Genomic DNA, 72,089 nt, shown 5'->3' on the forward strand with positions numbered 1-72,089 from the left:
CCTGGCCTATGATAGACCTTGCCTTTACACTTATGAAGAGCAGATTCAGGCTCCTTGATAAATCTTGTGGTGGAAATACATAGGGTCAGACAGATCAGAGAAACAATAATTCAATAATACTTAATTAGTAAATGAGATCCAATAATCTACTTTTACTTATTAGCAATGGTGTAAAGAAATACACAAAAATATAGTATTTCTTTAGTATTTCTTTACTGTTTTTAGAAGCTGGTTTACTTTGGAAATCCCTAACTTGGCTCATATTTCTACCGCCATTAATGCAAACACTTGATTTTGTAGAAGAACAGATGTATCCTCATACACTGTGGCTTCATTAGCTCCAAACAGCCGCTGCAGATGCGACAAAATTACTTTGCTAGATTGCACTGATCAATTTGATGTGTGAAATTAGTACATCTCTATGCGAATGAGTCCGAATCGGTATAAGAAGTGCTATGATGCAGCGGCGGTGGCTTTTTATCAAGCCAAGTTCCATTGTGCTTCATCTACAACTTTGTAGGTTTGTAAAGGAAATTCCTTTGTGGTTAGAGTCACAGTCCGGCATCTGTAGTACACTTTCAGAGGTGTTTCGCCTCTCTACACCTCTTGGAGTGGCTCAGTCGTGCTGCGCATCTCATGTTGTATGGCATATTGAGGCTTGGTGTATGAGGACCACATCTGTGGTGGACCCAGATGATGATTGTTTGCTTGTATCACTACTCTTAATGGAAGTAAATACAAGGGGTAGGTGTCCTTTCAAATTGTGGCATAACTGGGAAACAGTAGCACTACATACTGTCTAGATCTATAATTCCCCAATCATTTATACTTAATTGGTATTCATTCCATATTATACTGTATATGATAACTGTTGAAAGCTGGAGAGTGCTACTGCTTCCCTTTAGGGGGACATCAATACATAACCAAGATGGCCACCGTTTGGTCTTATGGGCACTGGAAAGAGTTCCACGTGGGACATGGACATGTTCTACTTTGCTCAGTGAGACCCTGCGATATATTGCATTTCACACCTCAATTTACCGCATGCATCCTGCACTGCTATCTACATACAGTCACTGGCTGGTGGTCTGTAAACTCTGCTGAAGCTTCAATTCATACTAGGAGTCTGTTGTGTGCATAACTGTGAGTACAGCTGTACAAACATATTACTGATAAATAAACCACACCACTTGTAAAGCACTGGGCTGATTTGTGACTTTGAGGTATCTGCTAGTATGTATTATTACCATTGCCAATAGTACACACACATTTCAACACTAACATGATAGGTAATACTTAATGCCCACCTGTTCATTCCCATCAATCCAAGATAATCGCTAAAAGTTAACAATTGTTTGAGACCACACCTAGAAGTCCAGGTGTGGATAAGGCATCCAGTGCAGAGGCCAGAGACAGAGAATTAGGGAGACTTTATAGTTAAATATGGACTAGTCATACACAACACTTAAGTAAATGTCTCAAAATAAGTAGAATAATGCCAAGGTATCCAAGTGCGTTTTGGCCTTTTAAAAACGTATATACAGTATTCAATTGGGCATCAACCAGAGAGGCTACATAGGAATGCAGATGCACTGACCTAGCTATACTGTCAGATTGTAAAAAGTGCTTTCCCAAACAGGATCGAGGTGGTGACAAAAAATATAAAGCTAATAATGGGACCCAGCATATGCGAGTCACCTTATTCTTCTCACACTGCACACTTACCCCTACTCTGTCTGGTATACGTTCAGGAAGCCGGCCGACGGAATGCCGACTGCCAGCTTCCAGACATTGTTATCCCGACTAGGGACGAATGACAGGCGTCTAAATCTAGACACCTGTCTTTTGACTGATGACGGGAGCCCGGCATCTCGATTGAGCGGATGCCGGGCATCGCAGCGGACTGCTGCGGGGGGGAAGGGTTAGGTTTAGGGCTCCTGGGGGGGACTTAGGGTTAGGCACCCCCCGGGAGGTTAGGGTTAGGCTAGGGGAAAGGAGGGTTAGGGTTAGGCACCCCCAGGGGGAGGTTAGGGTTAGGCACCCTACTGGGGGAATTAGGTTTAGGTGGCGGGGAAGGGGGGGATAGGTTTAGGCACTTAGAGGGGGGATTAGAGTTAGGGACAGGGGGGGAAGGTTAGGGTTAGGCACCCTAAAGGAGGGTTAGGGTTAGGGTGTAGATTTGGTTAGTGAATACTTACCTAGGGATGATCGGGATTTCCTCCTCTGTCGGGCAGGTGCTGTCAGGATTTGAACCGCCGGCCAGGGGTCCAGCGGTAATTCATACCAATTCCCTCTGTCTGGCCCTGCCACCTCTTTATCTGCTGCTCTGCCTCCATGCAGTGCTCCACCTCCCTTGTCCCTTATTTACACCGGGTCTTTCATCTGTGCTAGTTCTGTCCCTTCTCCGTACCAGTGTGTGCCATTTGGGCGCTCTCCCCTGCTTCCACTGCACACATGTTGGAGATGAGACGGAGTTTGTAATGTGCTGTCCTAGGCTACATACTGTACCTATACGTTGTAAGATAAAAGCAGCTGAGTCTGTTCTAGGTGAAAATGGTATGTTGTTACTTACTGTATACAGTGTATATTAAGTAAAACATGAGCTGGTGCTAATTTGGGGGAGATGTATCAAACCTAGAGAGAGATAAAGTGGAGAATTTGCACATAGCAACCATACAGCTTCTTCTAACTGTCATTTTAAAGATTGTGCCAGATAAATGATAGCTAGAAGCTGCTTGGTTGCTCTGGGTAACTTTTCCACATTATCTCTCTCTAAGGTTTCATACATCTGCCTCTTTATAGGTAGAGTATGGTGGGCGAATTTCCGAATCCCTTGACTAGATCATTTATCCCAGCTGATTGCCTGACTGACTCTGTTGGTCTGAGATACTTGCTGAATCGTGACCTCACTTGTACAAACAGTCCCTCTTTCTCCCTGGCTGTGTGTGGGACAGCCTCACTGCAGAAATCAGAGAGCACGTAAACACTCTGTGAGTAAAAACCTTACTTTCGGAATATAAACTGTTACATTATTGCATTATTGTTTGTTTGCAATCCAAATAGGGGACCTAATTATGGCCATCTCTTATACTACAGTCTACTGTTTATTGCATATTACACACACACACAAACATCATATATGTATGTATATATATATATATATATAATATATATATATATATAATATATATATATATAATATATATATATATATGAGTAGTGAAAAAAAGGCACAAATAATCCTAAGTAAACTTAATATGAATCTACGAATGTGGATATCTTTGCCTCATAAACGTTGTGACATACTATAGAGAGATAAGACATGTGACATAAGTCTCTACTTATGTTGCTGACAGAAATTCTGTCACAGGTCTTTGCAAATCCTATGGGGTGATCACATGTAAAATCTGTGTCGGCACAGACAGAATACTGTACACTTGGGAATTGACAGATTGGCTTTAAATTACAAATGAAAAATTAAAGGAAAATATTCGGAAAAAAAATTAGGGTAATGTTATTGATTCTTTGGAATTGTTTTCCCTGGTGTCAGAAACCACCATTTACAGTACAGCAGTCGATGAGTGACTTTTACCATTTAAAGTAGAATAGATTTTTTTGCATCACAGGGCTGTGATGGGTTAACAATTGTATAAATGTTACTGTTGTAAAATTACAGCTTGTTGTTCAGATGAATACTCTCCACTTCTCATATAGCTCTAAATTATGGACAAATGCTTGCAATTGTGAACTACCTACATTGTGGTTGCCTGTTCTCAGGCTTCATCAACCCTAGCTGTCCAATGGGATTACTGTAAGCCTTCACGGCAGTCTGCCAGCCACTGATCAGAAATTCATATCCCTGGATGTTAGATTGCTCTCTTTATTCTGTCCATGTGATGGTTGTGATTGCTGGTGTTTGGTTAGAAATTAACATTTTGTCGCCATATTGTGGCTGTGCTATAAAGGAGCAGACATTTAAGACATCTTGTGGGTTTGCACAAGAAAAAAAAATAACAATATAAAATTAAGATGATATTAATTTCACAACACATTTATGTCATATCGATGATAGAAAACATCACAGCTTTTAGTGGTTTTTAAGCATATTGGTGTCTTTCAGTTATCACAAATATCTTTTTCAATGATAAATGGTTTTTATATGATAAAAATCCAGGGGTGAAACTATAGGTGGGCTCCAGGATCTCCTAAATTAAAAAAACAATGCTCTCAAGCAGATACTTTCAAGGACATGCTGAATTAATCACAAGAGGCTGGTTAGCAGGAGGTCAGAGCAAGACTTCCAAGCATCATTTTGGGTCATGTCTAGAGGCGATTGCAATGTATGTGCTGTAGTGCAGTATCCCCATTCTAGTTTACTTCCCAGTAAAAAACAGGATGAAGGCAAATTGCATAGGGCTGTTGAAAGAAAAGTCAATGGTAAATATAATAATATCTTTTTACCATCTTTCTGAATTAAAAAAATATGGTGTTTGTGCTCATATGCTGCTGGACAAGTTTTTGGTTATGTTATTGAAATGTTATGTACAGTTTAGTCTTGATAACCTGTGCAGGGATTAAATAATATGCAGTGCCATAGATAGATAGATCTCTTACAATGTGAACGTTTTTTTTTCCTTTCTTGTTTCAATCCTGTCCATCTTCAAATCTCGGATTGTTTTTCCTTACGCCTGTCCATACACGTGCTAATTGTGTCTTGTCATTAGTACTTGCGAGCCAGAAGGATTTTGACATGTGAGTTGCATAGAATTGGTTAGTAGATGTTTATCCAGCCAAGCTTATCCATCATCTTTAATCGTGCAAAAATGCAGAGTTAATTATTTCGTTTTCTTTGAAAAGAATAAGCAAGATTTACATTAGAATGATGGCATATATATGTATGTAAATAGATTAAATAGGATAGCAAAGGGAAAAATGTAGACGAAAGCTCCACTGATTTTGTGATGCTCATTTAAGGCAATGATGTACTCCACAAAAAGATACAAAAATGTTTAATTTGGAACATAATATTATTTTAAAATGTAATTTGATCTAGCATTCTAGGTTTAAATATTTAATTTGATTCTCAGTTAAAAATAAAATGCATGTATACATGTAGTATTTAGCTGGAACAGAAATAATGTTATCAGTCTTATTCATTTATTCACATAATCATTATTATTGTCATCACGCCTGATGTCTTTATATTGATTATAGGAATGATCACTTCTTGATGGTACACAATAAAGTGATAAAAATACCATAACTTCTTGTCGTATGGTAGCTTTTTGTCAATTCCAATTATATTTATTAATCATGACAGATGATAATTTATTATTTTTACAAACACAGCTACTGTACATGTGCATCAGTTTGGGATCATCAAATGTTGAAAATTATCAATTTAAGAATGTCAATCCTCACCATGACTTTTCTATCTCTGTTTAAAATGCCACCATAAATTTTAGTGTAACTAGGTAACACATACACATATATAATTACATATACATACATACAGACTTTATAATATACAGTATACAGTATATATGTGTATACTGTTTGTTTAATAAAATGGTTAAAACATTAATAGATTATATACGGTAACACTGTATCTTGTAGTTACTAATAAAGCCTACACAACAATGTTTATATATTTGATAGACATTTCTGAGTTATGTGTAGGGGATTGTGGTTGTACCTCATAAATCATTACAGAGATTTAAAATAATGCTTCAATTTATTCATGTTTACAGGTCATTTAGCATATAATTAGTTATGTTACACCTATGTTTTTCCTAGTCATAGTAAAATAAAATAAATAAACCTAGAGATAACATTACATAAATATACAGTATAGGTTAAAAAAATACTATACATTGTAAGTAAACATGTATATTTCCAAAGTATAACTACATATAGGTACAAATTAAACAGACCAATAATTGTGATTACAATTGTATTATTATAGTAAAACAAAGTATACTCAGAACAATAATGCATTTATGTACCACTGTTAACCCCTTAAATAGTATAGCTACAGTATAAGGATTTTTTTGCATTTTGTTATTTAGAATTATTGCTTTTTACAAATAACAATCTTGCTGTAGTATATGATCTAAGAAAATAGGTTAAAATTATGTGGCAAATCAGTCATTTAAAATGTATTGATTTGTAAATTACCTTAAATAAAATTAAAAGAATACGCAAAAAACACACATACATTATCTTCACTGTTTTTAGCAATGTTATATTTAGAATTAAAGTCAGCATACAATGTAAAGCATGAAAATATGAGAAATGTACATGCTTAATTATTTAAATATAGAATCTTTCTTTTGTGTATCAGTTCTGCTGATAGTGTTAAGTAATTGACTTCTATGCTACCCAGAAGAAGGCAACAAGATATATGTTTTGATTTGGTAATTCATTGCCTCATATCCCAAGACACAGTTTGCATTATTTATATTCTGACCTCACAAACATTAAAATGACAAAACATCCATCATAGACTTTAGCCTTCCAGATCAACAACATGCTACAAAAAATATATTACATAATAAAAATACTTAATTTTAAATCAATATTAAAATTATGCATTTTATGTTTATGGTTATGTTGACTACTTATCAAAGCAATCAAATATACAAACAAAATATTTTATTTGTTGCTTCACTAGGAAATGGCACTGACCAACCACTCTCAAACAATGACCATTATAGCAAAGAAAATATAGTGCTGCTCACCAAAAAACAATAGGTGGCAGCATAACCTAATCACAGTCCTTAAATTGTGCAAATAGTGCATGACATTCATTTAGCATTTAAGTGCAGTGCAGATTTGCAAAAAGATATTACACAAACATATATGTGTATCTGTGTGTGTGTGGCGCACACACATGCATGTATTTAAATAGGATTTAACTTCTATTAACAAAGTTCAAACTATACATGCATAATTTAGTATTCAGCTGCTGAATGATATTACTATTTATATAAGAGGTTTTATCTGTGTTGCAACATTTGTACTGTACATACATTTTATTATAGCCAAAGTTTTAAAATAAAATTATAATTAATATAATCTGTGAAAGTAGTTTTATGGGTCCTATGAAAGTATATACAACTCAAAATTTAATACCACAGTAATATAAGCTTTTAGTTGTTTTAGGATGTATTGTATGCTATAGAATCAGTTTTAATAATGATAATGATGGTGACAATAACAAAAATGAAGACATTTATATGCACAGCATATTTTACTTCATTAGTACTATAATATACTACACCATCTCTCAAAAATATTAAGGATTTTTTTGTTTGTTCATCAACTTTAAGTCCATGATTGCATTTTTACTTGTTTCAAGCTTACTATAAGTTTCTCTTAAAAGTAAATCATCATCTTAATAAAATTATTAATATGCATTGCTAATTAGTCATTTATTTTATGTCTACTGTTTTCCTTTGTCATCTTATAAAACCATGGAATCACAATATATTTTGATGATTTGAAATACAATACTGTCACTTATTTTGTCTAATTATTTTACAAAACAATATAAAAAAATTTAGATTTTTTTTCAGCACTGTAAAATACATGCCTGTAATATTTTTACACAATCCACATGAACATATTTATGCATGCCACATCAGTTATTGGATATCTCAGCATAAAGAACAATTTTTAAATTCAATGTCCTATTGAATATGACTCCAACAGTGATCGTCCCCAACAACATTGAAGTCCCATCTGGTAGACCAAGGCCAAATGCTTTATTGTTGCAGCATTATTACAAAACAGCTTCCATCATTACTATAAGCAAATTAATGCATTATCTATGCACATAATAAATTACATAGACATTAATATGTCCATCAGCTCCAAGCTTCACAATAACTTAAATTATAGGTGACTAATTAGAGGCCACAACCTCTATTAACATTTCTTTTCTTCATACTAGCACATTTAAGTTTTGTTTTTACTTAAAGGAAAATGTTAAGAAAGGGCAGGAGGTTACATTTATTAAATATTTTTTGGACATTTAAGATTGAAACCTAAGAATAAAAAGATACAAATAAAAATAGAAATTAGTCTGAAATAATTAAACAGTGAAATGATTACAAATAATACTATAACAATTTTAGATATAAATTGATATACTTGATAGTATACATTATTACACTTTAATACTCAGAAATTCATAGAATTAATTGATTTTGCTTCTAGATGTTTAACTTTCTATTTCTAAGAAAATTAAAACAATACACTACTATTTTTATTACAAAAAGTATTAATACACTGGTAATACATGTGACATCATGGGTTGTACAGCTTCAAGAAATGCTTGTTTTGGTCTCTTAAACAGAAAATATAGCCCAGGTTTAAGGCTAGAGTCTTCCTAAAGGGATCTCTATTGAAAAAAGAAAATGTTAGCAGTAAAGGGAATTCCTTAAATGGCAGTTCTGTTACTAAGACTCTGTTTACTTGTGACACAGGGAATGCAAAAAATGGCATCTTGTATTTTTTATGCAAATTCATTTTAACCACTTGCTCAGTAACTGTAACAAAATTATTTCCCTGTGCCTACATTTTTAATCCAGAAATTAATTTCCTGAAATCTATGGCAACTGATTTAATACAACAGCAAAGCATTTTTCATAGTTAACCCTTATAAGCATAAAAATTAGTAGTTACTTTTTTATTAGACTAAAAAGCATAACATATTTGTTTTTTTAATCTGAATGCTTGCTTTTGTTTAAGCATATTTCTTATAAATAGAATTCATTTCAATTCTACCATGGGATGTGAAGCCACGAAAATCTGATTGCCATGATTTGCCAAGTGGGCAAAGAAAGACACCTTAGCTGTTAAAGTAAAACAAACAAATTTAAATGGGAGGTATTCTCCAGCCTTATCAAATCACCAAGCAGTCTGAATGTTTGACAGTTAGGACTGATTTTCTCTCAAGCATTTCTCTCACATAATGTAAGCCAGCTCGAAGTTGATCAGAGCAAGACTTTATAGGTGAGATAGAATAAAAAAAAACATTGTGCCCCTCTCAAAGACTACTAACCCTGCATCCAATCCCAATAACCCTGGACTTTGAGGTCTGGGGTAACTGTTAATATAATAATATCTGGAGTGGTAACCTAGCCACCCCAATGGTTTCCATATAAGGAACAGGAACTGCTAATACCCCTGTCTATTATATCAAAAGCTAAACATTTATTACAAACACTTATTTATAATTTTTTAAGTATAGAAAATGTATTTTATTCTTTCTTCATACAATATAGTCCACATGGAAACAACTCCACTCATAAAAAACTCCAAAAAGAAATTGTTCCCAACACTGGGCAGCCAATTGCAAGCAGTTTACCACAATTTTTGTAAATTGATTTCTTAGGATAATCATTTAGCACCTGTCAGATCTAGTAGTTAGGGGACTGTTTTTGTAGAGATGTTTTGTTTTTTTGTTTTCCATTTGACCCAAGTTGGATCACAAAAAATAGAATACGATAGTGAAATAAGGTTTAAGAGCCTGGAGTATTTAATTCAAATAAAATGTACTTCAAAATTGTGTTTGCTAAGGAATTTCCTTTGAATTTTCATTTTACTGTGAAACCAAGTATAGTATTATGGTTTATGGGGGTGAGTAGCCTATCCCATTATCGCTGCATGACTGACTCCAATATAAAAAAATTGTAAAGAAGCAGTGTTCCAGAGATTGACTACTGCTGGTTGCTGCTGCTTTGTAAATGGTGTTGCCCGATTCTCCTATTTTAGTGATATTAAAATATTCAAAAAAGTTAACATATGGTATTTGTCAAAATTGTATGTTTAAAACCTTCATACCATCATAGCAAACTAGCAAAGACAACCAACACTTAAGAAAATGTTTTTTAGATGTAGCGAGTGCTCCAATGCCCATACTTCGCTCATTGTATTTCATATAATAATAGGGGTTCATTGATTTAATTAAATTTTTCAGTTTTAATATACTTATGCATTGTGTTGTTACTCCTACATATTTTAAGATTTTTATTCAAGATGGTAAATTTGCTGTTTTGGAAAGGTGGATTAATGCTGAAGCAAGAGCCGCAAAATATTTCTATCAAATACAAGAATTTACCTTCTCTACTTATTTCTGCATTTTTAATAAAAAATCTTTTTTGGCTATTGTGTGTAGATTTTAATTGCTGTTTTCCAGCAAGTGTGGCTTTGAATACAGTAAGCATAGTAGTTTTGTTTCTGAAAATTCAAAGTCTTCTAATAAAACAAGGTATAGTTTGTATGACAACTGAATAAAAAAATTATACTGATATTGGAATGTGACCAAATCAAAAAGTGCTAAAAAAAATTCACCACAGGGGTGAGCCAACCCACAGTGGCTAAGGGGTTAATGTGCTTTTTGTCCCTTATTTACCCAAATGTTTCCATTTTTTTTGTCCACTACCTGTACTGTAAGTCTTAAGCTGAGTATACACTAGACAATATATTGGATGCTTTGTCATTTTGAGGCAAATCAGAATGACAAATCATCCACATCATCCATACTATTGCATGCTTCCATTCATCATTTGTCATATATTCAGATCGGCCTGCAGTGCAACAGATCAGCCTGCTATGCAGGCCAATCTGAAGATCTGGTGGATGCCACCAAGCTTCTGGTTGTGGTGGGTGAAAGATATATCAAGCGGTCATACACCAGATCATGCAGTGTGTACAGACCGCCCGATATATTGTGCCATTGCATCTGCTGTCACTGGCTACACACATCGTCTAGTGTGTACTCAGTTTCAGTTTGTCCCTCTAACTAGTTTGGTATAAGGAAAACTGCCAAACTATTATTTTCTTCTTTGGTCACAAAATTTTTACCACAGGTTCCCAAATGCGGTCCTCAAGGCACCCCAACAGTTCATGTTTTAGAGATATCCCTGGTTGAAAGCAGGTGGTTAAATCAAATTGACTGAGGTACTAATTAAGTCACATGTGGTCAAGCATGGTTATCCTTAAAACCTGAACTATTAGGTGCGTTGAGGACCTAGTTTGCAAACCTCTAATTTAGACATATAAATACAGTAAGCTATATGTAATTAATGTAATGGCAGTTAATTTGAGTCACAAAGATATAAGTAAATGGATGGAAATTAGTTTAGAATGATGATTCATCAAATACTGTACCTTAAATTTGACATATTCATTTAATTTGTCTTACAGTTATGTAATTGCCAACTTGTTACCCGGTTGTAACATTCTGGTGGCTGAATCCAGTATTTACAAGGTGGGCTTATGTAGAACCTGCAGGCCAGGACAGTGACCTACCTGTCCAATGGGTGAGGTAACTGTGGCATTTTTTCCTTAAAATGCATAACTGTGTTTTACAGTATGCCCCTCCCGAGAAGGTGATATCTACGGTGCTACAATTTTGTTGTGAAACTGGTGGAAGAAGCTTGAATAAGTCTGGGGATGTGAACATTTTCCAAAGATCTTTCCTAAATGCTATAAACTTTCCAGTTAATAAGCAGCTGTTGTTGTCCATGGAAAATACGGGAATCCAAAATAATTTATATTATGTATTCAGCTTGCCTGTTAATTTTAATGGGTGAGAGAGCTGAGGTTCATGAAGAGCTTGATGCTGACTTAATCTGAGAAATGTGTAAAACAGGATGGACCCACTGAATATGAAGTTTAACAATTGAAAAAGAGGAGAGAGCCAGGATTAAGAATTTTGCTGAAGTGAGTGGCTAGTTTGGGTAATGGTTGCTTCAGATTCAATTGATGTTTGGTGGACAACAAGAGTTCATCCCCTATAGTGAATATTAAGGGTGGTTGTCAGTGTTTGGCTGTTTGAATTTATTTTGTCTTTCTACCTGCAAAATAATAGTTAATCTTTTCCATACTGTAAATTTTAGGCCACATGGACCACACTTCCTGATACTGCTGTTGGTATTGATTGTGGGTAGTACCCATAAATTGTGAAGAATGAGTTAAATCTCATTGAAAAATGAATCTTTCATGATTCTTGAAAAATTAATATGTCAGGAGAAATGGCTGTTATCTAACAGGTGCAGATCATATTTCAATATGCAGGGGATACCGTATGACTTGGTAAAACATGGATGAAAGTCCTGGTCTGGAGTATATACACCACAGTATGTATAGAATAAATCACATGAATAAACTAAGCAGTAAACAAAACAGAAATGTTAAGCTTTCATATGAGGAGTAAATGTTCATATAAGGCCAGGTACCAGGAGTAGCCTAACTTATCAACAAGCAAGGGCACTAGAGCAGAGCTTCCCAAACATGGTCCTCAAGGCTCCCCAACAGTTCAGGTTTTAGAGATATCCATGGTTGAGCACAGGTGACTTAATTAGTATCTTAGTCAATTTGATTTAACCAACCATGGATATCTCTAAACCATGCACTGTTTGGGAGCCTTGAGGACCGTGTTTGGTTACCTCTGCACTAGAGAAAGATTACTATAATGTTCCTTTAATCAGGGACACAAATTAATTACACATCTTCTTTGGTTGGCTAATTTCAAGTCTGCATTTCACCTGGTTTTAATCAGTCACAGAACCTGTGTGTCCCTGATTAAAAGTATATTATAGCAACCCTACAGTAGAGGGTTCAAGAAGACCAGAATCTACACAGGGTTGGGGATATAATAGATTGTGAGTTTCTGGAAAGAGTTAAGTTGGCAAGTTTCAGTGTAAGCTTGCCAACAGTAATACAGTAGGTTGCAAATTTGAGGATTAACTCTGTAACCATTCAGTGATGTGTGGTGGGTTAAGAAGCCACACTTGCTGGAAATCCAGAATGCTGGAAACATGCTATTGCTTTAAAGAAAAAAAACATAAGGTCCACTCCTTTAAACAAAACCGGTACTAGAGCTTGTGCCTAGGCTGGTATTGGAAAAAATGGGAGCCCAATGTTTTCATTAGCTGCACTTGGCTTGACCAGCCAGGGTTAGCAGAACCATAGAGAAGAGACTCTCAGTGTGAGGTCCCTCACCATGATTCCACCAGCCTTAGGCCAGTTGGCACCAGGGTTGGTTTCCCCAGGAGAGGGGGACCCACCATAAATACTTATGGGTCCCCTGTCTAGGTACAACCAGCTCTACTGCCAATATCAATTGGTTTCATCTCTGTACCACACAGTGAATGTCCATCTGAGCATGCTCATGGAATAGTCTCTGTAAGTTTTTAACCCTATTAATACTGGAAGTTTACATCTTCCATCTTCCGTCTTTTTGATTCTGTGATGCTGATATAGGCAAACACTGCCATAGTTCCTATAGTAATCATAGTGCTGCTTGTACTAATCATAATGCTTATTGTACTTATCATAGTGTTGATCACTGGAACACATTTGGAGATATTGTTCGAGGTATTAGTTCATTCTCGCTATCTGGCCATTGGTCTGAGGGTGATACTTCATGAAATGTCCAGATCTATATGCAAAGATTTAGAAAAAGTTCTCCAAACCTGGAAGGTAAATTAACTCTATAAGAGACTATGGATTCCATACATGTGTAGAGTTTGTAAATGTGTTTTAAGAACACATGAGCAATTATCAGAAACAGTGTATAGAAGAAATTATAAACATTTGTCATTGCTGTCCTGCATTTGAGGGGCAAATTGGTTACTAAAATTATTTTTTTTCTGTGGCCAATAGGGATAAATCTTTTATCAAACTGTCTAGATAAGATATTCACCCGCTAACCCAAGACACATCTTCCCCATCTCCCTACCAGCTCCACCGTTTTGTTCATTTACTTATTTTTTAATATCACTTTTAATTTTTTAATTTTTTTTTCACTTTACAATTTTTTGCTTTTTCTTTAACATACTGTATACATTGCCTGACCCATCACCATTGTAAGGCCACCATACCATACCTTACACCACTCACATCCCTTGGTGATGGTGATAGTGGTTGAATAACACACAAGCTACCTATTGACTTTTCCAGGGAGTGGTAATCTCTTTATCCAGGCAGCTCCTGATCAATTGTAATTGTAACCCCCTTGTTGTAGCACACATGTATACCAGCCATTACACATCTTAGCATGTCTCTGTGATGCCACGTTCTATGTTTGCTTTCAACAAATACATTTATCTATATTGCATAGGGCCCACTACATAACTAAGAGAATGTGTTAGTTAGGTCAGACTCTATCCATCATAAATCTAAAGCTGTTCATTGTACATAATGACATTTATGGTGAGATACAGGTATGTGTTGGTGAGGAGTGCACTGTCTCCTCTCTGCAATACACTCTGGGAACTAGTACCCACAGTCAGCTGGAGGTGCAACCTCTGACCCAATGATGTCACTTTGGATGCGCAGCCTAACATGTGCCACTGTGTATAGTGCCTCAGTACTGTGCAGATGTACAGTACTTAGCTCCTCAGAGTGCCATCTTTTATAGGCATCATATCCATCACTGTAACCACAGCTTTGTATGCTTACCACCACTGTGTACACTGCATACCACTGTTTAACTCTGTGTGTTACAGCTGTTACCAATAACTCTGCAAGCCTTGTTAAGCCCCTCTCTGTGTGAACTAACCTCCATTTTACATGCGTTGGTACTTTTGCAACCACCCAGGTCATACCAATAGAATAAATCTATAGGTGATGGCCCAGCGTAAATACAGTATAGTCCTGTTTGTTTGGATCAGCACAGAAAATGCACAGTGCAGCAGCCAGAATTAACTTCTTAGAAAAGAAGTCCAGAATTGATTCCATGTGGAATTTTTCTATGGAGATGCAACTCAAGCAGGAGAAGCTGTGGAAAATCACAAATGATCCAGGTGACAATCCAAATCCTGATGAAGTAGATAGTAGCTGTCTCTTCAGATGAGTGTATCCCCTTCTTCGTCCTACAGAGTTCTTTGGAACACTAGCCCACTCGGACCTGGCTTGCAAGCAGCAGCTATTGTGGTATTCCATGTGGCAGAGGAGCATCATGGCCTCAACCATTTTGACTTTGCTACCATTGGCAGTCAGCCAATCCTGAATCAGGATTCAGAATCACCTGAGCACCATGGACTAATTTTATAACAGCACTCATAGGGCAGCCTATTTATAACACTCCAGAATACTTACTGGTTGCCTTATCATCATTATCTCTGTGGATTGATGCCATGATGTCTCTCCCATAGTGCCGAGTGGGAGGATGAAGGAGAGGATAGCAGTGAGTGCAGCTTATAAGCTGTGTGGCTGCCAATCTGTATCAATGTTACCGATGTTCATGCTGCAGTACCTTGTCGGATGGATATGAGAAGGCATAAGCATATTTTAGCAACTGTGATTTGTAAGAAAGGGCAGTTACATATGCATTAGAGAACATCTCTGAGTCAGGTCCTTAGTCTGTGGGCACATCTGGAAAACCAGATGGTACTGAAAAATAAATAGGTGTCATTGATAAGAGGCCCCATTTAATTTATCTGGTAACTTAATTGGTAGTTCTGCATCTGAACTAGAGATGGGCTGTAGTCCTCTAGTTTGAGGAACTGGAATGCAAAGAGTAAAGTCTCTGCTGCTTGGTCTTTCTTTCCTAATATTGTGGTGACTTTGACTGAAGCAATTTAATAGCCTGAAACAATGTGACATCTCAGGACTAAGTGATAGCCAAAGTGGACTCCAATAACGGGACTTAGTTATTCTGTCACATGGTTTAGTAAATGCATAAATGTTACCTGATGATTGGATTCCAGTGGCTGGAATCAGTAAGAGTAAAGTAGTTTGCGTATTCAATATATCATAACATAGATGAGTGGTTCTTAAACTCAGGGCCTGATTCAGACCCACTCATGAGCACTGAGCGCTCACAAGTGGGTCAATGTTGGCCAAGTGCGTGAGCCGGCTCCGTCGTGCGCAAGCGCGAGACCCAAATAACAATGGCCAAGCCAGTGCTATGGGTCTCACACCAAAGGGGGCGTGCTGTCGATGGTGATTGACAGCATGTCCCCTTTGGTGGGCGTGCCAGGGGCATAGCTGCCCAGACGGAGGCATTCCCAAGGGAACACCTACCGTCTGGGGCCAGCCCCACTGACATCACTAGTGATGTCAGTGGGAGTACTTTTGGCTCTGATAGAGCCAAAAGCACTCCAGGGCTTGCGGCAGATGAGACCCTACCACAAGGGTCTCGTTGCAAGCCCGATGGTCGCGATGGTCTTGACCATTGCGACCATCATTTTGGCCGCTCGCTATAGCTGTGGGTGGTCACCCACAGCTATGTGAGCGGCCAGGAGGCTGCTCTTAAATTCAGAGGGAAGGCCCTGATTCAGAGCGAGCGCTCTGTCAGAGTGTCCGGCCTGAATCAGGGCCTCAGTCCTCAAGGCACCCTAACAGTCCAGATTTTCAGGATATCCATACATAAGCACAGGTGACTTCATTATTACCTCAGTCAGTTTAATTATGTTATCTATGAACAAGCATATACACTACCATTCAAAAGTTTGGGGTCACTTAGAAATGTCCTTATTTTTGAAAGAAAAGCACAGTTTTTTGTCAATGAAGATAACATTGAATTAATCAGAAAAACACTCTAAACATTGTTAATGTGGTAAATCACTATACTAGCTGCAAATGTCTGGTTTTTAAAGGAATATCTACATAGGTGTATAGAGGCCCATTTCCAGCAACCATCACTCCAGTGTTCTAATGGTACATTGTGTTTGCTAAGTGCATTAGAAGACTAATGAATGATTAGAAAAACCTTGAAAACCCTTGTGCAATTATGTTAGCACAGCTGAAAACGGGTTTGCTCACTAGAGAAGCTATAAAACTGGCCTTCCTTTGAGCTAGTTGAGTATCTGGAGCATCACATTTGTGCGTTCGACTACACTCTCCAAATGGCCAGAAAAAGAGCACTTTCATGTGAAACATGACAGTCTATTCTTTTTCTTAGAAATGAAGGCTATTCCATGCGAGAGATTGCCAAGAAACTGAACATTTCCTACAAAGGTGTGTATTACTCCTTTCAGAGAACAGCACAAACAGGCTCTAACCAGAGTAGAAAGAGGAGTGGGAGGCCCCGGTGCACAACTGTGCAAGAAAACAAGTACATTAGAGTCTCTAGCTTGAAAAATAGATGCCTCACAAGTCCTCAACTGGCAGCTTCATTAAATGGTACCCGCAAAACGCCAGTGAGTGTCAACATCTATGGTGAAGAGGCGACTGCAGGATGCTGGCCTTCTAGGCAAAGTGGCCAAGAAAAAGCCATATCTGAGATTGGCAAATAAAAGGAAAAGATTAATATTGGCAAAAGAACACAGACATTGGACAGAGGAAGATTCTAAAAAAGTGTTATGGACAGACGAATCAAAGTTTGAGGTGTTTGGATCACACAGAATAACACTTGTGAGATGCAGAACAAGTGAAAAGATGCTGGATGAGTGCCTGATGCCATCTGTCAAGCATAGTGGAGGTAATGTGATGGTCTGGGGCTGCTTTGGTGTTGGTAAAGTGGGAGATTTGTACAAGGTAAAAAGGATTTTGAATAAGGAAGGCTATCACTCCATTTTGCAATGCCATGCCATACCCTGTGGACAGCACTTGATTGGAGACAATTTCCTCCTCCAACAGGACAATGACCCAAAGCACACATCCAAATTATGCAAGAACTCTTTAGGGAAGAAGCAGGCAGCTGGTATTCTATCTGTAATGGAGTGGCCAGTGCAGTCACCAGATCTCAACCCCATTGAGCTGTTGTGGAAGCAGCTTGACCATATAAGAAGTGCCCATCAAACAAATCCAACTTGTGGGAGGTGCTTTAAGAAGTGTGGGGTGAAATTTCTTCAGATTACTTCAACAAATTAACAGCTAGAATACCAAAGGTCTGCAATTCTGTAATTTCTGCAAAAGGAGCACTCTTGATGAAAGCAAAGTTTGAAGGACAAAATTATTATTTCAAATAAAAATTATTATTTCTAACCTTGCCAATGTCTTGACGTTATGTTCTATTCATTTTGCAACTCATTTGATAAATAAAAGTCAGTTTTTATATACAACACAAAATTGTCTGGGTGACCCCAAACTTTTGAACGGTAGTGTATTTCCCTAAATCCTGAGATGTTAGGGTGCCTTGAGAATGGAGTTTAGGAGCCCCTGACATAGTCAATTACAACCAAATTTTGGAAAATGGTAAAATTGCCAGGAAACTTGGTGCTTGGTCAATTATAAGCTAAGCTTGACACACAGAAAATCGCCTATTATATCAGAAAGTAGTGTACTCAATCACATACAATTTTGGTACATGGGTATGCAGTCCAGATACCAAAGAATAACATAGTTAATCACAGCCAAAATCATAGAAACATAGACATAGAAACATAGAATTTGACGGCAGATAAGAACTGCTTGGCCCATCTAGGCTGCCCCATTTTAAAACATATTGTTACCTCAACCCTTATTGATCCTTACTTCTTCTGATGAATATCTTTATGGCTATCCCATGCATGTTTAAATTGCTCTACTTTCTTAGCCTCTACCACCTCTAATGGGAGGCCATTCCACTTGTCCACTACCCTTTCTGTGAAGTAATTATTCCTCAAATTTCCCCTGAACCTACCACCCTCCAGTTTCAGAACATGTCCTCTTGTTCTAATACTTCTCTTTCTTTGAAGAATGTTTCCTTCCTTTACCTTGTTAAAACCCTTTATATACTTAAAAGTTTCTATCACGTCCCCCCTTTCCCTTCTCTGTTCCAAACTATACATATTAAGATCTTTTAGTCTCTCCTGGTACGTTTTGTGGTGTAGACCTTGAACCATTTTAGTTGCCCTTATTTGTACAGTCTCTAATATATTAATATCCTTCTGGAGATATAGCCTCCAGAATTGAACATAGTATTCGAGATGAGAACGTACCAATGACCTATACAGTGGTATTACCACTTCTTTCTTTCTACTACTGATTCCTCTCCCTATGCAACCAAGCATCTGACTCACCTTCCTCATTGCTTTGTTACAATGTTTGCTTGCCTTTAAGTCACCTGAAATAGTGATTCCTAGATCCTTTTCCTCTTCAGTAGTTTCCAGTATAGTGCCAATAATACTATATTTAGCCTTTGGATTTTTGAGACCCAAGTGCATTATCTTGCATTTATTGGCATTAAACTGTAGTTGCAACATTCTTGATCATTCCTCTAGTCTACCTAGATCATCACTCATTTGTTTTAACTCTCCTGGTGTGTCTACCCTGTTGTATACCTTTGTGACATCTTCAAAAAGGCATAGTTTCCCTTCAATACCATTTGCAATGTCACAAATAAAGATATTAAAAAGCACTGGTCCAAGTACTCCACATTTCCCTCTTGAGACTGCACTCCATTTACTTCAATTCTCTGTTTTCTATCCTCTAGCCATGATCTTATCCATTCAACTATCTTTGTATCCAATCCCATGCTTTCCAGTTTATTTAACAGTCTGCGATGTAGAACAGTGTCAAAAGCCTTACTAAAGTCTAGATAAGCTATATCTATGACCACCCCTTTATCTATTTCCTTAGTCACCCAGTCAAAAAATTCAATAAGATTTGTTTGACATGATCTCCCCCCCAGTAAATCCATGCTGTTTGGGATCCTGCAAATTGCTGGATTTGAGATAATCTACGACTATTTATTTTAAGAGTGTTTCCATCAATTTCCCAACTACTGATGTATGGCTCACTAGTTGGCAGTTGCTTGCTTCTTCCATGCTTCCACTTTTGTGCAGTGGGACAACGTTTGCCTTTTTCCAGTCCCCTGGAATTTCTCCAGTAGCTAGTGACTGGTTAAATAATTATGTTAATGGTGTTACCAGCACCCCTTTAAGCTCATTTAGTATCCTTGGATGTATTCCATCAGGCCCCATTGATTTATCCACTTTCAGTTTTGAGAGTTCTGTTAGGATCTTCTCCTCTGTAAATGTGCTTGTTCCTGTCTCATTTTTCTTATTACACCTGCAACTTAATTGTGACCCCTTGCCCTCTCTCTCAGTAGTGAATACTGAACAAAATAATTATTAAGATGATCAGCTATTACATTGTCTCCCTCAACAAGACTCCCTCTTCCTGTCTTATATACTTAAAAAAGTTTTGCCGCCTTTACACACTGATTGTGCCATTTTCTCCTCAGCTTTAGCCTTTGCACATCTGATTACTTTCTTAGCCTCCTTCTGTTTCACAAGATACACCTCTTTGTCTTCATTATTTTGCATCTGCTTGTATTTCCTAAAGGCCATCTTTTTTGCATTCAGAATACTTGCTACCTCTTTCCTAAACCACACTGGTTTCCTTTTCCTTGTGGTTTTCCTAACCCTTTTGATACAAAGGTCTGTTTCCTTTAATATTGCACTTTTTAAATGTTCCCACCTCTCCTGCACTCATTTCAAGTTCCTCCACTCTGCCAAAGATTTGCTTACACGTCTTCCCATCCCTGCAAAATCAGCCTTCCTAAATCAGTACATTGTTACTGGTCAGAACAAAAGAGAATGACCCCAGCTATGAACAAAGTCAAGGATAGCCAGGATTTAATACACATTGGAGGAAAATGGTGTACATAAGGTAGCAGAGTAATAGATCAGAGAACTAGGGATTAAGATGATAAACAAGCACTAAACTAATGGACAACAACCCCTTTTAATAGCACAGAGGCAGTTGATGATGGCAGCTGATATCACTGCAGAAAATTTTGAAGGACCTAGATAAGGACAAGAAGCTCTTTCCATCTCTTAGTATCTTTGTCAGTTGCATAGAAAGACATTACATACAGTAGAACTTAATTCTAGGATCAACCAGGGTTGCCAAAATGTAGTGCTCCAACTGCTCTAACAAGATGTTGATGTTGTTTCATGGCAAAGCAAATAAAGAGCTTGACTTACAAGTTTAACGTATTGGAATTCCCTTTTTGCATCTCCTCCTTTAGCTTCTCTAGCTGCTTTTCCAATAGTTTAATAAAAGGTGTAACCTGGCTCAGGCAAGAAGTGTCTTAACTAACTTCATTGGTTACATTTTCAAATAGTTTCAGTAGCTTGCATAAAACCGAGAGTATTTTCCAGTGTGCTGCAGTAAGAAGGTAACCTGTCCCTCCTTCTTGCTTAAGTTGATGGCATGTCAATTTATACTGCTATTGCAGCAGCTGCAATCTTCTACATGTAGTTGCTGAATGCTGTAAATGCCCAAAAATATTATGGGCCAAAGCTAGCATGTCTTGCTTGGACCTGTCATTTTTTTAAATAAATTCTGAACCACCAAGTTTATTTTGTATGCAAAACATTGTCTGTGATGAAATTAACCCACTTGTAATGCTCATACAAAGTTATTTGTGTTATCAGAAATGAGAAATCCTGAGAAGAGTCTTAAGGTGGGTACACAATAGACTATATGTTGCCCAATCTGGTGGCTCAGGCTGACATATAGTCCACACCAGCAAATACCCACTATGGAAGACCATGGACACTCCCACAAGTTGTTCATTGGGTTCTTTCCATCAGAATGCAGGTAAGGCTGATGAAATGAACCAGCTGTCACCGCCAGGCAGGTGAATGGAGCCAGTGCCTGACATATCAGAGGTCAGGTATCGGATCGTGTAATGTGTACCAATCGCCCAATATGTTAGCCTGTCAGGTGTCGCATTGCTGGGTACACACATTGGTATGTGTTTACCCAGCTTAAATGGATAGTTGGTACAATGGAATTTTCTAGGCAAGGAATACCTCTTTTAACATCCTGGTATATGTAAGGAATTTCTGTTCTGGTAAAATAGAATTGAGATGGCATTTAGTAGCATGGACACATGACCTCAACTAATCGTCTAAAACCAGATGCATTGATGGTGGATATTGGATGCAGATCTAATGCTAACATAGCAGTCATCATTTCAGTGATTCACTGTGCAACAGAATGGTGGCTGTCATACTAATTTCCTCTTGCAAATGATTATTTCATAATGTTGTTTGAAACTACTAGTCTTCTTGGTCCCCTTCTGTTATGAAGATTCAAATACAGCAGTCTAGCATGTATGAATTATCCTTGGGACTCCTGTATAGGGAAGGAGTCAGTTTGGCTTTGTAAATTGGGTGCAAGACTACCTCCAATCATTAATGAGGAGGTTATTGATGATGAAGAGTTGGCGGTGGGTATTGAATGTGCCATGATCTATCCATTCTGCTGATAGCTGATGCTGGACTGCTTGTATTATTTTTCCTGATTTTCCTCATTTTCTTAAATAATTTGCATGAATTTATTGCAAATGATGTAACAGGGTGGAGGTGCCTAAATGGTTAATGCACCCACATATATTTACTTTGGCTTCACAAATGCTGCTGAAGCCTTTACAAATGTTGTCAGGATTTGGGAAAAATTATCACACAGAAGAGGTATTTTTTTGGTCTTACGTCCACTCTTGATATTGTCCTTCCTATCATTGACTGCTCTCACTGGTGGTTAACTTACTTTGACAGAAACAACATCATGTAATTTTCCACTTTATTTTTTGGGGGGTGAGGGTACAGCTAACAAGGAAACAGCAACAACACAACACCCACAGTAAGTACAGTAATATAGACTGCCTTTCCAAGATATACACTCTTGAAATATTATTTAAATTGAATTATAAAAGACTGCAGATTTTTCTTGACACTAGATTAAAAAAATATATTTTTTTCTACTTTTTTGGGGGGGTATAGAAAATGTGGACATGACAACACCCATAGTAAGTACAGATATATATGATGCCTTTCCAAGACACACACTCTTGAAATACTATTTAAATTGAATTATAAAAGACTGCAGAATTTTTTGACCCCAGAATTTTTTTTATCCCACTTTAATTTTTTTTTTTATTGCAGCTAACATGGACACACCAACACTTACAGCAAGTACAGTAATAAACACTGCCTTTTCAACACACACACACTTGAAATACTATTTAAATTGACATAAAATACTGCAGATAATAAAAATGTATTTGTTTGCAATTTTTTTTTCTTATAAAAGGAAAAGAGGTCTTCTTTCTTTGTGGTGCAGCTCACTCAGACAGCACAGCACAGTATTTTTTAGACAAATAATCTTGAAATCACACTGTCTTTCTACCTTCATAGACAAGTGACAATATAATTTATATACTGCAGTGTAGATAGATTAGATATCCTTGTGAAAAAAAAACAAGTGCAATAAGTTTATTTTAACAAACATATACAACAGTCTGTTTGCAGTACTGGATTGCAGGTGCTACTATGTCTGGCAAACAGTGGACTGATCTGCAGTTGCTAGCTAGTGTGTCTGGCAAACTAACACACATTGACAAATATGTCTGCCTTTACCCTTCAAGTTCTCACCTACTCCATCTACCTACTACAGTTCTCTCTAATCTAATCCTTTTTCTAATGGTGTCTTTATGGAATTTTTTGAAGCACAACTTCAGCCCACACCCTCTTTTTACATTCTCCTGTGTGAAATTGCTCCTGAACATGAGGGATGGACTATTATATGCAATCCAAAAGCAAAACATCTGAGATTTACGGGAATATTACATTTTGCCTCATTTTACAATCCAACCTTGGTGGGAAGACCCAAGTCAGGATTTGGTTAATTTTCACCAAATGTTAGCAACATCGCATGCAATTCACACATGCAAAGAAATCAAACCATAGATGTGAAATTTCACAGGGAAAAAGTTTTGAACAAGTGTAATAATGTGAAATGACACAGGGAAAAAGTATTGAACACATGAAGAAAGGGAGGTGCGAAAAGGCATGGTAAGCCAAGACACCAGCTGAAATCTATCAGTAATTAGAAAGCAATACTGCCCCTTGTCAGTGCAACTTAATATAAGCTGGTTCAGTCCCAATGATGGCCTATAAAAAAGGTTTGTCATTACCAAGGTGTCACACAAGAAACATCTCATGATGGGTAAAAGCAAAGAGCTCTCTCAAGACCTTCACAACCTTATTGTTGCAAAACATACTGATGGCATTGGTTATAGAAAGATTTCTAAACATCTGAATGTTCCAGTGAGCTCTGTTGGGGCCAGAATCTGGAAGTGGAAAGAACATAATTTCACAATAAATCAGCCACGACCAGGTGCTCTACGTAAGATTTCTGACTGAGGAGTGAAAATAATTCACAAAAGCGTTGTCCAAGAGCCAAGGACCACTTGTGGAGAGCTTCAGAAAGACCTGGAAATAGCAGGTACAATTTTTTCAAAGAAAACAATAAGTAAAGCACTCAACGGCCATGGCCTGTATGTACCCTCACCATGCAAGATTCCATTGCTGAAGAAAAAGCATGTTGAAGCTCGTTTAAAGTTTGCTGCACAACATTTGGACAAGCCTGTGAAATACTGAGAGAATATAGTCTGGTCAGATGAGACCAAAATTGAACTCTTTGGATGCCATAATACACACCATGTTTGGAGGTGAAGTGGCACTGCACATCAGCCCAAAAACACCATAAGAACAATGAAATTTGAAAGTGGGATCATCATGCGTGGGGCTGCTTTTCAGTATATATATGGTACTGGCATACTTCATGTCATTGAAGGAAGGATGAATGGAAAAATGTACCGAGACATTCTTGATAAAAATCTGCTGCTACCAGGATGCTGTAGATGAAACGAGGGTGGACATTTCAGCAAGACAATGATCCCAAACACACAGCCAAGGGCACTCTCAATTGGTTTTAGAAAAAGAAAATGAAGTTGCTAGAATGGCCCAGCCAATCACCTGACTTGAATCCAATTGAAAATCTATGGAAAGAACGAAAGATCAGAGTTCATAGAAGAGGCCCACAGAACCTTCAAGATTTGAAAACTGTTTGTGTGGAAGAATGGGCCACATCTGAGGAATGCATGTGACTAGTTTCTCCATAAGGAGGCATCTTGAAGCTGTCATTACCAACAAATGCTTTTGTATGAAGAATTAAATAAATTTCAGTAAGCGTGTACAATACTTTTTCCATGTGTAATTTCACATTATTACACATAATTAATTTATGGATATCTATGGTTTGATATCTTTGCATGTTTGGTTTGCATGGGTTGTTGCTGATATTTGGTGAAAATTTCATTACAATAGCCCCTTTACAAATATATTTACTGAGAAAAATGTTGATGTGTTCAATACTTATTTTACCCGCTGTATATACACACACACACACACACACACACATATATTTAGACAGATAGCCTTTTGCAGTGGTAATATTAATTCTATTTAGATTATTCATTCCATCTTCCATTTTATTGACTTGACTTTAATTTTTCCATATGTTTGTATGTGCTCGTCCACTTGACTTGATTTTCATTAATCCAAATGTTTGTATGTGCTCCTCTATGTCTGTATGTTCTCACCTTTCCAAATCTGATTGTGTTACACTAAACCCCTTCCCCATCTGTCTAAAAGTTCTGTAGTATGCTACCCCATCCAGAGGCAGTTCCAGAAAAAAATGACAGGGGGGGCACTGTGATTAGGGGAGCGTGGTTGCAGGGTTTGGCCAGGTGTGGGAGACGGAGTGGGGATGTGTTAATGCACATCAGCTGTTAATGCATAGTGTCCACCTAAAGTTGTTGTGCCAAATGGTATAGCAAATTAACATCCTACCTATATTTTCAGCAGCTCAGTGATTGAAGTTAGTAAGTAGAAATGCCGGTATGTGAATTTAAAGCAGATGGCCAGGGGGGCCTGCGGCATGCTTAGACGGTTATTTGATTTTGATAATGTGAAATTAAGTTTAGATACATTTTCTGCACTTCTGCCACCAACTGAGACTCAAATGTTAGGTCACTTAAAATGAAATATAGCTACCTATGTTTACAAGTTTGTCACACTCTTCAATGGGCAAAGGGGCGAATTCAGCATTGCACGTATGAGCAATGCTGAACGCAGATTAACAATTAACGGGAATCTGTGCATGCGTAGGATCTGTTCTGCAAGTGTGCAGAATGGGTCCTGCGTGATTGCACACAGCCCCTTCAATGCCTCTGCCTGACTGACACGCAGAAGCATTTAAGGGGCGGCGTGGGGACTGAGATGTCCGACATCCTGGAAACGAGGCATGTAGGCCTCATTTTCCAGGAGTGGCAAGGTCAGAGGTTGTGTCTATGAATGCAGTTTCCAGGCCACGTAAGCTAGCCAGGCTAAAGTCTACTCAGCTGGCTAGTGGCTCGGTGCCATCCCCCATCGTGACCTCGGTCCCAGTGCTGGAATTGCAAATGCAGCACTGGATGTCATACACCTCCTACTGCATTTGCATGTTAGCTAGGACAGAATTACAAATCTTCTTGGGTGCAGCTTTTTAATTCCATCATAAGCTGGATCACCCCCAAAGTGTGGTGATCTTACCCAGGTCCTCTATATGACATTATACTGCAAACTTTTTAACCAACTGTGTTGGGGAGTCTGCATGTTTGTTAGCTGATACTGCACATCAGGACAAGTTAGCAGAGCAAATAGGAAACTCTGACCAAACTAGGGAAGTAAAGAATAAACATTGCAGAGCCACCTGAGCTGAGATATACAATTTCCATTGCAGAATAAGCAGTAATAGTTTATTAAATGAAGAATTACACTCCTGTAATGGTTCATCTTTAAGAACATACCGAATTGTAGTATCTACAGTATTTTGCTAGGTAATTACTTAACATACATTGTAGTTACCTCCATACAATACAGATAACATTTTAGTGACCGCAATATCATACAGAGCGCAGAGTAGATATGCCATAGAAAACGACCCATCCTAGTCTCTCTTATTGCATCCCAATGACCGATATATAATACTGAGGGGGGATTTCCAAATGCTGGATTTCATCATAAACAATGAGATCTCAATTCCAAATCCCAAGTGCCACCAACTGGTCATATTTTGTGGATGTCTTTTTTCATGCACAGATGAGTTAATCTATGTTGCTGGGTCAGTAATTATCCCACCTGTTTCCACAGACACAAATCCTCAAAACATGACCTAGTGGGGGTACTTAATGATTGAGGCAGAAAAACACTGCCATAAAGCAATTTAAAAAAAAAATGTACATAAACTGAACAATGCCTATACAAGTCATGTCCTTTGAATACCAGGCATATCTATGCTAAGACAGACCATTAGCGCATTGCGGTGTGCCACGAGAAACTGCAATATATCTCAGACAAAACAAAAAAAGACACCATAATCTCTACTCTCATCCTCACCTCTCTTCCTCTAGGGCTCTATTTATTAACATTATTTTTACTAAAATAAAGTGAAACGGGGTGTTTTCATACCCTTTTCACATTATTTTAGTTTCACATAAATTTACTAAAGGACAATTGGAGTAGAACTTGTAAAATTTTACTCCAAGCCCTAATTGTCACATATTTTTAGTAAGCAGATTGCATTTCCCATAATTGTAATGGGATATGTAATCTGGCCAAAGTTACTAAAAATAAAATGTGAAAAAATATTGCGGGAAACCCTGTGATAATAATGCCACCTTGAGATGGTGTTATCCAGGATCTCTCCCGGTTCCCTGACTTCTGCTCTGCTCTAACAGGCAGAGCAGAGCTGGGAGCCGGGCCCCAGTGATCAGCTGTGTGGTCTAAACAGACCACAAGCTAATCATTGGATAAAAAAAAGTAAAAAAAATAAAAATTAATCTGCATCCAGGATGATTGCTGTTCCGGTGATGTCCTCCAAGGCTCCAGTAAGGTGGTCTCCTGGCTCCTGCACTGTGATCCTGGTCAGCTGCTGTATAGAACAGCTGACCAGGATCACAGTGCAGGGTGGGGGACCAGCTGACCAGAGCCCCAGAGGACATCACCAGAAGTAAGCGAAAGTAAGGTCAGGGGTTGCGGCACCTTCTCACTATTATTTCCGAAAAATATAGTGATTAGATTGTGGAGAGGATTCACAGAGACAGAGCTTTATCACAAGCTCTGTCTCTGTAATGAATTTTTAATAAATCCCTGTGATATTTCCTAAATTCGCAGTGCGAATTTAGGTGAAAATATCACACTACAATCTACATTTTAAATGCGGATTGTAGTAAACAGGGCCCTTCATTCCACCTCATCTCTCCTTCAAAGTCAATCCATCTTGCCTCCTTAGTCATAGTACAGTTTTCACCTCACCTCCTTAGTCATTGCACGGTTTGCACCTTACCTTTTCTTTTATAATCTTTCTAACTCACCTCTGCTGTATTTAATTCCACATCACCTCTGCTCCTTTAGTATTTCTACCTCACCTCCTTAAGTCTTTCAGCATCCTTGTGCCGTGACTAGCTGATGGATGATGACACAGGGCAGATTGGGAATTTGAAGTTGCCCTGGAAAAATTTCCAAAGTGGCCCTATGTAGGTTTTCTAGTATTAGAGATTGGGAACTTGTGTGCTCCTAAGTAAAAGGGGCCATAGCTTTGAAACAAGGGGCATGGCATTGCATAAAAGGCTCTGTTCACGAATCACACCCCACATTTTCAGCATGCTGGTGGCATACTTAGCACTCCAGGAATTGCTGGGCCTGCCCTCAGTCCCTCTCTCCAGTGAAAAGACACAGAGTGCATTTTCACAGCATCTATTCACAGCTTGCTCTGTGAAGCAGATCAGCAAGTGAGAGCTGTCCTCCCAATTCCCCACTGAGGAGCTCTGTCTCACAAGACAAGGATGGCCTCATCCCTCAATGCTAGGAGATCCTTCACAGGCTGCTCTGTTTGATATGACAGGCGCTGGTGGGCAGATTATCATACAAGTGTGTCACAACTTGCAGGGCCTATTCTAGACCAATTAGAGTCCAGGGAGACACGTTCCATTGGCGTCCACCTTAAAAAAATATAAAAAATAAAAATCTATAGTTTTTTGTATGTACTAAATAAAAATACACCTTACCTATATGGTAATTTCTCTGTAATGGGGAACCTCTGCTGAAATTGATTCTCCCTGGGCAGATAGTGTCTTCATGCAGTATTATATATTCATGTTTCAAGTCACATGGTCCGGAAGATGCCTACATTTGTTTATAAATATATCCAATGTCATCATCAAACAACAGAAGTTCAACCAGACTCATGATCCCTGTGTCACCTCCTGCCCCCAAGGACTCTCCAGCCTCATCCCTTTCCGTGTCTCACCATTGCCATCCCCTGTTCCTCGGTAGCATAATCCCCATACATTTCTCTAATATCATACCCCTTGTGACTCTCAAACATCTCCCCTCCATGTCTCTCCAGTGAAAAGACACAGAGTGCATGTTCACGGAATCTATTCACAGCTTGCTCTGCGAAGCAGATCAGCGAGTGAGAGATGGCCTCCCAATTCCCCACTGAGGAGCTCTGTCTCACAAGACAAGGATGGCCTCATCCCTCAATGCTAGGAGATCCTTCACAGGCAGCTCTGTTTGATATGACAGGTGCCGGTGGGCAGATTATCATACAAGTGTGTCACAACTTGCAGGGCCTATTCTAGAACAATTAAAGTCCAGGGAGAAACGTTCCATTGGCATCCACCTTAAAAAAATATAAAAAATAAAAATCTATAGTTTTTTGTATGTACTAAATAAAAATACACCTTACCTATATGGTAATTTCTCTGTAATGGGGAACCTCTGCTGAAATTGATTCTCCCTGGGCAGATAGTGTCTTCATGCAGTATTATATATTCATGTTGCAGGTCACATGGTCCGGAAGATGCCTACATTTGTTTATAAATATATCCAATGTCATCATCAAACAACAGAAGTTCAACCAGACTCATGATCCCTGTGTCACCTCCTGCCCCCAAGGACTCTCCAGCCTCATCAATCTCTGTGTCTCACCATTGCCATCCCCTGTTCCTCGGTAGCATAATCCCCCTACATTTCTCTAATATCATACCCCTTGTGACTCTCAAACATCTCCCCTCCATGTCTCTCCAGCCTCGACCCAAGGGGTCCCTCCATTACCATCATCCTGCCATTTGTCCTTCCAGTGCCACCTTACTGCCCTGTCTCACTCTAATGCCACCATTGTGCCCTGTCTCCCTCCAGTGCCACCATCCTGCCCTGTCTCTCTCCAGTGCCAACATCCTACCCTGTCTCCCTCCAGCACCAACATCCTGCCCTCATGCCCTTTCTCCCTCCAGCGCCACCATCATGCCCTCATTCCCTGTCTCCCTCCAGTGCCTCTATTCTGCCCTCATGCCCTCTATCCCTCAATTGCCATCATCCTACCCTCATGCCTTGTCTTTATCCTGTGCCACCATCCTACCTTCATGTCCTGTCTCCATCCAGCACAACAATCCTTCCCTAAACTCCTGTTTCCCCACCAGCACTTCCATCCTGCCCTCATGTCCTGTCTTTCTCAAGTGCCACCATCTTGCCCTCATGCCATGTCTCCCTCTGGTGCCTCCATCCTGCCCTCATGTCCTGTCTGCCTCAAGTGCCACCATCCTGCCGACATGCCCTCTTTCCATCCAGCACCACTATACTGGCCTCATGCCTTGTCTAACCATCAGCAATACAACCCTGCACTCATGCCTTGTCTAACCTACAACACCACAATCCTGCCCTCATGCCCTGTCTCCTTCAGTGCCACCCCCACTTCTTACTTTCTCTCTTCAGGGCTGACTGGTTGCTCCGTATGGCTCCTCATACATTCTCGCTGGTTACTGGCACAAGAGGAGAATGGGAAGGCGGGCTACAGATGGTAACACCACCTGCATCTTCTAGAGGTGTGTCAGGATGGTACAACTGCAGCTGCCAGTACTGGCTGAGCTGAGCTCTCAGCACTCTATGTGGCAGTGCATATTTTTGGTTTCCTTCCAGGTCACATGGGCCAGGGCCACTTTAACTGGCAATTGTGGATGGGTGCCGGACGGGTTCCCTTATTTCCTCCCAGGGCCCGCACAGTAATTTCAATAAAAAAATTACATAAAAGAAAAAATGCCCGAAAATGACAGGGTTGCATGTGCCTGGGTTCCCGCCCCTGAATCCACCTATACATCCATCTGTATGTTCTGTATTGTGCTCATATGCATGTCCAGTAACTCACTCCCCACCCTTATCTGTATGTCTATTTTTGTGCTCCCCCATCTGTATGTCCAGTAATGTGCTCTGCCATTTCCCTCATCTGCATGTCCATTATTACAGTATATTCCTTAATCTGTATCATTATTATTGTCCATTCCCCTTCCCTATAGTATAGATGGTAATGTGCCTTCCCTCCTCACAATTGTATGTACTTTGTACTATTCCCATAGTGTAGCATGTAATGTGCCATTACCCCTCCCCATAGAATAATCTGTAATGTGCCCCCCTCCCCATAGTATAGTATGCAATGTGCCCCTCCCCCTTTTGGACTGCCATGTGTTTATACCACTGCTCTGTCGCTTAGTTTAGCCAGTTATCTCACTTCAGCCCTTGGCCGGTATTGGTGATAACAATTTTGTGGGCCAAAATTTTTGTGAGTTGGCCAAAATTTACTGGAGATTAATGTTATTAGTGTTTAATAATACTGAGGAACAAGAACAGGTCCAATTACATGATTTTAGCTGTTTTTATAAATTTTTAAAGAAATCCAGATCTAAAACCAAAACATTTGAGGGTGGCGAAAATCAAAATCTGATGATGATTTAAAACCAAAACTAAAACACTGGTGTCTGCACACATCTCTGAAATTGTTTTTTGTGCTGGTAGAGTAAAACAGAACAAAAAATTAACAAGTGTCCAATAACCCTATTATCTGTAAAAAGACTGTTTTACTATTTCAGTTTTGCTGATTTCCCTTCTAGTTTTAACAATAGTCATTTGTTATGTGCTTGAACCTTTGAAACAGAGTTAATTTAAAATAATCTGAAGCAAATCCCATTTGATCTACCATTTGGTATGAGCTTTTGTAGAAGTGTACAGTGGTGATAAATTATGTTGTCACACCAAAAACAGGCTGTTTTATGGCTCTACTAGACAACCATCACTATTGAGACACTAAGATCTACAGTCAGTGACCTAAACCCTGTGTCCAAGTGGCAAAAACTGTTAACTCCATCATCCAGATAAGGTCTAACGCAATGGGACCTCCAGCTGCTCTACTGCCCTGCACTAACTGGTTCAATTGTTTCTCCATATATCTACCCCCAAATAGTCCATCCTTATGTCTCACATTACTCCCCAATACACTTCCCAAATTACCCTTCTCTCTTATTCCCACTCACTTTCAGCACACTTCCTTCTAAATTCCCTTCTTACTCCAGGGTCCTCTTTTCTTGCCCTTCTCTTTCTCATGGCTGCTTGTGACATCTCAGCTAATGCTGGATCATCTGCAATCCCTACTACAGTATCTACTCACACTCTTCAGTCTGCTGAGCATAACTGGATTAAATTTCTCTTCATATTACAACAATGTCCTTTCACTTTCCAAGTAAACCTACTCCTCTAAATATATGCTTATTTTTTTAATCCCTAACATCTTCTTACCACTTTTATCTTGGTTCTTATATTACCAGCAACTCCCCTCCCTCAAAACTCATGATTCCACCTACTGTACATCAAAGATAAAAATTATACAATTCAAAAATGTATCTTGTTATGCCAGACTCTTCACACCATGTAAGACCATGCCATAGATGCGATATATTGATTTTCAATACTATTCCCCATGATCTAGTACATAAATTGTGAGTATTAGGGAGAATAGTACATAGGTAGAGAGCTGGATAGACAAAAGATAATTGATAATTCTAAATCATACAGACTTGGCTAAATGTATTAGTGTTATACCAGAGGCATCAGTATTGTGCTCTGTCCAATGGCAGTCTATAAAACTACAGTAAGACCCAACATAGAAGGGGGCTTGGAAATGAAGTCACTTACTCTGGATGCACAAACTGAAGCCTGTATGCTGTGCACACACTTCCCCATGTGTGTGCACAGAAGATTTAAGCACTGAGCAGGTACACATCACCAAAAACTCCCCACAAAAACTTTTGCATTGGAACCTGGTGAATACTAGTTTTGCTTATGGCCTTCTCTCACTCCATATTACACTGACCCCCCTCATTGTACACACTGACCCACTCACGGACCTCTCACAGCACACACTGCCCCCTCACAGCACACTGACCTCTCTCCCAGCTCACACATTGCACCCCCCACAGCACACTGGGCCCTTCACAGCAAACACAGTGACCCCCTCACTGCCCACCTTACAACAGTCACTAACACTATAATGCACCCCTCCCAGCACTGACACCCCCACCACAGCTCACACATTGAACACCCCAGGACTCACTGATCCTTCTCACAGGAATAGATATTTCCCATTAATTGCCCACCTCAAAGCACATACTGCCCCCTTCACACTATACTATACTGCCCCTTTCATTACCCACCTCACCACACTACATACTGCCCCATGCCTTTCACTGATGACCTTATAGCACCACATTCTGCACCCTTACCAGGGGCAAATTCAGGAATCCCAGACGGGGGTTTCCAAATGCTGGACTTTAGAGTGTGTATGTGGCCAGTCCATGAATAGGGCATAATTAGCACTTATACAGCTTTAATATGCATCATGCAAAGTGTATTGTGAGTCATAATGCCAGCATATACAGGACCAGTGATCACTACAAGCCATTAGATGCAGCAGTAGGGCCATCCTGCCTGTGCTGAGTGAAGAACCTAGCACTGCCCTGGACATATATGTACATATTGGTACCATCATGCACTGGATAGTGTAATGTTATATGGTATTAATAATTAAGCCTATTGATGGTCTATACATAGCAGTGCACCCCTATCAGTGCATGTTTTCCAGATCTAGTTGGCACATAGGTGTATTTATTACTGGCTGACATATGTTAAAATATCCACAGTTGGTGCAAATTATTTCATTTGGGATAGTGGGAAGAACATGCAGCACTAGTAACATTTTATGTTACTATTTCTAATGTGGGCTGTGGAGGGGGGTTTCCAGTCAACAGGAAACCCCCCCTGCATTTGCCTATGCATACAGCACCAGATACTGCCCCCTCACAGCAGCACATACTGTCCTTTCACAGTACATAATGTTCTCAGAGCACTACATAATGCCCCCTCATAGCACCACATACTGTTCCCCTCACAGCACATAATGTCACCCTTGAAGCACCACATATTGCCCCTCTCACAACACATAATGTACCCCTCACAGTACCACATACTGCTCCCTCACTGCACATACTTACCCTTTTACTATCCACCTCACAACATACCCTCCTTTTCTCTCCAGCTCAAGAAAATGTACCTGCTTGCCTTGGGTCTTATCTCCCGGTCAGTGACAGCATCCTCCTGGTGGCTGTTACAAGTGACAGCAGTCGGTTGGCTCCTCTTTGCAGTGACACGCAGACTATGGAGAGGAGCACAGGGAGGTAGAAGTGACTGCCAAAACAAAGTGCCCCCATATCTCCACCCCCTCCAGGATCCACCTACAGTTTGTTGAAAACCGAGATTTAGGAATAAACGTTCTAATACTTGGGGGCTTATGTAATAGGGTGCGAGCTGGTGCCACTGTGGGAAATACACGTATTTTTAAAGCAGCAATCATTTTAAAGGCAACACAAAGCTGGTTTTGCCTTTAAAATGTTTGCAGCTTTAAAAATATGGGAACACTGGCATTAATTCATGCAAGAGCGCCATCTTGCACCCTATTACATAAGCCCCCTGGAGATATATAAAGTACCAACCAATCAGCTCCTAACCGTCATTTTTCAAATACAGCAATGACAGAAGCTGATTGATTGGTATTTTATCTCTCTCACTTTATCTCTCTCCAAGGCTTAGTACATCTACCCCTGAGTTAGGAATAAAAGTTGACAGATGGCTGAGTTATAGCACACAGTGCTGAGCAGTGACTGTAAAAGCAAATATAATTCTGAGATACATTATAAAAGCACATTCTGCAACCATACTATAGTAGTTATATTACGCTATGAATATGGGCTATGGTTTTGGGAATCTTACTCTAAGAAGGACATACAGTAGGAGAACTTAAGAGGTCTTGAGGTTGGTAAACTAGTGCAATTATAAAGAGAAAATTATACAGATAACAAAGGGCCATCTATTGCTAATGGAAAAATAGTTTCAGCATGAGCACTGGGTTGATGTAAGAGTGGTAAAGGTGTGGAATACCACAGGGAATGGTGATGTCAGATTGACAAACATAAATTAATTGGATGCTTTTCTTACAAGAACTGGTATATGTAGCTATAATCAGATGATATTATGGGATGATTGATCCAAATAATTTTTTTTCAAATCAATTGAAATAAATTGATTTGAAATAATTAAAATACTCTGTAACTTGTTGCTTGCCAGGACCTGATCTGTATGTAAAAGTAATGCGGCATACACACTAGACCAGGAGTGGCCACCCAGTCAGAGGTAAAGAGCCCAAAAATATCTGTTGGTATGTCAAAGAAGCTGAGATCATGCGTGTGCCAAAGTTGCACGTGCAAAAAGGGGCATGACCTTGTGCCAGCTAAGCCACGTCCCCAGTATGATGTTTGTAGGAGCATGTAGAAGCGCATACACACAATCACTGTGGAGGTAACTATTAAAAGGAAATAAAAAGTCAGAACAATATAAAAAACACTGAAAAAAGCCATATCCACATAAAATACACTTAAAAGGCCACACCCACAAATAATATACAGAAAAAAGCCACATCCACATAAAATACATTGAAAAAAAAACATTCACATAATACAATCCAGCCCCCATGTGTCACTTCTGTCCAACTCATGTGTCACTTCAGCAGCCTCTCATGTGCCACTCCAGCAACGCCCCATGTGTAACTCCAGAAGCCTCTTATGTGTCACTTCAGCCCCCCATTTGACACTTCAGAAACCTCCCATGTGTCACTCCAGCCCCATTTATCACCCCAGACTCCCATTTGTCACTCCAGCAGACTCTCATGTGTCACAACAGTAGATCATCATGTGCCACTCCAGCCCGCCTCTCTCCCTGGGCCACTCCAGCCCCCACATGTCACAAATAAAATTTAAAAAAATCACAGCTCTGCCTCCTGTTTGCGGTGTGACATCACCCATACATGCATCTGGAGCAGAGCAGACTGCTGCAAGAAAGGACAAGCCTCCTCTTAACAGCTGAACAGCACCTATCAGAGGAGGCAGTCAGTGTCAGCCAGGGGAGCCAGCATGGGAGCCACATCAGAACAACGGAAGAGCCGCATGTGGCTCAAGAGCCACAGGTTGGCCACCGCTGCACTAGACGATGAAAGTGAATGATATGAACGATAACGATATCGTTCAACAATTCATCGTTCATATCGTCCAGTGTGTATGCACCAAACGACCAATGACCAACGATGCAGGCTCCCACGGGTCGTTAACGATGTTTGCTGTCATGCAAACAAGCAGACCAATCTGACGATATCGTCAGAAAGTGCCTGTTCAAGGATGTGGCAGGATGGTGTCACTGAACAATATCGTTCAGTGTACACCCAATATCTTTCATCAATATCGCTCAGTCTAGTGCGTATGAGCCTTAAGACAGAGTAGCCTAAACATTAAAGACCCTTTAAGTACAGATGTGTCCCCATCATTTTATATTTATAATTATGTTTGTATAATGTACAATTATGTTATATATACAGTCCTGATGAAAACACTACTCAATTTGGGTTCTCCGTTTACTTGAATCAGATTTAACTAGAGAGATCTTAATATATTTCACCATCTACTTACATTCACCACATTAACAACCATTTTCTTCTAAATTACAGGAATTTGCTGTGGGTAGAAATAAAAATCTCATATATATTTAATTTATTTATAAATAGATATACAAGAAAAAAATTTCAATTACATACATATTTATATTTTTTTAACAAACTTCTATAAAATTATTTACAAAATGTTTTCAACTGTAATTTTATTATATGTTCAATATCCTAAAGTTTCTAAATTGTTACAAAAGGAGATAAGTAAATAAAAAATACATTTGATGCAAACTACGTAATACATAAAAATCTACCACATTTGCCAGCATTATTATACAGAAGACATGTTATTTACAACTTAATTTGTTTTTAAAAAAGCACTCATTTTAACATAATGACATCTTAAAACTATTTGAAAAGAATTGTCATTAAGTAATTCATAAACACACTTATGGCAACAATGCATTAACTCAGCAATCTAGATCATCCTTTAATTCCTAATCCTAAATCAATGACCTAGGGGCATAGCCCATTTCTGTAGTACCTTAAAATCCCTTTTTCAAAAAGTGTAACCCGACGGATGTCACCATCTGTCCTTATATTTGAATCAATGACCTTAAAAAAACTTGTGCATTTAACTGCCATAAAATCAGATTAAAAAACCAAGCCAACTTCCCCTCCCCCAAAATCCCTTCCGTTGTGTTATTTCTGTTCCAATGTTTCTGCGATGAAAACATACAATTATCCTGATAGTACTAAAATATTTAACTTTGCTTTCTTGATTGTTATTGCTTTATTTTACAGTATTTTCATAGATCATTCGAACTCGTCTCACAGAATTTTTTTTTTCTAATACATTTGAATTGCACTATCAAAATTGCATTGTACTGAACCTTGATTATCTCATTTCACCCACCATGTGTATAGTGATTTCTTTGCTATATGAATATTTGGACAATCATGGAGCACTTACTATAGTCTATAGTGTAGCAAGTGGGTCTGATATAGCTATTTGTTATAACCATTTTCATGACTCTTTTGGTGTGTTACAAAGCAGGTTTTTCCATGTTGCTACCTGCAGCAGTATCCCAAATACCAGATATATAAGTGATCTGACTTTACTTTTATGAGTTTACATTTTTCCCCACTTTTTCATGCATTTGACTATTTAATGTACATCTCAAACCAAAATGAAATGTGTCTGCAATATCTATTTCCTTACCCATGTTTCTTACATTTCACAGATAATTTTTTTTGCCAGTGATAACTTATGTATTTTATATTTTTTTAATATTTACAGCCTGTGATGTACAGCATGCTTGGTAATTTGCGCTTTACAGTATACACATTCTAGTTATCCTTTAAATGTATGATATGCCATTATTACAATACTGTAGGCAGCAGAGATATATTGTTCTATTGAAAGAAAAAGGTTTTAGAATAATTTACAAATGTAAAGAAAAGAAGTATTAAGTAATTATTTAAATTATGTTATTATGAACAATTATTAAATCACATGTAATTATATTATCTACATTGTACCTTACAATCTGGAAATTTTTCCATGAATGGAGTTGCAAAGGTTAAAAAAATGTGTTGTTAATAAATTTATTTACATTTGTGTGTTCTAAGCCTTGGAAGAGAGATAAAGTGGATGGATATAAAGTACCAACCAATCAGCTCCTGTCACTTTGTAGGCTGTGTTTGAAAAATGACAGGAGTTGATTGGTTGGTAATTTATCTCCATCCACTTTTTTTCTAAGGCTTAGTATATAGACCCCCCTTAGGAGTCTATTTACTAAGCCTTGGATGGAGATAAAGTGACCAGAGTTAAAGTACCAACCAATCAGCTCCTAACAGCCATGTCACGGGCTGTGTTTTAAAAATGACAGTTAGGAGCTGGTTGGCTGGTACTTTTTCTCCATCCACTTTATCTCCATCCAAGGCTTAGTAAATAGACCCCTAAGCGCCTTATGAGTGCTAGATATATATTTTTTTACTGGTCAAATACTGTAAATTGAACAAACAGAACACAAATGAACAAATGCTTACACACAACTCCAATGTATATTGCCACTGCAATGTCTGCTATTGTTATATTCTTTCTGAATTTGGCAGCTGATCAGTATTAGCTGCTTGGTAGAACTGCCACTCGAGCGTGTAAATAGTATGTAGGTAAATGTCTCAGCACAGTACAGTAAGGGCCTGAATCAGATGTGCGCACAATTTGAATGCAATGCTGATGTTTACTTAGTTGAATTATTTGCATGATGCATGCGTTACACTTAGTGTATGCACACAGATTCTGTTGTGTTCAGGAGAGTCCGTATCAGAAATGGGGAGGCAAAGAGATGGGTGTTTCTGGAACGTTGACTGGTAAATGACCTAAAGTGAACTCAAAACAAGTCCATATTGTGGGCATGTAAGGAGAATGTCATGGGCATGTAAGGAGAATGTCATGGGCATGCTAGTGAAAGCAGCTGCGTTCAGATGGAGAAACTGCACCTGCCATAGGGCTGGTGCAAGTGTCGATGGCGCACGCGTTGGTGCGTCGATGGCCATGTGTTGAGAATCACCAGCCAGTGTTACAGTGTGCAGAGATGCTGAAAGTGGGCATCTCTGGGCCTCATTCAGCAGTACACGCAGATTATCTGGAACAGGTCCTGCATGATCACACACAGGCCCCTGTATGACTCTGCCTGATTGACAGGCAGAGGCATTTATGGGGCTCTGCAGGGGCAGGGACAGACTGTGTTCCCGAAATGGAGGAGTGTCGTCCCCGTTTTCCTGGAGTGGCAAGGCAAGGATCTGTTTCCAAGGATGCCGATTCCTGACCTCTCGCCGTCCAATATTGCAACCGATGGGAACAGCACTGGGATCGCAGATGTAGCAGCAGGGGTCACACACTTCCTGCTGTATTTGCTTGTGTGCTCACCCCCTACTCACTGTAACTCTCTCCTCACTACAGTAAGCTTCAGTGTCCATTTATTCTCCTACCTGCATCACTGTGTCTTCTCTTGCTGCAGCTTACTGAGCTCTGATCTTTGAACACTGCAGTGCACTTCCTGGTCACATGACAAATCCAAGGTGTCCATCAGTGCTCAAGGCATGCCCCCCACATTCAGAGGCATGCCTCTATTAGCTCTCTTTCTGTGCAGCTTACTGTCCGTGGTGTGGCCCTGTCCCCAGCCCTGCAAGCATTGTCTGATTATACAGAAGCGAGGCTGAGCTGTTGCTGCTTCATCTCTCATCTCCCTGAAGTCCGAGGGAGCTCCACAAAGCTGGAGAGTGTTAACTGCTGTATAAAAATGATTACAATAAACAAAAATGATGTTTATAAGTTATAAATGTATTCTTTGTTTTATTCTAATAATTTTTATAGCAGATTTCAGGAGTATGACAGCACGTCCCTGCCTTTCTAGGCTGAATTGCCCCCTCAGTCCTTGCACATTCAGGTGCAGGCTACTCAGATCCATAACTAGACATTTTGGTGCCCTGTGCGAGATAGACCATCAGTGCCCACTCCCCCCCAAACTGTCTAGCTAGAAAAAATGTCATTAGCAAACAAAAATGCACATTCACATGGCCAATACATTTAAATGATCTTTACTCTGCAAGGATAACTTTTTAATATCCTGTAACCCCTTCTCTCTGCCTGTCCTTGCACCTTGTCCCCTCTCCTCTCTCTCTCCTGGGACCCCTCCCCTCAACCTTGGCACCTTGTCCCCTTCTCCTGAGAACCCTCCTCTCTGCCCTACTCCCTCTCCTTTTTCTTTCAGAGATGCCTTTAATTCTCACAGCTCTAGCACCTTGTCCCCTCTCTCCTCTCTCTCAGTAACCCTTGTCTCTGCCATGACACCTTGTGCTCATTGCTCTCTTTCTCTCTCTCTCTCTCTCTCTCTCTCTCTCTCTCTCTCTCTCTCTCACTCTCTCTCTCTCTCTCCCCTTACACCTTGTCTCTGCTCTCCTCTCTATCATTCTTGGGATCCCTCCTCTCTGCCCTGGGTTATTGTCTTCTCCCTCAGTTCTGCACTCCTTCTCTCTGCCACTGCACCTTATCCCCTTTCCTCTCTCTATCCTGGGCCCCTTATATCTGCACTAGTAGCACCAGAGCCGGATTTAGACCTCATTGGGCCGTAGGAAAGATACCATTTTCAGGCCCTCCTCCCTCAAACAATCCATAACACTATGGGCTGTATTCAATTAGGTGTGAAAAGCCGTGATCGGCAAAAAAGTATCACCGATTGCGGCTTTTCGCCAGGCGTAAACTATTTGCCGTGTTCAATTGCAAAGACTTTTTTGCGTACGCGGAAAATCAATGCAATGTAATAGGCGAAAAAGTTTCACCTATGAATACCCGGCAGAAAAAAGTGCAGAATTACGGTTTTGGGGTGTAAAGGTACGGAAACCACTGTGCACCCTTTGGACAGCTCCCCAAAGGATTACTGCATCAAAAAAATGCAAAAAAAAAATAGGAACACCCCAAAAAGCACTTTGAAAATGGGGGCGAAAAAAATACAAAGTAGGGGTACAAACACAAAAACTAGTGAAATAGACTTTTGGGGGGTTAGATAGCATGGTGGAGGTGCTTTTTAATTTCAGGAAGGTGCGTTTTTTGCAGCACTTAAAACTTGACTTTAGTGATTTTTAACCATGCTTGCACCCATTTTCAAGTACCCCAAATTTGACAGAACTACTTATTTTCACCAAAAAAACCTGCTTAATGCTATTCTTCACCAATTGTGCAATGCCGCTATTATGGAGCAATTGACAGCACTTAAGTACCCCAAATAGGTTCAGTAGGGCTAATCAGGGACATCTACATTGATCCCCAATGTTAGTGCATCTTTTGGGGACTGTCAGGCTGATTTCCCTAATTCTGCCAACACTTTTCGTCTGTTAGAGTTTCTCCGGGATGCGATTTAGCGTCCTTTGGAACTGAATACGGCAAATAGCGGGAGCGCGCTCGATACTTTTTTTGCATGCAAAACTGGCGATGTCGGCGAAAGGTCCAGCAGGCGAAAAAGTATCGCAGGTGCGAAAAGAATTGAATACAGCCCTATATGTGAGTTCCTGATTCATGCCCCTTACATATTATTTTTTGTTTTCCCTCCTTATATTCGACTTTTTAAAGCTTTTTAATGAAAATATTCCCACTATGTACAAAGGGGAACATGTAGGGACAGCAGTTGCGGTAACCGCTGCCCTCACGAGTTATATCCCCAGGAAATTGCAGGAGTCTTTCACAAAAGTGAAAGACTTCCCCCGGAGAAGATGGCACTTCGCATGCACACAGTGTCAGCTTCCAAAGCCGTCTGGGTGCTGCGGGGGAGAGTTCTATAGATCTCCTGCCCCTAGAGCCTCCATAGGCTTACAGTAGTTTACACCATGTGATGGTGTAAACTACTAGGACTAAACGCCGAAAAGCTTTGCATTTTGGAATTTAGTACATAGGGGTTAGATCGTAGTCCCCATTGCTAATAATGGGGACTGCGATCTGCAGCGCTAATTAGCACTTTGCCGGGGATTTCTGTGAAACGTCCTGCATTGTGATTTATTACATATACTATACTATACTATACATGACTGGAGGAAGTAGCGGTAGGAGCAGGCGGGCCCCAGCGGTGTGAAGTGGTGAAAAAAAAGGGCAGGTGGGGAGGGGGAGTTGGGGTGTGAAGTGGTGACAGAGGCTGGATGTAGAGGTAGGAGAAGGGGGCAGAAAAAGATGAAGCAGGCTTGGCCAGAGGATGGTGGTGGGGGCAGGGCAGAAGGTGACAGGGGCTGGTAGCAGAGGAAGGTGATGGTGCCAGGGGACAGAGGAAGGTGAAGGGCACAGAGGAAGATGAAGGGGGCTGGGGGCATAGGAAGGTGATGGGGACTGGACGCAGAAGGTGACAGGGGCTGGACACAAAGGAAGGTGATGGTGCCTGGGGACGGAGGAAGGCGATGGGATGTAACCCTGAAATGTTTACATTTTGGGGTTACATCCCCTTCATCAGGATACACACATCATCTAGTGACATTATAAAAACTGTGCATATATCACAGTAGGTGTCACTAGGGCAAGATACACATATCATATACACACTATAAATATATATACATATTTATAGTGTGTATCTGATATGAATATGTGTATCTTGCCCTAATGACACCTACCGTTATATATGCAATTTTTACAGTTTCTTGCAGCTCATTGCAGACTGGAAAATTCCCTACCTGCCTGGCTGCTGTGCTTAGGAGGTCCTGGCCTGAGATCCTCCTTGCCTGTCCCTCTGCTCTGCGGCCTTGCTGGGTGCTGCCGCTGATTGATGCTGCTGGTGGGCAGAGGGCCTGTCAGTGAGGCCAAACATCCTGCTGTGGTGGGCCACTGCCGGAGGTAGCCGGATGAGCTAGGACTGGCCGGCAAGCTGCAGTAGTGGACCAGGTGACATCAGAGACCCTTCTGTAATGCGCAGGCACACACACAAACACTCTCCAAGAGATCACTGTGCAGTGCACTGCAGACAGTGGTGTGGGACTCTCTGGGAGTGTAGGTGGGACCGCGTGACATCATGCGGTACTCGTGCAGTGCTCCTCTGGGAGCGCATTGATCAGGGGGATTTCTTGGAGCAGAGGGGCCTGTCCATGGGCCCTGTGGGTCCTGTCAGGCCCTAGGCAAATGCCTAGGTTGCCTAGTGGGAAATCTGGCCCTGAGTAGCACCTGTCTAAAGAGTGTAGTAAAAACTGGCCTGTCAGTCACTCACTCACTGGGAGTGTCCCTGGCTGGGACACGGTCCTGCTGGATGCCGTCGGCCCGCAACCGCTGCAGTCACACTTCTCACTCACTGGACCAGACCTGCAGTCAGTGCAGTGCAGCCAAGTACCGCTGGACATGACACCAACCCATCTACTGTTCAGCATGCCACACCTGACCCACCCAACAGCTCCTCACCCTAGGAACTGAGGGAGCCTTCAGAGGAGAGATGTTAAGACCTAATGATGTCTCTTCCATCCCAATAGACTATGCGGGACTTGAAGTTGTTGGAAAGCGGAATCACATGAAAGGGGGAGGCTGTTGGCTGCTATTTTTTCAGATCTGGGCACCGCACATCGCACTGTAAGCAGTGAGCACCTAGCGTAGAGATTGTAGTGGGCAGCCAGTGTTCCACCCTCAAGACTGTTGCACTTTGTGCGGAGGCACCGGCCACACCACCGGAATTATGGCCCTGAGGCTATTACACAAGAGGAAGATAGAAACTAGCACTTCCATATTATCACAGCTGTGCCTCCAGGAACAGATGCAAGAATGGTCAGTTCAGCAGCATCCACCTCTGAATCAGGCAGCAGTTTTTATGCACCTTTAAAAAGCTTGGTTATGTTCAGTAATGATTGCAATTATTTTAGTAATTTTTTTGCACTATAGTGCTTTGGTTTGGTCTGCCCATTCACATTTATGAACTCATGTACATTTGGACACATGTGCAGCCCAGCCATATGCAGGAATAGATTCAGGTAATGTGAAGTTCATTTGCCTTGATATGTTCATGCCAATACATGTCAAGATGAAACAACATAGCATTGTCGCAAGATGAATGTAAAACATGCAAGTGTGAGTAGTGGTAGACAGCATTAATATTAAATGCTATTATAATATATGAAGTTCCGTATGCCCATGACAGACTACATATATGTTGTATATATTAATTAATAACCAGGGATGCCATCAGAAATGCTCTGCCCTGGGACTGACAAAATAGACAGGCCCCACCCCCATTCCCACACAGTGCGGAAACCGTGAGCCAGAGGTGGGCGCGGGTAGCACCCGATAGCAGGTACGGCTGGTACCTCCACTAGGCAATCCCGCAACGGTCACACACCCCTCCTAACGGCCCTGTATATCGGTATGCAGAGTTGTGCACACTTCAAGATGCAATTGCTTCTGCAGCATATGTGTCTGGTTTGCTGCTCCAATGTGCCAATGATATGCCTTTAGAACTATCTATCTATCTATCTATCTATCTATCTATCTATCTATCTATCTATCTATCTATCTATCTATCTATCTATCTATCTATCAATTTATTTATATATGGTTTCAAGTGTGAAAACAGGGTTACAGTCACGCTGACATCTCAAGGCCCCTGCTGCCTCACTCTCTACAGTCCTGCACACACAGTGTTGTTCCATCCCCCTTCTGCCTCAGCCATCATATGAATCTTTTCCTTTTTCTGTTCCAGGCTGCTGCTCTTTAGGCATCACGCCTCCTCTTTCCTTCATTGGCGTGCAGTGACGTCATGATAATAAACTTTATTGTACATTATAAGAGGGGGTGGAAAGCAGGACCAGGACCTCTTTCACAGTGGGCGGCTGGCTCCTTTCTCCTTGAGGTTGAGGCAATAGGGGCAGGTAGAACATCTGGGGACCCCATTCATTTGCACTGGCAGTAGCGGCGGCGGGCGGGCATAGAACGGTGGGCCCCTTTCACCTTGCAGCAGAAGCCCCTTTCACTAGCACTGGCAGTAGTGGTGGCGGGCGGTTGGTAGGAGTGGGCAAGACCCCCTTCTTTGTCCGGACCTCGGACAGTAATCCCAACTGTCCCCCCTGATGGTGGCCTTGTTAATAACTGTAATACGGACAGTTATTATTAAATGTAAAGGTCTTAAATTTATTATAAAATTATTTAAATACAAATAGAATATAAAAATACACATTAAAAAATTTTTTTTTCCTGCAATAGTCCAAATGGAAACATCAAGTAAGTAATGCCAAAAGACAGCAACAACTTCATTTAATAGCTGCAATATTAATTATCAAAGTGCTATCAACTGAAGTGGTCATTATATAAGCAGACAACCAGAAATGCCCATTTATGATGGCAAGCATCATCATCATCATCATCCTGTATATTTACACCAGCCCTCTAGCACGCATGCAAAGGATGAGCACTGAGCTGAGATACTGTAGAAAAACCATCAATCATTTCTCAGAGACGTTACTGCAGTGCTAGAACAGCAGACACCACACGATTTATCAAACCATTGCTTTATTCATTTTGTAAATAGATTTAATGTATTTGCAATCTAGCTGGACCAATTTGTAATATGTACTGTAGCACTTATCTTCATGTATCAAAATCCTAATTCCCTATAGTTTGTAAGCTTGAGAGCAGGGCCCTCTTACCTCTCTGTCTGATATTACCCTGTCTCCTTTTATTACTGTTATTTATGTTCCCAATCGTAAAGCTCAACAGAATATGCTTGCACTATATACTGTAAATAAATGTTAATACTGTAATAATGTAATAATATGTTTACATTAGCTATACTGTACAACATATACAAAAATACTGTACATGCTGAATACAGTTATAAGATAGCAGAGATAAGCAGATAACGCTTCGTACAAAAAAATCATAATATTATCCTCTACAAAAATTAATCAAATAACAGTATGGGATAGTCAAGATTAGCAGTAGTGGGTTTCTCACAAGGTTGGCAGATATTTAGCAGCTACTGTATATTAGAAAAGACTGTTGAGATAATGCAATACACAAACTACATGTATGTGGGTGGTTCAATAAGTAAGATAATAAGACCTCTCACGTGTGTAATGTTCTCTATTTCTGTTATGATTTGCTGCCAGGATTTCTGACAGCCTTAGCAGTTTCTAGTCCTGGCTGTTGCTAGGCAGCAGGGAAGCTGTCAGTGTTGTGGAAACATTCAGCTGCAGGCAGTCTTCAATCAAGCTCTCAATGTGTGCACTTCAGCTGCATTTGCAATCAGGAGGATGGCTTGCATTGGTTTCTGTTATATTGCAGTCACTCCCAGCATTCCTTGCTGGTGATAGCTTATACCTTGAGTTGCTGCCTGGTCCATTCCATGTGTACAGTTGCTCTGGTCTCCTGCTCTGCATATGTCCACCATGTCTGTTCCCAGTTTACTATATTCTTGTGGAACTTTAATTATTGTTTCTACCAATTGCAAGTATTAACAAACCTACACATTGAATATAATCTCTGCTGTTGTGTTTATACAAATACAAATATCTGCCTTGCACACCTATGCTGACACAGTGAATATTATCTCCACTGTAGTGTTTCTGCAAATACAAATATCTGAATATCTGCCTTGCAGAAGTGTGTATATATATATATATATATATATATATATATATATATATATATATATAGAATTTATTTATTAACAGTTTCTTATATAGCGCAGCAAATTCTGTCGCGCTTTACAATTTGAGTCAACACTAACATTATACTGGGTTGTAAAAGACATACATACATACATAAAAGACATACATAAGGGTAAGAGGGCCCTGCTCGCAAGCTTACAATCTATAGGGAAATAGGTGTTGATACGCAAGGAAAGGTGCTACATATTGCAAATTGGTCCAGCCCGATTGCAGATATTCTTAGTGGGCTTTATGATCCAATCACACTGGAAAGTTGTCCTAGGGTTAGGAGGATGTTAAATTGAAGAAGGAGAAGATGTGATAGGTGGATACTATAAGAAGAGAGTTAGATAGGGAGTTATAAAAGGTTAGGTGGGTGATTCTGGAATCTGATAAGCTTGTCTGAAGAGGTGAGTATTCAGAGAATGCTTGAATGTTTGGAAACTAGTGGAAAGTCTTATTGTGTGTGGGAGGGCATTCCACAGGGTGGGTGCAGCCCCCAAAAAGTCCTGTAACCATGCATGGGAAGTAATGTGCGGGGATGAGAGACGCAGATCTTGTGCAGAGCAGAGATGTCGGGTTGGAAGATATTTTGAGATAAGTGAAGAGATGTGTGTTGGTGTGGTTTGGTTAACAGCTTTATGTGTGAGTGTAAGTATTTTAAATTGTATACGGTAGAAGACCGGCAGCCAATGGAGGGACTGACAGAGTGGATCAGCAGACACTTTTGGTGAGAAAGATCAACCTTGCAGCTGCATTCAAAATGGATTGTAGTGGGGAGAGCCTGTTTTGGGGAAGACCAATAAGGAGACTATTGCAATAGTCAATGCGGGAAATTATGAGTGCATGTTTTTTAGATGTATGTAACAGGATTTAGAGACAGATTGAATGTGGGGAACAAAAGACATCTCAGAGTCAAGGATGACACCTAGGCAGCGAGCTTGTGGGGTGGGGTTGATTGTCGAGTTGTCAACAGTAATAGAGATATCAGGTTGGTAACTACTATTGGCCGGTGGAAATATAATTAATTCTGTTTTGGATATATTAAGTTTGAGGTGGTGAGATGACATCCAAGATGAAATGACAGAAAGACATTCAGTGACACGGACCAGCACAGATGGTGACAAATCTGGGGAGGATAGGTAAATTTGAGTATCGTCCACGTACGGATGATACTGAAAACCAAAAGAGCTGATTAGTTTGCCAAGAGAGGTGGTAATATTGAGAAAAGCAGAGGACCTAATACTGAACCTTGTGGTACTCCAACTGATAGAGGTAGCGAAGTGGAGGTAGAATCAGAAAAGCAAACAGTGAAAGAGCGATTAGATAGGTAGGATGAGAACCAAGAAAGGGCTGTGCCTTGAAGACATAGGGATTGTAGTGTTTGTATGAGAAGAGAGTGGTCAATAGTGTCAAAGGCAGCAGAGAGATCTAGAAGAATTAGAAGTGAATAATGGCCTTTAGCCTTGGCAGTGATCAGATCATTTACTACCTTAGTCAGTGCTGTCTCAGTGGAGTGTTGGGAATGAAAGCCTGACTGAAGTGGATCCAATAAGTTGTGGGTGTTAAGAAAAGTGTGTGAAGCGAGTGTAGGCAAGTCTCTCCAGTAGCTTGGAGTGGCAAGGTAGCTGGGAGATAGGACGGTAATTTGAGAGAGAGTTAGGGTCAGAATTTTGTTTTTGCAAAATGGGAGTGATCACTGCATGCTTGAACAGTGATGGAAAGATACCAGTAGAGAAGGAGAGGTTACAGATTTCAGCACAGGAGACAGAGCTTTACTGATTTGTGACGGTATAGGATCAAGAGGAGAGGTAGTAGAGTAGGAGGATGAGAAGAGTGTAGCTACTTTAACTCCATTAGTGTGGTCAAATGATGAGAACAAGCCACTGGGTTCAGGTAGGGAATTGAACAAGACCCTGGCTGAGAAAGTACATACTATTTCATTTCGAATATTATCAATCTTGTTCTTGAAATAGGAAGCAATATCTTGTGCACTGATAGTAGCAGGTGGGTTGGGTGAGGGAGGGGTAAGAAGTGATTTAAATGTATTAAAAAGTCGCTTGGGGTTAGAGGCTTGGGCAAAGATAACAGATTGGAAAAATGTCTGTTTGGCATTATCCAGTGCATTACGATAAGAGTGGGAGATCGTCTTATATGTGAGGAAGTCACTTGGAGTTTGAGACTTTCGCCACTGACGTTCTACTTTATGTGAGAGTTTTTGTAGGTGTCTTGTGAATCTGGAATGCCACGGTTGACATCTAAGTCTACGCAGAATGTGATGGGTAACTGGAGCTACTTCATCAAGGGCTAGTTCTAGGGTCTTGTTCAGGTGTGATACAGCAGTCTCAGGAGAAGTGAAATTAGAAATAGGTAAGAGTGATTGTTGTAGAGAGGTGGATAGTTGTTCAAAATTAAAGTTAGTGTAGGGACTGACCTGAATGGGAAGAGCAAAACGTGGTTGGTCAGCTTGACAAATTATTGCAATACTTTGGAACTAACATTACCTGGAATTAAAAGTACAGTTTGGAATATAATGGTGAGTGCTGAGTTTGTTTGACTTTTTTTATTTAAATGGTGCGGTCACATACCACTGGCAAAGTAGATGTTTGAGTGCCGTGGATCAAAGCCAATATATATATATATTAGGGGTGAATGGGTTCGGATTTCTGAAATCCGAACCCCCCCGAGCCACCCCGATCCGAGGCCGATCCGAGTCAGGCTCGACTTTTCCCGCCTGACTCAGATCTGAAATCAAGGCAAAACGTCATCATCCTGCCTTCCGGGTCTCGCAGGTTTTGGATTCTATATAAGGTACTCGCGTCGGCGCCATTTTGTCACTCGGCTGTGGACAGTGAAGAGGGAGGGTGGGAGTTACGGCTGGCTGGGCTGTGTAGAGTAGTATAGTGTAGTGCAGTGTAGTGTTGTGCTGTGCTGCACTGTGCTGCTGTTGTCCATAGGGGCTGTGTCCACTCCTCCAAAGTCCATAGGGGCTGGCTGTGTTGTGCTGTGCTGCTGTTGTCCATAGGGGCTGTGTTCACTCCTCCAAAGTCCATAGGGGCTGGCTGGGCTGTGATGTGCAGTCAGATGTCCATAGGGGCTGTGTCCACTCCAAAGTCCTGTGCAGTTTCCCAGTCCTAAAGGGGTGCTGTAGTGTTGTCCAGGGGGTGCTCTGTCCATCAGGGGTGCTCCCCACAAGTGCAAAAAAATTAAAAAAATTAGGTGTTTGTGAATTGTGTGCGCAGTAGCCGCACGTGCATCAACAAAGTAGTGCCAAGCGTGCACCTGTGTCATAAGTAAAGGGCCGGCTGGCTCATCCGTTAAAGGGTGCTGTAACCCCCAAAGTGCACTCCAAATAATATATTTTCTTTTCTGTGTTTGTGAATTGTGTGCGCAGTAGCCGCACGTGCATCAACAAAGTAGCACCAAGCGTGCGCCTGTGTCATAAGTAAAGGGCCGGCTGGCTCATCCGTTAAAGGGTGCTGTAACCCCCAAAGTGCACTCCAAATAATATATTTTCTTTTCTGTGTTTGTGAATTGTGTGCGCAGTAGCCGCACGTGCATCAACAAAGTAGCACCAAGCATGCGCCTGTGTCATAAGTAAAGGGCCGGCTGGCTCATCCGTTAAAGGGTGCTGTAACCCCCAAAGTGCACTCCAAATAATATTTTTTTTTTCTGTGTTTGTGAATTGTGTGCACTGTACGTGCTTCCTCAAAGCAGCAGCGCCAAGCGTGCATCTGTCTGTTAAAGGGTGGTGTAACCCCCAAAGTGCGCTCCAACAAAAATAAAAAAATCTTTTCTTCTGTGTTTGTGTGTGAAATGTATGCGCAGTGGACGCACCTGCATCCTCAAAGCAGCTGCGCTAAGTGTGAGTCTGTATGTTAAAGGGTGGTGTAGCCCCCAAAGTGTGCTCCACAAAAAATAAACAATTCTTCTTTTTTTTCTGTCTTTGTGAATTGTGTGCACAGTAGCCGCACGTGCATCAGCAAAGTAGCATCAAGCATGCACCTGTGTCATAAGTAAAGGGCCGGCTGGCTTGACCATTAAAGGGTGCTGTAACCCCCAAAGTGCACTCCAAACAAAATAAAAAATTATTTTCTGTGTTTGTGAATTGTGTGCACTGTGGCTGCACGTGCATCAACAAAGGAACAGCGCGTGTGCCTGTGTCCCATAAGTAAAGGGCCGGCTGTCTTGTCCGTTAAAGTGTGCTGTAACCCCCAAAGTGCACTCCCCAAAAAATTAAAAAATATATTTTTTTGTGTTTGTGAATTGTGTGCACTGTGGCTGCACGTGCATCAACAAAGGAACAGCGCCAAGCGTGCACCTGTGTCCCATAAGTGAAGGGCCAGCTGTCTTGTCCATTAAAGGGTGGTGTAACCCCAAAGTGCACTCCAACAAAAATAAAATATTTTCTTCTGTGTTTGTGAATTGTCTGCACTGTACGTGCATCCTCAAAGCAGCAGCGCCAAGCGTGCGTCTCTCTGTTAAAGGGTGGTGGAACCCTCAAAGTGTGCTCCACAAAAAATAAAAATTCTTCTTTTTTTTTCTGTCTTTGTGAATTGTGTGCACTGTAGCTGCACGTGCATCAACAAAGGAGCAGCGCCAAGTGTGCGCCTGTGTCCCATAAGTAAATAGCCAGCTGGCTCATTTCTTAAAGGGTGGTGTAACCCACAAAGTGAACTAGTCTCCAACAATAATAAAAAAATATTTTCTGTGTTTTTGTGCGCCTTAGCCGCATGTATATATCAAGATAACATAAATGGAGGACCAAACTTTCTCTGATAAAAATAAAAAAGGGAAAGATCAAGAGCCACTTCCTCCTAGTGCTGAAGCTGCTGCCACTAGTCATGACATAGACGATAACATGCCATCAACGTCGTTTGCCAAGGCCGATGCCCAATGTCATAGTAGAGGGCATATACAATCCCAAGTGACAAAGTTCAGGAAAATGACCTAAAAAAAAACATTTAAATCATCTGAGGAGAAACGTAAACTTGCCAATATGCCATTTACGACACGGAGTGGCAAGGAACGGCTAAGGTCTTTCCCTATGTTCATGACTAGTGGTTCAGCTTCACATGATGATGGAAGCCCTCATCCCACTAAAAAAATCAAACGAGTTAAGCTGGCTAAAGCACAGTGAAGAACTGTGCATTCTAAGAAGATATAACAAACCCCCAAGGAGAGTTCAAGTGTGGTGGCGTCTGCGATGCCTGACCTTCCCAGCACTGGACGGGAACTGGTGGCTCTTTCCACCATTTGCACGCCCTCTGCAAGTGCTGAAAGGAGCACCCACAGTCCACTTGCTGATATGCAAATTGAAGATGTCACTGAGGATACTGGTGTAGCTGGCGCTGAGGAGGAAGTTGGCGAGGAGGATTGTGATGGTGATGTGGTTCGTTTAAGAGACAGTTGCACGTGGGATGATAAAGCCCATCACAGTCATGCCTGGGCAGAAGACCAAACATTACAGCTCTTTGGTCTGGCAATATTTCTATCCAAATCCGGACAACAACTGTCTTGCCATATGTACCATATGTAAAGGTGAAATAAGTAGGGGTAGGGATGTTAACCACCTAGGAACATACTCCCTTATACGTCACCTGCAGCGCGTTCATAAAAAGTTACTTTCTAGTTCAGAAACTTTGGCTAAGACCGTAAGCAGTCCAGGGACACCTAAATCCCTTCGTCCTGTTGTATCCAAGCACCTGCAAACCACACCGTCAACTCCCTCCTCGTCAATTTCCTCCTTAGTCAGGATTGGAAGTAGTCCTGCAGGCCATGTCACTGGCATGACTGACTCTCCTATCCGGGATTCCTCCAGAGGATCCTGCATTGCTATGCCTACTGCTGCCACTGCTGCTGGGAGTTGTTCATCATCCCAGAGAGGAAGCAGGAACACCACTACTTTTATTAAACAATTGACCCTCCAACAGTCCTTAGCGAGGAGGATGAAGTACGACAGCAGTCATCCTGAAGCAAAACATATAACTGAGGCCTTGACTGCTATGTTGGTGTTAGACGTGCGTCTGGTATCCGCCATTAGTGCAGTGGGATTTAGACAATTGATGGAGGTAGTGTGTCCTCGGTTCCAAATCTTGTCTAGATTCTACTTCACTAGGCAGGCGATACCGAGACTGTACAGAAACATCAGAAAAAGTGTCCTCAGTGTCCTGAAAAATGCGGTTGTACCCAATGTCCACTTAACCACGGACATGTGGACAAGTGGAACAGTGCAGATTAAGGACTATATGACTGTGACTGCCCACTGGGTAGATGTGTCACCTTATGCAGCAACAACAGCAGCGTCACCAGTAGCAGCATCTCAGAAACGCCAGCTCGTTCCAAGGCAGGCTATGCTGTTTATCACCAGTTTCAGTAAGAGGCACACCACCGACAACCTCTTAGAGAAACTGAGGGAAATCATCGCACAGTGGCTTACTCCACTTAGACTCTCCTGGGGATTTGTGATATCTGACAACGCCACCAATATTGTGCGGGCATTACTTCTGGGCAAATTCAAAGACGTCCCATGTTTTGCTCACACAATAAATTTGGTGGTGCAGAACTTTCTGAAAAGCGACAGGGGCGTGCAGGAGACGCTTTGGGTGGCCCGAAAAATTTCGGGCCACTTTCGCCATTCAGCGACTGCATGCCGAAGACTGGAGCGCCAGCAAACACTCTTGAACCTGCCCCACCATCACCTGAAGCAAGAGGTTGTGACGCGGTGGAACTCAACCCTCTATATGCTTCAGAGGATGGAGGAGCAGCAAGAGGCCATTCAAGCCTATACATCCACCTATGACATAGGCAAAGGAGGGGGTATGCACCTGACTCAAGCACAGTGGAGAATGATTTCCGTGTTGTGCAAGGTTCTCCAGCCCTTCGAACTTGCCACACGTGAAGTCAGTCCAGACACTGCCAGCTTGAGTCAGGTCATTCCCCTCATCAGGCTTTTGCAGAAGTAGCTGGAGAAAGTGAAGGAAGAGCTAAGATTGTGCGATTCCGCTCGGCATGTGGGACTTGTGGATGAAGCCCTTCATTCGCTTTGCCAGGATTCCAGGGTGGTCAATCTGTTGAAATCAGACCACTACATTTTGGCCACCGTGCTCGATCCTAGGTTTAAAGCCTATGTGGTGTCTCTCTTTTCGGCTGACACAAGCCTGCAGAGGTGCAAAGACCTGCTGGTGAAAACACTGTCAGCTGAAACTGAACGTGACACGTCAACAGCTCCTTCTTCATTTTCTCCAGCAACTGGAGCTGCCAGGAAAAAGCTTAGGTATCCTAAGCAACCCGCTGGCGGTGATGCAGGGCAGGCAGGACCAAGTTTGGACATCTGCTCCGGATTGAAGGACCTGGCAACAATTTCTGACATGTCTACTGTCACTGCATATGATACTGTCACCATTGATAGAATGATGGAGGATTACATCGGTGACAGCATCCAAGTAGGCATGTCAGACAGTCCGTGCCTGTACTTGCAGGAAAAAGAGGCAATTTGGAGGCCCCTGTACAAACTGGCTCTATTTTACCTGAGTTGATCCCCTCCAGTGTGTACTCCAAAAGAGTGTTTAGTGCAGCCGGCAACCTTGTCAGCGAAAGGCGTAGGAGGTTGCTTCCACAAAATGTGGAGAAGATGATGTTCATAAAAATGAATTATCATCTCTTCCAGGGAGACCAGCCTCCAGAACGTACAGAGGGACCTGTGGTGGTGGATTTCAACGGGGACATATTAATACTCTGTGAGGATGAGTATGTACACAACACTGAAGAGGGTGAGGAATCGGTGGATGAGGACGACATCTTGCCTCCGTAGAGCCAGTTTGTGCAGGGACAGATTAATTGCTAGCTTGTTTTGTGGGGGCCCAAACGAACCAATCATTACAGCCACAGTCGTGTGGCAGACCCTGGCACTGAAATGATTGGTTTGTTAAAGTGTGCATGTCCTGTTTACACAACATAAGGGTGGATGGGAGGGCCCAAGGACAATTCCATCTTGCACCTCTTTTTTTTCTTTGCATTATGTACTCTTTGGGGCCTAGTTTTTCAAACTGCCATCCTGTCTGCCACTGCAGTGTCACTCCTAGATGGGCTACGTGTTTGTGCCACCCACTCGTGTCGCTTAGCACATCCAGCTACCTCGGTGCAACCTTTTGGACATAAAAACACTATTGTGAGGTGTGAGGTGTTCAGAATAGACTGGAAATGAGTGGAAATTAAGGTTATTGAGGTCGATAATAGAATAGGAGCAGAAAAACCCACAAATTCTGTGATTTTAGCTGTTTTTATGCTATTTAAAAAAAAATACATATCCAAAACACAAAACACAGAACCCAAAACACGGAAGGGTGGTTTTGGCAAAACCAATCCAGATCCAAAACACGAAGAAAGATCCAGATCCAAAACACAAAACACGAAAAGTGGCCGGTGCACACCAATAATATATATATATATATATATAAATATATATATTTATATATTAACTCCCCACCTCCCCACACTTACCTTTTCTTTTGGTTGGGTTCCCGGCCTCACTGCAGTTTGCACTTGTATATGGACGCAGCATATGCTGGGTTACCTCAGTTGATCCACCCTGTCCAAGCCCTCTTTGCCCCATCTCACCACACTCCACCATATTTATCCCATTCCCGGTGCAATGGTTCTTTTTCTGGTCTTCTGTCTTGTCACTGGAGTGGTGGGAGATGTATAAAGTTTTCTAAAGATTGGAGAAGTGGAAAAGCAGAGAAGGTGCAAACAATCAGCTTTGTTAGGTACTGTACAGAGTACAGTACCTAACAATTTAAATAATGTACAGTACTTGATAAATACTGCCTCAAAGCTGAATAGCTTGCTATGGGTAACTTCTGCACTTGCCCACTTCTTCACTGTTTAGAGTGCTTGATACATTTCACCCATAGTCAGTGAACTTAGAGGTCATTACTAAAGTCCTTATATTTTACAGTAGGGGATACATTATTCACAATACTTTTACAAATAATACACTGGTAATGTTAATATATGTATAAACTCCTGAAAAAATATTAATAATCAGTGATTTATGATGTTATTGCTTCATTAGGAAAACTTGTGGTTTATGAGTGCATCTGTCATCTGTTATTAGCGGTCTGAATTATAGGTCACAAACTTCTGATACCTCCTAATATAAAATATACATTTTAGTAGTGAGAACATTTTCCAATATACTGTAGAATTTAGTTTGCAATTCACTGATTTGGGCTTATTGGGCTATATTAACTTTATATGCAGAACTATTTGATTACTTGAACGTTAATGCTCTTATTATATGAGATATTGAATCACTTCCAGTTTCTGATTGGATAATACAGCTTGCTTGTTACCAAGTCCAGAAACGTTCTTCAGGAGAAATTGAAAGTGAAGGTTTCTCCTAGGTAGGGATAGTCTGAAAGCAGTAAAATTGGAACTGAAGTAACATCTGAAAGTATTGATTTTGTAATTTCACCAAATTAAGAACAAGACAGGAAACCTATTAAGCCTCTTCACTGGGTACTTTTTGGTGATGCTGCCTCTGACAATAAAACTGCATACACCTGTCTTTTTAAAATCTAAACATACACAAATATTACAAAATAGTGTCAGTGAAGGCACCCAGAAATGTATTCTCTTAAAAATGTTATAATTGCATATTTGACATGAAAAACTTTTGAAGTCTTCTGATATAAATGCCAACTAGCACATCTCAAATTTTCATAAATTATAGCTCAAGTTAGATGTACTTTTATTGCATAACAAATTAAAATTTTCACAAAGCCAGAAGACTTTTGTAATAACAGAAAGAAGGGGACTATGGTAATAGTATTATCTGTCAGAACATTATGAGTAATGATTATATAAAAATCTATATACCGACGACTAACCGAAGGAAAGATCAAATTATTGTCTTCTGTGTCAAAGTGTAACCCAGAAGTTATATTATGTTATTGCTATAAAGGAAACCAAAAGGTATCTTAAAGGGATTTTTAAATTAGTTTTTTTTTCTAAATCACAGTAATTTAATTCACCAGTATCATAACACTTTGTGTTTTTTTGCATGTTTTAAATTAATGTATAAACATATTCAAATAAAGCTTTTGCAATACGTATAGCTGTTTACAGAATAATGAGGGCTATAAATTTAAATTAGAGAAATTAAAATTGGTTTTATATTATTGCTTCTCAGGTAATGGTAAAATGTAAAGCTACAGTATCAGAATACCACTAGCTGTACTTGACTGGTGTCCTGTAGAATTATTGTGGCACAACTATAAAGTTCATGCCTTATATATATTCCACAAGGCTGTCTATAAAATAATACATACGGCACTTTGAATACGTTTTGGAAATACATCATTATTTCATATATCAAGCGACAATAATATGTCCAGACACATATTGTGTACCAGTGGCGTAACTAGGGTATTTGGAGCCCAGGGCAAATTTGAAAACTGAACCCCCCCCCTAACACAGCGATATGTGAGCGCGCCGAAGGCGCGCGCGCGGCAAAAAAATGGGCGTGGTCACTTAAAAATGGGGCGTGTCAACATGACACGCCCCTTTATTTTCACGCTGAACATTCCTATCCATATGCATCTTAACCCCAGTAGTACCCTTTATACAGTACCCCCAGTATGCAGTTGTGGTCCCTCTTATGCAGGCCCATAGTAGTGCCCCTTATACAGTACCCCCAGTAGTGGCCCCCAAAATGCAGTGCCCCACATAGTGTTCCACTTATGCAGTGCCCCCAGTAGCAGTCCCCACAATGCAGTGCGCCCAGTAGCAGTATCCCCTTATGCAGTGCCCTTTATATGGTGCCCCCAGTAGTAGTCCCCCCCATGCAGTGCCCTTTATATAGTGCCCCCAGCAGTAGTCCCCCCCATGCAGTTTTCCCAGTAGTGGTCCCCTTATGCAGGCACCCTGTAGTGATCCCCCCTATCCAGTGCCCCCTGTAGTGGCCCTTCCTATTATTGTAGTGGTCCCCCGAGTGCAGTGCCTCTAGTAGGCCCCTTTCATAATGCCCCCAGTGGTAGTTCCCCCCAAGTAGTAGTCCCCAGTAGAGTAGATGCTCCCAATGGTGCCCCCAGTAGTAGCCACCCCTCCCCCAGTAGAGGTCCTCCCAGTAGTAGCCACCCCTCCCCCAGTAGAGGTCCCCCCAGTAGTAGTCACCCCTCCCCCAGTAGAGGTCCCCCCGGTAGTAGCCACCCCCCTCCCCCGTTGTGCAGATAGGTTACAAAAAAAAATATATATATATATATCTATAAAAATATACTTACCTGAATCTCTGCTTCTGCTCCTACTCCTGGTCCTGATCGCGACGCTGCTCCCGCCCGGGTGGGCGCGCTCAGCATTATGGGACTGACGTCATGACGTCAGTCCCATTACCCACTGCAGGAGCCGGACGGAAGTCCGGCTCTTGCAGTGGGTGCTGCAGCAGTCAATGAGAGTCTATCTGACTCTCATTGGCTGCTGTTTAACACACGCATCGCCGCCAGCGCTGGCGGCGATGCGTGTGTTATGCACAGCCTGAGCCCGCCTCCTGGAGGAGGGAACGGGCTCAGGCGTGCAGCACAGGACCGGCGCTGGAAGCCTAGCGCCGGTCCTGTGTAAATGTGTAGCGCTGACCGCACTCATTGCGGTCGGCGCTACACTGGCTAACTAGGCCCGCCCTGCCCTAGTTACGCCACTGCTGTGTACTAAAGTTCACCATACATCTGCAATGGATTGGAGCAATTCCCCATTTTGCTGATGATTGGGGGAGAAAATCGGTAATGTATGGGGTACAACAATCTCCGATTCCAACTAAATAGTGTTGGAATCAGTAAATCAGTTTGTCCAACATGTTGGATTTCACCGACCAATCAGGGCTGTAGATTGGAGATGTAGTCAGCATGCCTCCACATGGCATGCCGACGGACTATATCCTGGCCCGGAATCCTGACAGTAGTCGGGATCCCATCTCCAGAATACAGACCGCCGGCATGCCAAAGGTTAGTATTGGGGGGTTAGGTTTAGGCACTAGGGGGAGGGTTAGGGTTAGGCACTAAGGGGGGAGACTTAGGGTTAGGCACCGAGTGCCTAACCTCTAACCCTAACGTTAACCCTCCCCCTAACCCTGCTACTTACCTTTTTGATTTTGACAGGTGTCGAGATTCCGGTGCCGGCATTCTTACTACCGGAATCTCTGTGGTCGGGATATTGACCACATCTTTTTCAAATAGATGACAGTTAGGAGCTGATTGACTGGAGCAACAGTGTTATACACAACAAGTATTAAAACTCGTTGCATGTGCTAAAACTCATTGATAAATGGGCCCCTTTGTTTCCAATCCTTGTAAACAATCTGCACACTTTTGGTTTTAATGAGAAACAGTAACAGTTAGTGCAGAGTGACCCAGCACCATGAGATCATAGCAGAAAATACATCTCTGTGTTCGCAATCAACATAGTATGTAAACAAAAGTGCAAATGTGCCATCAAAACAAGTCCCCAAATAAAAAGCTCTGATCTCACCACCTATCAGTCCATAAATGCCGACATTTCAAGACGTCTTGACGTCCTTTCCTCAATGCTATAGGAGATTGAAAAGAAGGTACAGCACCTCTCTCTCTCTCCTTCTATATCTATATATATATATATATATATATACAGTAAGTATATAATGAAAATATATATAAAGTGTAACGTTAAATATTCTCTCTCACTATTGTACCTAAATAATTCCTTATTTAGTCAACATCCTGTATATACAGTATTTGCTTGGTTTTAGTAAAATATAAAACATTATTCCTTATAGAGCTGCTATACAAAATTAATAACAAATGGTTGTCACTGACTCTTGCCAGCAAAGGTGTTTATATATTTATATATGTTTAATGGCTAGATGACCCCACATACAGTATTTTCCGATCTTTCCAGATATGAAAGCAGATGCTTTAAAGTTTACCATTTGTAAACAGCATTCACAGCATAACTGACAGTACAGGAAACAAGGTGATTATTGTACAGAGAGTAATACAATGCAAAAATATGTTCAGAGTCATTTGTGAAGTATGCTGTGCAATAGTTATACAGTATGGACTAGATTTAAATGTGCTTTGACTGGTTTATTTTCCCTTCACGCATGATTGTTCTTTATAGTCTTTACATATTTAGTGTGAAATTAAATTATCACCTGCCTTTACATGTCTTTCTTTTTGTTTTCTGAACAGAATCTTGACATTCCTAGAAGTAATTATTTTCTCAGTGAGTCTAAGGCCCTCATTCAGACCCACTCGCAAGCGGGCGCACGTACGTTAGGCGTACGTACAAAAATATTTAAATTCAATGGCTCGCTCGTATTTTCGTTCGCATCTAAAATTCCTCCCAAAACTCTGACGACCCCTCCTCTAACTAACGAGCGTACAAAATAGCGAGCGTACATCCCCGAAATGGCTTGAAAGGAACGCACGCACAAGTATAAACAGGAAGTGGCCTTGTCAGATGTCGATTACCTGCTCCTTTATTCTGCCTACCTCCATCAATCGTATCATGCCAATCAATGTATCAATTAGCTTAATTGTTTGTTTTTTTCAACACAATGCAAGAAACTTTACTCTTGTCCGTGTTTGTGTTTACCCGCAGAATACGTACGGATGAAACATTCGCTTTTATTGTTCAAAAAACATGTGAACCACAATTAAACAATTGTACTATTGCTGTGGATCCCCGCATATTTCCCTGGGTTCATTTCTTTATTTAAATTTGCTTACGCATGTCACTGCATCAAGCCTATCCTAACTCTCCAGAGATTTCTGGCCCTGTCGAACACATGACTCATACACTAACCAATAAAATTGCTCCTGTTAATTTCCAAAATACATTAGCCAATCAGAAAATTTTTACACACTTTATCAAAAATGATTTTTAAGAAAAACACCATTGCCATCATGAGAGCCTCCGCATTCACCAGGCGCGAGCTGCTGGTGCTTACGGAGGTCATGGATCGCCGGATCACCAGCCAGCCTCAACCCATGACCAACCGGCAGAAGCGCTCCGCGTATGCGGAGGTACGGTCCCGCCTGCGGTCCTTCGGCTCACGCCGCAACATCGGGCAGCTGGAGCGCAGGTGGTCCGACCTGCAACGGCGAACGCCCCGCTTGCTGGCATGCTTTCGCATGCAGATCCTGGCAAGTAAGTGTTATGTATTGTGGTTTTAATGTTTGTGTTTGTGGGGCAAACTGCGTGTGCATGTTTTCCTGTCTGTTCTATTTATTATTTGTACTCATATCTGCGTGTGCATGTTTTCCTGTCTGTTCTATTTATTATTTGTACTCATATCTGCGTGTGCATGTTTTCCTGTCTGTTCTATTTATTATTTGTACTCATATCTGCGTGTGCATGTTTTCCTGTCTGTTCTATTTATTATTTGTACTCATATCTGCGTGTGCATGTTTTCCTGTCTGTTCTATTTATTATTTGTACTCATATCTGCGTGTGCATGTTTTCCTGTCTGTTCTATTTATTATTTGTACTCATATCTGCGTCTGCATGTTTTCCTGTCTGTTCTATTTATTATTTGTACTCATATCTGCGTCTGCATGTTTTCCCTCTATTTCTGATTTTTTAATTCTACTGCTATTTGTTTTTTTTTTTTTTTTTTTTTGTTTGGTTGCCCGGATTTGTCCATAAACTAAACGCAATTTCTTTGACATATTTTAGGGGGACAGCCAAGACTCCGCCGTCACCGTCCGTCCAGACGGCGTTCCCGCCCACTATCCCCAACCCCCAGCCAACACTCCACCCCAAATCTTTCCCCTATTCCCCACTCCTCCCCATCCTTCCCAGACCCTCTCCCGGAAATGTCGGGCCTCCTTCCCCTCCGTCCCACTTCCCCCTCTCCTCCACCCACCCCTCTTCCAATTACCCCCTCCCCGGAGTCCAGCATAACTCCGCCCCATTCTTTGGGGAATGACGGATCCTCCGAGGAGGATCATGGAGGTTTGCCCGGAGCTCCCGTTTTGTCTCCCGGTATGTTTTTTTTTTTTTTTTTTTAAAGCACAAACTGTTTGTATGTAATCATGTGTCGTGCCTTTCTTCGTGTTTTTGTGGCTTGACTTTTGTTGATTGTGAAGGTTTGCCTTTACCTCTTCCTGGTGATTTAAACATACACATATCATACCTGTGGGAATTTGTACCTAGGCCTTGTATTTTTGCCAGCCCACCCTTTTTATTTTTGTTTTTGGGTTTAGGAGTGATTTGGTTGTTTTTTTTAATTTTTCTGTGGATTCCCTATTGTTGTATTAACCCACACACTTTTCTCACCCACAGAGGAACAGAGGCGTCGGCAAGAGGTGGCGGATGTTGTGGGGCAGATGCGCCAACATGTCATCGGCATTCTGGTGGCCCTCGACCGGCTGTCTGGCCTCCTTCGGCATTAGTTTTTTTATTTTTGTTCTATTTTCCAATTAAATTTATTAAGACAAATATACGTTGTGGCTCATTTTTAAAAACCAAAACCAAGATAGTTTAGCCTGACATAAGTAGACTGTTCCTGCAAGGATTTCCCTTTTTTAAAAGTTAGATTGTGTTTTGTCTTTGTATGTCAAACAGACACAAGAAACACATAACAGTAACAATGTCATTTCCCTTTTTGGGTGTAGTGTCAATTACATATTTCTACATTTTCCAGGTTCCTACTTGGTGCGCAAGCTGCTTAGGCCAATCTTACAAATCCCAAGGTTGGGCCAGGCTTCCTTTTGGTGTGGATTGGGAAGCTGAAAACATATTTCAGTTTAGCTCAACTGGCGTCAGTACTGGTTTACCCCTTAGTCAAATGTAACTTGTGTTAACCTGGTTACACTTGCTGTTAACGTTCCAAAAAAGGAAGACCATTTCACTCTTCAAACATTTATTCACAACATAACAGAGAAAACAAAGTGGTCACTCCCAAAAAAAATACACAGTGATAAATTCAAATACAACACATACCAAGAAATAATTAAATAAAAACTCAAAATCAAGAACTGGTTGACGAAGGACCATGCCAACATGATTCCACAAACATGGCGTTGCGATATGGGTTCCAGAATATATGCCCAAAAGGACCAGATCCAGGTTTGGTAAGGGTAGCAGGAAGTAGTGAGCGTTGGAGTGCCAAAGATTATGTGAACAAACAGAAGATGGTGAGAAAAATAAAAATAAATTAGATGTTCGCCCAAAAACACAAACACATTAGGTATAAACACTGGAGTTTTGTTCAAACTTACCTAAAAAATCTGGCCACCACATCATCGCGTATGGCCCCCCCACATACTGACCTTCGACCAACCTCGGGGGGGCCATCCTCAGGTAAGGCATCCTCTGGCTGCATTGGGACACCACTCCTTATGGCAATGTTGTGAAATATCCCACACAGGACCACAATTTTCGACACCATATCCGGCACATACATGAGCTCGCCACCAGAGCGGTGGAGGCATCTGAATCGGCCTTTTAAAAGGCCGTTACAGCGCTCCACCACTTGCCTGGTGGCTGTAAGTGCGGAATTATATGCACTTTGTGGCCCTGGTGTGGGAGCCAAATAAGGAGTGAGCAGCCAGGACATGCAAGGGTATCCACTGTCTCCTGTGAACAAAAATAGACCACATCAGGAACACTGTGTATCAAGCTTAACATTGTTATGTACTAAAGGTCTCCACTTACCCAGAAGCCACGCATCACCAGCTTGTAGGTTGGTTAATTTCTGCCATATCCCTGATTGCCGGATGACGAAGGAGTCATGAGCACTTCCGGGTAATTTAGCATTCAGGGACAGGATCTGGAGGGAGGCATCACATACCACCATTACATTCAGGGAGTGATAGTGTTTCCTGTTTCTAAATATTGCCTCCAGCCGTGCTGGAGGCTGAAGTGGTATGTGAGTACCATCCACAACCCCTATGATGTGTGGGAAGCCAGCTATTTGGTAAAAATTGGCCTTGGCCACACTAAGGGCACCCATATCCAAAGGCATTTGAATAAAATGATGGAGGTGCTTGAAAAGTGCCTCCATCACTGCCCTCAGGATCCTGGAAAAGGAGGATTGGGAGATGCCCGCCACTATTCCCACCGTTGTTTGAAACGATCCTGAGGCACAGAAATGTAACACCGCCATAAATTGCGTCAGTGGTGGTATTGCTGTTGGACTGTCAATTTGCCGCTCAAGATCACTTTCTATTAATGAGAGAGTGTCTATGATGATTTTGGGAGGTAGACGTTAGCGTCTTAAAACCTCATCATCGGGCATTCCAAAAAGGGTGACACGTGTTCAAAATATCTGGGGCCTTGCATGCCTACGATGCCTACGCCTGGGACGAGTTTGAGGTTGGTCGTCTTCCGGGAGCAGGGCCAGAACAATTCGCCCCAGATCTACCTGAAATTCAAAGTTTACAATGTAAGGCTTTTGACCCACCCCAAAAGTAACAAAAAACAACTTAGCTTTCTGATACCATCCATAGCTGCTTATATGCCGGGGTATTGTCATGATACGTATAAACTGTAAAAAAGCCAACAATGAGACTTCAAAAATTTAGAGGGTGTTTTTTTTTTATTCAAATTGTTGCAAGCCAACACAGAAAATAGCGGAAACACACATTTGGCCATCGATGAAAACGACATTGCACACCGGACGTCAAATAGGGTTCAAATGGACCCAAAAAAATGGAAAAGGGAAAAGCAAAACTGGATTACATGATGAATAAGCCGCCAAAAATGCGTTAATTATTTCGCAAATGCAAGTCACTACACCAACAGTCAAAAATGCGGTAATTAATTCGCAAATGCAAGACAAAAAATGGACTTACCCAAATAGAATATATAAGATTTCCCAAAAAAACTTCTTTGGGTCCGAAAACCAAAAAAAACTAAAAAAGATGAAATGAGTGTTAAAAAAATTAACTAACCACAAAACAGAAGAAGACACCAATTGGCCACAAATTTGACTGCACAAAACTTACCAAATCAGGAAAGGATGTGGAAAAAATGAAAAAAATGCGAACGGAAAAACAAAAGAAATGTAGCAAAAACAAACAAAAAACCAACTCTGCCAAATCCTCCAACCGCAAACAACCAAATCCAAACAACTTAACCGACAACACTCCAACAACCCCACCTCGACTCCACACACACCAAGCCATAAATAGTGTTTATTTTCCCGCACAAATTAAGGATGAATCATAGGGACGCACAATCAATGATGCGGCCGCAAACAAAGGACGCATGTATAAATACGTCACGAAATCACATTGAATTTCTGGTTGTTTTCATTCTGGAAGCAGAAACATGGCTTAAGACCAGGGAAACAATGTCCAAAAATCCGGCGGTAAGGCCTTCATGCATTTTGTCTCCATGATTATTTTCAAACAAATATATTGGTCAAGTTGTGAAGTGGCTAAATCGGAATATTTACCCAAATAGGTGAGGAGGATGACATGGATGAGACTGCTGGCCCCAGTCAACCCGCCAAAGCTGCCAAAAAAAAAAGGCAGCCACATTTCACAAGCAAGGAGATGGAGGTTTTGATCCAGAAGTGCGTTGACATCCTGCCCCAGGCAGCCAGGAATATGAGCCAAAGCCAGAAGTGGAGAATGTGGGAGGAGGTCGCCGTTGCTGTCAATAGGGTGGGTGATTATGTCCGTCTAGCCCGGGATGTCAAACGGCGGTAAGTAAACACTTTCCCATCCTATAAACAAACCCCATTGTAAAAAAAAGGATAATGGTTCCAAATTCATTCCACAGATGGGCAGACTTCAAATATCGTCTCAAACAAAAACTTGCCGACAGGGCTAGGCATGCAAGGGGGACAGGTGGGGGTCCCACCCCTGTGTCATTGGAGTTGACAGACTTAGAAGAGATGGCACAGGGGTGTGTGCAGGCTGTGGAGGTGTTTGGCGTGTCCAACATGGATACGGACATGCCAGACTTTGCGGCTCCTCATGTTGGCCAAGGTAAGTCTTGTGATGTCACCAACTCTGAAATGCTATTGTGCCAATATGTAGATTCTAATGTGAGTCTTTTCTCCAATTTCCTAACAGAGACAGAGGCGGATGAGTCTGCTCCAGAGGGGAGCCTTGGCCGCATAATTTCTGCTGGCTCTGCAGGGGAGGAACCAGTACAACCGGCTGAGGACCCTGCAGAAGCCAGTCCAGGGCGTGCCCCCTCGCAGGCAGTGGGCCTCCTCACAGAACTCAATTTTAAATCGGATTGCCATACGGAGATTCTGCAGAGGATGGACGCCAGTCTGATATGGGTGGCTGAGGCCCTGGAACAAAATGCTGCGGCCAACGTGACCATTGCTCAGGCCCTGGCGGAAAATACCAGGGCCAACATCCGCATCGCCGATGCCCTGGAGCAGCTCGTTCGCCAGCACATGGAGGAGCCGACCTCCCTTCCTGCCGGAACATCCGGATCCTCCACCTCTGGCACAACATCAGGCAATCCTCCAAATGTGCCTAGCCCTGTGCCTAGTCCAGAGGCCACAACATCTGCCTCTGGACAGGCCAGCCCGATGGCATCCCGGACCCGGTCTGGCGCCCACCCTCACCCAGCCAAACGGGCGAGAAAACGGTGACAGCAATGGCGACTTTTCCCACACTCCTTTCTGGTCAAAACTTCCCTCTCCTTTCTTGGGAAATGTTTTTAAATTTTGTATTTACGCTTATGTTAGCAGTTATGGTTTTTTTTTTTTGGATCTAATATCTTGGCCACAAAAAAAGGCAACAAAATATTAGGCAAATTTGTTTGTGTTTAAACAATAAATTAAAAACAAAAAACTGACATTGTATTGTGACATTATTGTACAAATGGGTTACATTTAATCCTGGCCCTAAAGGCAAAAACTGACCCTCTTAAAAAAAAAAAAAGGCCTCTTTAAGGAACGTTTCAAAAATCACATAGCGATGCAAATTCCACAGTAAACCAAAAAAAAGGGGAGCTAATTAAAAGATGATGACATTATTGTTACAATAGGCCATAACCAACAAATTGTGGCCAAAATAAAACCCCAAAAATGTACGCTAATTGATTGTGTAATCATGACATTAGCAGCTCTGATTTCCACCTGCGTACGCTTTTGTGCTATCCCAATAAACTGCTTTCCAAACACATACCAAGCCGGATTTCAATCCAACACTAATTACTTTACTGACCAGCCGCGATTAATCGCTGCACCATCGTGGAGTCCCGGGACGGAGGAGAAGGCCATCGCCAATGTGGTCGAGTAATCCTGACCCTAAGCTGTGCGAGCATTTTGAAGGGAAAGCGGATGTTTCAGTGACGTATGAGACGGTCCGAACACATTTGACGTTCGCATCTGCTAATGTATGTACGCCCCAAAAACGCCTCGCCACGCCTGCGTTTTTCCATCTCCACCCCCGTCAACACCCAAAAACGCCCTGTTCTGTCAATCACATTTGACATGTCACTTCCTGTATGCTATTTTAGGAACGAGAGAAAAAAAGCTCGCAATCTGCCGTACGCACATGCGCAGTGTAACACCGACGCATGCGCGATTAGTCAACATCGGAACGCAACGAGCGTACTGTTGTTAACGTGCGGCTCTGAATGAGGGCCTAAGTTAGATCCCTATTAAATTGATACTTTTAAATTAAATGTAATTTATGCATCCTTATTATATTTTTATATACAAATTATGAAATTTCTTATTTAGAATTTCTCTCACTGTGGACTTTAAAGGAGATTCCAGAAAAATTTGTAATGACTGAGTAAGTTGTGTTCATGGGCATAGCTCATACTTGCATACTTTTAAAAATTAGTTTAAGGGAGATTCGTGATGCGCGGCACGGTACCAAGGGGGCATGACCAGCTCCGCCCAAAAGGCATGTCTATCTCCACATATGGGCGTATTTATTGCCACTCAGGACTGTGTCCTGCAGTGGAAGTTAAAAACTAAAAGCAGCATACTGCCAGAGCAGGTTACCCACACATTGCGCTCTCCTTCCCATATGTACATCCCGCAATGTGCCCCCCTTCCCCTATCCACATCCCACATACTGCTCCCCTTCCCCTATTCACATCCCACACTGTGTTCCCCTTCCCCTATCCACATCCCACATACAGTGCTCCCCTTCTTCCATCCACATCCCAGTCACTGCTCCCCATTGTGCTTACTTCTCCCCTTCTCTGGTTTAATATGCCTCACTGTTCTCTCAAGTGCTTCCACCTTGTGCTACCCTGCCCTACCCCTCCTCCTAATCCTATGGCTCAAAGTAACTCCACCCCCACCAGCAGACGTGCTACCCCCTCTCCTTGTGCGCCACTTACCTTTCATAGATGTCACTGGCTGGAAAGGAGATGACCCAGGGTGCTGCTGGCTTCTGCGGGGCCCTCCAACCCAGCCTGCTGCTGCCGCTGCTACCGCTGTCTGATACACGGATGTAGTTACTGACTCCAAAGAAGGCGGCCGCAGTGAGTGACTGAGACTTCGTGCTAGAGCCGGGCGGCCACCGCGGGGTTGTGAGTAGCGGTGGCCACCTAGCGAATGACTAGGGAATGATGTCACACGTTGTGACGTCCTTTAGTAAGGCCCCACCCCAACCAACTTGCGCATGCGCAGTACGCAGTTTTGACATGGCAGTGAGGAAACCGGGGGAACCTACGTACTTTCCGGGGTAGCTGGAGCTCCTAGCTTATAGCGGGAGGCTCCCGCAGAAGCGGGAGGGTAGGCAAGTGTAGCATAGCTATAGTGGGTGCAGAGGGTGCCATTACTGTGGAGTCCAGAGGTATAGGGGCCCCAGACCCAGGTCATATAGGTGTCTGCCAAGTTTCTGGATTTGCCTACTAATCTTTTGGGTCTGGCCTAAAAATGGGGACTTGTCAGTGCTCATATTGGTGGCAGTCTCTGTCTCTCCCTCTCTTCCAGTGGCCTATTCATCAACCGATAAATGGCCCAGTAGACATACGGAAATGCTAATTTTCGCATATTAAAGTTACCGGGCTATTCATAATCAGGGTTCCCAAATGGAACACCTGAAATCCTGCTAACTCTGAAAACTGAAAGTTTTCTGAGTTTGCTGCCGAGAACAAGCGCCTTCTTCATTTGGCGCTTGCACTCGTAGCCCCGCTCCTTCCTATGGGAAGGAGTTCCGGGGATGCTAAATGGTATCTGAATGGATTCCTCCACCGCCTCCTCACTACCTCCCCGGCGGCTTAGAGCATGCGTATCGAGGACGATGGGGAGGAGGTAAGTAACACAGCTACATCTGTAGCTGCGATACTAACCAAGGAGACAGCTCCTTTTTGGAGCAGCTGTCCCCGCACCAGAGCAATGATGAATTGTTCCGGTGTCATGTTTCCCCGCCGCGAGTTGGATACTTAAGTATCCCTCGCAGCGAGTTCAATACTTCATCATCAGGGGCCATACGGTCTCCGATGATGAATAGGCCCCCCAGTGTGTAAAGCTACACACTGATATGAACCATCTCCTGCACTCCTGTTTCATCCTCACAGGCACAGCTCAGCTAATCAGGCTGCCCAACACAGTTTGGGAGTAAACTTCTTGATTACATCCTTTGCGAAGTGATCTGGGGAGTGGGCCTGATTCAGCTTTGGAAATAGAGTGAGATTTAGCACTTAACTGATCATCTTGGTGAAACCATGCTGCACTGCAGGTGGGGCAGATTTAAAATGTTTATAGAGATTTAGATTTGGGAGGGAGGTGTCCAAACTGACATCTAAAGTGCAGTGTAATAATAAAGCTGTGCAGTATTTGTGGGCTTCGTACAAAACATACATGCCTACTCACCCGGGAATCGCGGGAGGCTCCTGATTTTTCGGGTAAACCCCCGCACCCCCAGAAGAGTAGGCATATCTCCCACATCCCACCCACTTCCTAGTGAAGTGGTCAGGATGGGGAGATTTTACCTGGAAATTTCGGGTCCGCGAATCGCTGGGATTTTCTGTAAAGGGGGTGGGGCTTAATTACATCTATCATCTGGCCCCACCCCCCAAAAAGGAGAGCAGCGGGTCCCCCTCCTGCTGCTCCTGGAAAGCTGCCCAGGAATGTCGGTAAGTCTGCATACAAAAGCAGCCAGTAATTACACTACATGCAAAAAAATTTACGTATTTACACCCCTTGCATTGCAACATGGTTTGTCCAAGTGCTAATTCTCACTCTATTCCCAAAGCTGAATCAGACCCTGAGTTCTAAGATGAGCGGGTATATTTACTAAAGTGAGAGTTTTTACAAGTGGATATGTTGCCCATAGCAACCAATCAGATTCTACTTAGCATTTAACTAGCACCTTCTAGAATATATTAGCTAGAATCTAATTGGTTTCTATGGGCAACATCTCCACTTCTAAAAAGTCTCACTTTAATAAATATACCCCTAGGACTGTCCAGGAAAGAGACTGTGTACTGAAATTAAGTTCACCACTCAAAGTGGAATTTGATGTATTATGTAGTATCCCCCTCGGGTAGGAGCTGGTTAGTCCTTGCCTCCCTCTTCCCCTGTCCTTTACATTAACTGTAAAGTGTACTCTTCTAAACCCTTAAGGTCCTGCAGATGTGGGACTGCAATGCAAGATACAAATGATGACAAAAAAGAGAAGCACTTGAAGTATCACCATTAACAAATAAAGTTAGTTAAATTAAAAGGTCAATGGGATATAACCTATCTGGTTTATTAGGATATGGCTGCCTAATGGGATGACATTCCATTTTCAGTAACTAGTGTGTTTAGAGGATGTTATACTTGTAAGCGCTGTGTTATAATGTACAGAGGGCCTGATTCAGAGCTGGATGCTCTGAAAGAGCGCTCGCTCTGAATCAGGGCATTTTTTATTCTTTTGTGGTGCCTCCTGGATGCTCGCATAGCTGTGGGTGACCACCCACAGCTATTGCGAGTGGCCAGGTGATGGTCATCACGACCTTCGGGGCTTGCGACGAGACCCTTGTGGTAGGGTCTTGTTCCCGCAAGCCCCAGTGAGCTATTGGCTCTTAATAGAGCCGGAAGCTCACCACTGACATCACAAGTTATGTCAGTGGGGCCGCCACCAAATGGCAGGCATTCCGTTGGGAACGCCTCCGTTTGGCCAACCACCCACCCTGCCCGCCTCCAAAATGGTACGAGATGTCGATCAAAATCGACAGCCACCCCCTTTTGGTGCGAGACCCAGAGCGACGGAGCGCCTGTTGCTAGCCTGGTCTCGTGCATGCGCATGTTGGGGCCGGCCCCGGCGTGCGCATGTGCAGTGGCCAAATATCGACCCACTCGCAAATGCATAGCGCTCACGAGAGGGTCTGAATCAGGCCCAGAGTGCACTGTAATGTGGCATAATCTGAAGTGGTGGCATTGTAATGTGGCATAATCTTAACTGAAGGGCACTCTAATGTGGCATAATATAAACTGGAGACACTATAATGTGGCATAATAAGAGCTGGGGGCACTGTAATGTTGCATAATATGAACTGGGGTAATGTGCATAATATGAATGGGGCACCGTAATGAGGCACATTATGAACTGGGGGCATTAATTTGTGGCATAATCTGAACTGAGGGTACTAAATGTTGCATAATATGAACCGGGAGCACAACAATGTAGTCTATTGTGGGCTGGGGGCTCTACAATGATGGATAATATGAACAGGGGGCACTGTATGTTATAATGTGAACTAGGGCATTACTATAGAGCGCTTAACTAACTAGGGCACCAATATGAAGCATAACATTAACTAGGGCACTAGTTAATGTTATGGGGTATAAAATTATATAGGTCACTACTATGGGGCATAAAATAAAAACTGCAGTGTTGAGAGGAGTATATTTATTATATTGTGGTGCGGGCCCCTTCAAAATATTGCTATAGGGCCCAAAAAGTTCTGGCTATGGCCCTGGTTGTGTTATATGGATACAGAATGCTGTCCGCATATTTATACGCGGCTCAAGGAGGTGTTAGAAGCAGCAGTGACAGCCTAATAGGAGCCAGGATCTTTACACGCTGAAAAGATAGCAGCTGACTGTGGTTTACATACAGTGTGACGAACCGGGAACCGGTGCCGTTGCACCCTCCAACAGGTGAGCCGTCTGCTAGCTATACCCCGTTCCAGGGGCGGATTGGCCATTGGATTTTCCGGGTAGTTTTCCGGTGGGCCGATACGCCTGTGGGGCCACCTGTCAAGTCACATCTTTTTTTTTAGAATGATCTTCTAATATGATAGCAGCCTGAGTGTGTGGCTGTAATGTGCGCTGTGGGGCTGGACCGCGTGTGACACAGGCGGCTGGC

The sequence above is a fragment of the Taudactylus pleione genome, unplaced genomic scaffold (assembly GCF_031769625.1).
Source record: "Taudactylus pleione unplaced genomic scaffold, aTauple2 ptg000114l, whole genome shotgun sequence".
In the NCBI taxonomy this organism is placed as follows: Eukaryota; Metazoa; Chordata; class Amphibia; order Anura; family Myobatrachidae; genus Taudactylus; species Taudactylus pleione.